At 44.2% G+C, this 72,089-nt stretch overlaps 2 pseudogenes; both read left to right on the forward strand.

The window, feature by feature from the left end:
- The first annotated feature begins 9,606 nt into the window (after positions 1-9,606).
- Positions 9,607-48,846, forward strand: LOC101002909 (annotated as a pseudogene).
- Positions 34,492-50,486, forward strand: LOC103875523 (annotated as a pseudogene).
- Positions 50,487-72,089: the final 21,603 nt, after the last annotated feature.

Below are 72,089 nucleotides of genomic sequence, written 5' to 3' on the forward strand. Positions count from 1 at the left end.
GAGGTTAGGAGTTTGAGACCAGCCTGGCCAACATGGTGAAAACTCGCCTCTACTAAAAATACAAAAATTAGCCAGGTGTGGTGGCGTGCGCCTGTAGTCCTAGCTACTCTGGAGGCTGAGGCACAAGAATTGCTTGAACCCGGGAGGCGGAGGTTGCAGTGGGCCGAGATCGTGCCATTACATTCCAGCCTGGGAGACAGAGTGAGACTCCATCTCAAAAAAGAAAAAAAAAAAAAAGGTGATGAATGAGGAAGAGTTTATCGAGCAGTGGGTGACTCTCAGTGGAAAGGAAGGCTGGAAAGGGGATGGGAAGGCGATCTTTCCCTGAAGCCTGGCCATCTCCAGCTGGGCCCCTTTCGGAAGCTGCACCATCTGAAGTTAGCTGCATCTATCCGTAGTCTCCGACGCTCAGGTGCTTCTCTGCTTACAGCTCAGCTAGCTTGTGTCTTGATGCTCAGCCGCTTGTGTGGCTCTGCCACCTGAAGTATTTTATGGGAACAGGATAGGGCAGGGCAGGCCAAAAAAGGCAACATTTGGGTGGAAAAATGGGGTCAGCTGTTTTCATCTAGGGCCATGGTTCCAGGCTTAAGGGTGGAGTTTAGTTGGGAGCCCAGCCCTTCTGTATCATCTTCATCTGTATCCTTTGTAATATACCTTCTAATAAACCAGTAAATTTAAGTGTCTCCCTGAGTTCTGTGAACTGATCCAGCAAATTAATTGAACTTGAAAAGGGGTCATGGGAAGCCTAACTTGAAGCCTGTTGGTCAGAAGTTCTGGAGACCTGGACTTGCGACTGGTGTGGGAGTGGGGCAGTCTTGGACACTGAACCCCCAGCCTGTGGGATCTGACACTATCTCCATGTACATAGTGTCAGAACTGAATTAGAGGACACCCAGCTGCTGTCCGGTCCTTGGTATGTGGAGGCAAACCTCCACACATGTGGTCACAGAAGCCTTCTCTGTTGATTGTTGTGGTGTGGAGTAGAGGAAAAACACAGTTAGAGAGAGTTTGAGCTGGGAACAGTGGATATAACCTAATCTACATCATGACACCACAGCCTGCTTACCCATGGATTAGGTTCGTGTGGTTCATTGCTTTCATGTGATTTCTTTCTTTCTTTCTTTCTTTCTTTTTTTTTTTTGAGATGGAGTCTCACTCTCTTGCCCAGGCTGGAGTACACTGGCATGATCTTGGCTCACTGCAACCTCTGCCTCCAGGGTTCAAGTGATTCTCCTGCCTCAGCCTCCCAAGTAGCTGGGATTACAGGGGCCCACAACCATGCGTAGCTAATTTTTGTATTTTTAGTAGAGATGAGGTTTCACCATGTTGGTCAGGCTGGTCTCGAACTCCTGACCTCAGGTGATCCACCCGCCTCGGTCTCCCAAAGGGCTGGGGTTACAGGCGTGAGCCACCACACCTGCCTCATGTGATTTCATCTTGCCTCACTAACTCCACAGTAGGTACTGTAAATGCCACTAGTTCTTGTTTTCTGTATTTCCAAAACTACTTTCCTGGGCCCAGGATAGGTGCCCAAGAAGCGCGTTTGGACTGACATCCTTGGGAATCCAACAGTGCGTAAAGATAACCACTTCCTTTCCACCTGCTGATGTGGAGCACATATGAGGTGCTAAGCACCGCCTGCACCAGGCGAGCCATTCCATAAATGTTAGCTCTTATTGTTCTGTTATTGGTGGTGGGCAGAGTTGAAGTTCTGATGAGATCTTCTCAGAAGGGTTACACTGCAGGGGGGCCTGGGAAAATCATTCAGTGCTCTGAGCTTCAGTTTACTTCATCCTTGAAATGGGATGTGAATTCCCACCTTGCCAACCTTAAAGAACTATTAGGACGGTGCAAAAGTAATTGTGGTTTTTGCCATTAAAAGCATTAGCAAAACTGCATTACTTTTGTATCACCATGCCCAGCTCATTTTTTGTATTTATTATTATTATTTTTTTCCGAGACGGAATTTCGCTCTTGTTGACCAAGCTGGAGTGCAGTGATGCGATCTCGGCTTACTGTAACCTCTGCCTCCAGGGTTCAAGTGATTCTCCTGCCTCAGCCTCCCGAGTAGCTGGGATTACAGGCACCTGCCAACACACCTGGCTAGTTTTTTTTTTGTATTTTTAGTAGAGACGGGGTTTCACCATGTTGGCCAGGCTGGTCTCGAACTCCTGACCTCAGGTGATCCACCCACCTCGGCCTCCCAAAGTGCTGGGATTCCAGGTGTCAGTCACCGCAGCCAGCCTAATTTTTTTGTGTTTTAATATGATGATCAGATGAGATATTCTGAGAAAGTGTTTGGAAAACTAAGGGGATCCATCAATCTAAAGTATCATTAAACTTTCACTGAGCTCAGCATCGTACTTGGGCTTGGGCGGGGGAGAGACAGCAGTGGGTGCCGGGACGACCCCATCTCTGTGTGCACTCTGCTTGCCCTGCCTTTAAGCCTTGAACATGTGAAAGTGTCCTGAAAGCTATAAAGCCCTATCCAAGGGATCCTTTTATGATGAGCAGGGGTGGAGGCGGGAGTGGGAGTATCATCTACGCCAGACTGACGAGGAGCTTTGTTTTACTAGAGTGCAGGAAATATAACTGGTGCAAGAGACCTGCTTTCATTCAGGTTCTTGTAATTGCTGGTTGTCAAATCCACACAGTTGCTAGAAAAGAAGAAACCAAGATGGAAGTAACAGAAACCACAGAGATGGTTATGTCTTTTAATAATCAGACCCAAGGAGGAGAACCGAGAGAAATCTTGAAGGAAAACTGCAGGAGCTTGTCTGCTTCTCTAAGGTCTCAAAGGCAGAACTACTTCCTCAAAGGCCTTTTGGTAAATCACCATAAACAAAGGAAAGCAGAAATTCCTTTAAGCTTTTTGGTGCTTGATTCTAATCCACCCTGAGCCATGGTCCCAGGCCTCCTACGCTCCTTGCTCCTCGGATGTTTGTATGACAGAAAGTTATTTTCCCCAGAAACTGACAATCTGGATTGCAAAGACCAGGCCAGGAGGGAAGTTATTCCAGAAACACTTGCAGTGTCTGGCACTTTGCTCTGCATTTCCTCATTTTGTGGTGTTTGTTTATGCAGTGGAACTGCCTATGAGTCATATACTTGGGTGCTGAGGATGAAGAGTTCATTTGGATGAAGAGTTAATCCAGACCAAGGTCACAACTCTATTGAATTCTATGAAGGCTAAGAGAGACAATGAAGCTTCAGAAGAAAAGTTTGAAACTTGCAGAGGTTGGTTCATGATACTGAAGGAACGAAGCTATCTCTGTAACATAAAGGTGTAAAGGGAAGCAGCAAGTGCTGATGGAGAAGCTGCAGCAAGTTGTCGAGAGATCTAGCTCAGATCATTGATGAAGGTGGCTACACTCAATAACAGATTTTCTTTTCTTTTTTTTTTTTTTTTTGAGACGGAGTCTTGCTCTGTCGCCCAGGCTGGAGTGCAGTGGCGCAATCTCGGCTCACTGCAAGCTCCGCCTCCTGGGTTCACGCCATTCTCCTGCCTCAGCCTCCCGAGTAGCTGCGACTACAGGCGCCCACCACTGCGCCTGGCTAATTTTTTCTATTTTTAGTAGAGACGGGGTTTCACCATGGTCTCGATCTCCTGACCTTGTGATCCGCCCGCCTCGGCCTCCCAAAGTGCTGGGATTACAGGCGTGAGCCACCGCGCCTGGCCTCAATAACAGATTTTCAATGTAGATGAAACATCCTTCTATTGGAAGAAGATGCCACCTAGGACTTTCATAGCTAGAAAGGAGTCAATGCCTGGCTTCAAGGGATTGGCTGACTCTCTTGATAAGGGCTAATGCAGGTGGTGACTTTATGCTCTTTTATCTTTCTAGAAATCCTAGGGCCCTTAAGAATCATGCTAAATTTACTCTCCCTGTGCTCTATAAATGAAAAAACAAAGCCTGGATGTCAGCACATATTTATAGCATGGCTTACTGAATATTTTAAGTTTACTGTTGAGACCTACTGCTCAGAAAAAAAGATTCTTTTAAAAATATTACTGTTCATTGACAATGCACTTGGTCATCCAAGAGCTCTGATGGAAATGTACAAGGAGATCAATGTTTTCATACTGCTAACACAACATCTGTTCTATAGCCCATGGATCAAGAAGTAATTTCCATTTTCAAGTCTTATTACTTCAGAAGTTCATTCTCTAAGGCTATTGCTGACATAGATGGTGATTCCTCTTGGCCGGGTACAGTGGCTCATGCCTGTAGTCTCAGCACTTTGGGAGGCCAAGGCAGGTGGATTACAAGGTCAGGAGATCAAGACCATTCTGGCTAACATGGTGAAACCCCATCTCTACTAAAAATACAAAAAAAAAAAAAAAAAAAAAAAAAGTAGCTGGGGGTGGTGGGCACCTGTGGTCCCAGCTACTCGGGAGGCTGAGGCAGGAGAATGGCGTGAACCCGGGAGGCGGAGCTTGTGGTGAGCTGAGATTGCACCACTGCACTCCAGCCTGGGTGACAGAGCAAGACTCCATCTTAAAAAAAAAAAAAAGAAAAGAAAAAGAATACTCATTATTTATGGGAGGAGGCCAAAATATCAGCATTAACAGGAGTTTAGGCCGGGCACAGTGACTCACGCCTGTAATCTCAGCACTTTGAGAGGCCAAGGCAAGTGAATCACCTGAGGTCAGGAGTTTGAGACCAGCCTGGCCAACAAGGTGAAACCTTGTCTCTACTAAAAATACAAAAATTAGCCAGGTGTGGTGGTGAGTGCCTGTAATCCCAGTTCCTTGGGAGGCCGTGGCAGGAGAATTTCTTGAACCCAGGAGGCAGAGGTTGCAGTGAGCTGAGATCGTGCCATTGCACTCCAGCCTGGGTGACAGAGCAAGACTCCATCTCAAAAACAACAACAACAACAACAACAACAACAACAATTTAGAAGAAATTGATTCCAGCGCTTATGGATGACTTTGAGGAGTTCAGACTTCAGTGGAGAGTAACTGCAGATGTTGTGATAATAGCAAGATAACTAGAATTAGAAGTAGAGCCTGAAGATGAAACTGAATTGCTGCCATCTCATGACAACACTTGAATGGATGAGGAGTTGCTCCTTTTTTTTTTTTTTTTTTTTTTTTGAGATGAAGTCTGGCTCTTGTCCCCCAGGCTGGAGTGCAGTGGCGCAATCTCGGCTCACTGCAACCTCTGCCTCCCGGGTTCAAGTGGTTCTCCTGCCTCAGACTCCCAAGTAGCTGGGATTACAAGCGCATGCCACAATGCTCGGCTAATTTTTGTATTTTTAGTAGAGACGGAGTTTCACCATGTCGGCCAGGCTGGTCTCGAACTCCTGACCTCAGGTGATCCGCCTGCCTCAGCCTCCCAAAGTGCTGGGATTACAGGCATGAGCCACTGCACCAGGCCAGGAGTTGCTTCTTATGGATGAGCAAGGAAAGTGGTTTCTTGAGATGGAATCTACTCCTGGTGAAGATGCTGTGAACAGTGTTGAAATGGCAACAAAGAATTTAGAATACTCCATAAGCTTAGTTAATAAGCAGCAGCAGAGTTTGAGAGGATCGACTCCAATTTTGAAAAAAGAGTTACTGTGGGTAAAATGGTATCAAACAATAATGCATGGTACAGAGAAATCTTTTGTGAAAGGAAGAGTCCGCGGTGGCTCAAGCCTGTAATCCCAGCACTTTGGGAGGCCGAGACGGGCGGATCACAAGGTCAGGAGATCGAGACCATCCTGGCTAACATGGTGAAACCCCGTCTCTACTAAAAATACAAAAAACTAGCCGGGCGAGGTGGCGGGCGCCTGTAGTCCCAGCTACTCGGGAGGCTGAGGCAGGAGAATGGCGTAAACCAGGGAGGCGGAGCTTGCAGTGAGCTGAGATCTGGCCACTGCACTCCAGCCTGGGCAACAGAGCGAGACTCCGTCTCAGAAAAAAAAAGAAAAAAAAGAAAGGAAGAGTCAATCAATGTGGCAAACATAATTGTCTTATTGTAAGAAATTGTTATGGCCACCCAACCCTTCCGCAACCACTACCCTAATCAGTCAGCAGGCGTGACATTGAGGCAAGACGCCCCACCAGCAAAAAGATCATGACTTGCTAGAGGTTCAGATGATTGTCAGCATTTTTAAAGCAATACTTTAAAATTAAGGTATTGATAGCGGCAGGAGGCAGACAAATCCTAGGCAGACAGGGGTGGGTCCCTGTGAAAGCTGACCTCCAAACCAGACAGTTTAAAGCCTGAAAGCCAAGCTACAAGTCTTGGATAAATCCATGGACAGATTGAGAGCCTCTCTTTTTGTTTGGCATGCTTGCCTCTGATTGATCCCCGCCTTTTACCTATTTTACATATGCCTACCCTTCCCTAATTGTTTTTTTACGCTGTGCCCATCTTTAAATGGTACCTTTCTTTTAGCCTTTTTGGCATACTCAGAAACCAATCAGCACACACTCTCCCATTCTGAACCCATAAAAATCCTCTTCAGTCATGGTTCCACTTCCTGTAACTGAAATGATTACCTGTGAGATATTATTTAACTTTTGGACTATGATTTGTTTCCAACCTGTGACTATTTCACATAGCCATTCAAATATTATGAAGATACAGTAAAGATTATGAAACAGGACGGGCGCAGTGGCTCATGCCTGTAATCCCAGCACTTTGGGAGGCCAAGGTGGGTGGATCATGAGGTCAGGAGTTCAAGACCAGCCTGAGCAACATGGTGAAACCTCATCTCTATTAAAAATACAAAAATTAGCCAGGCGTGGTGGTGCGTGCTGTAATCCCAGCTACTCAGGAGACTGAGACAGGAGAATTACTTGAACCTGAGAGGCAGCGGTTGCAGTGAGCTAAGATTGTGCCACTGCGCTCCAGCCTGGGTGACAGAGTGAGATTCAAAAAAAAAAAAAAAAAAAAAAAAAAAAATTATGAAACAGTTACTTGGTATCATTTTGTAAGTAATGAGTTTTTAGTGCTCTTTGGATCTTGAGACCATTTCATAAGCTTTAAGTTTTGAGAATTTCACAGCATAAAGCCCATCACTGATACAGTAATGAAGGAAATGTTCTACAACTCAATAGACAGGTGAGAGGAGAAATGTAATTCATATTAGATTTATTTATTTACTGAACTCAGAGCCTGGGGTTACTACTTGACCCCCCACTGTTATCTAGTTTAAGTGTTCTTTTCTACTTTAGCACATATACCTAGTTTCTGTGTTTTTTGCCTTTTACAAATACAGAAAAGAGAATAATGTTTTAAAATAAAATCAAGGAAAGGCCTAAGGCACCTGAGAGGGCTTTGTTTCTTTCAGTGAAATGAAGGGAAATTGTTGACAACAAGAACTGTGGCAAGGTTATCCAAGGTGACAAATGTCTGTACCACCCAGCGGCTCAGAGTCCTTCTGAAGCATCCTGGTTGTCCAGAAAGGCTCCACCGTGACTCATGATACAGGCCAGTCTTCCCAGTAGCACTCAACATTTGAAAATCAGTCTTCATTTCTCCTTCCCTACAAGCATTTCTCCTTCTCTTCAGTTGGAGAAAGTAATTTAAATTTTGTTTTGTTTTCTTTTGTTTTTAGATGGAGTCTCATTCTGTCACCCAGGCTGGAGGGCAGTGGCATGATCTCACTGCAAGCTCCACCTCCTGAGTTCATGCCATTCTCCTGCCTCAGCCTCCCGAGTAGCTGGGACTACAGGCGGCCGCCACCACACCCAGCTAATTTTTTATTTTTATTTTTTGTAGTTTTAGTAAAGATGGGGTTTCACCATGTTAGCCAGGATGGTCTCGATCTCCTGACCTCGTGATCCACCCGCCTCGGCCTCCCAAAGTGCTTGGATTACAGGCGTTAGCCACCGTGCCTTGCCAGAAGTAATTTTATTTTTTACTTGTTTATTGTTTTATTCATTTGCTCAATCAACAGATCATCTGTCCTCTATTATATGCCAAGAACTGTGCTTGGTTCTGGGAATGAAAAAAGAATAAGATATGGTTTCCTCTAGCACTTATGGAGCTTATAAACCAGCGATAGAGGAAGGTACATAAACAAATCAATAAAGAATTAACTTTACTGTTAATTCTTACTAATTTCTAATACAAATAGATTTGAGTTTATTTGTATCATTTGAATTTCATGAATATAATCATATACTACACTTAAAATGAATAGACATATAAGAAAGAATTGGTGATGTAAGAAATCCACAGGAATGTGTAAATTATTTCAAGAATTAACACTCAGTAGATACTTGCATTCCCAAATAACCTTATAAATGCAGATGAACCTCTAGTTATTTTAGTTGCTTGTAAAATTTATAGAGGTACGTGTATTTCTTCTTTTAACAGGGGTTAGGAACTTGGGGAGGGGGATGGGTGGTGGGTTCTTCTTATGTGTTCTTCAGGTCATATACTCAAGCAGGAGCTACTGAATGGGACGACTGAAATAATCTCTTTTCTTTGCACACTTGGTATTGATAAATATCAGGTGTATCCAAAATAAAATCTCTAGCACTATTACTACGCACCATATGCCTATGCTAGGGGAATAAGATGAAGCACCTTGGAGTTCACATACTGGTGATTGTGCCAGACAATGAGTAATAAAATAGGTAAGAATGGCTGTGGGGAGGCTGGGCATGGTGGCTCACACTTGTAATCCCAGCACGTTGGTAGGCTAAGGCGGGCAGATCCCTTGAGGTCAGGAATTGAAAATCAGCCTGGCCAACATGATGAAACCCCATCTCTACTAAAAATACAAAAAAATTAGCGGGGCGTGGTGGCAGGCACCTATAATCTCAGCTACTCGGGAGGCTGAGGCAGGAGAATGGCTTGAACCAGGGAGGCAGAGGTTACAGAGAGCTGAGATTGGGCCACTGCACTTTAGCCTGGCCGACAGAGTGAGACTCAGTCTCAGAGAATGACTGTGGGGAAGTCAGCTGGGTTCTAGTTACAGTCACATTTCAGGAAAGAATTTAACATGCTGACTTTCACGAACTAAGTGTTTTCTCCATGTGTGCATGTAGGGTAGACCTCTGAAGAGTAGTGCTGTAACTTCTAGGGTAATGGTTGTGAGTCAAGGCAGGATGACGGTTCAGCCTCCTTCTAGGCTAGTGCAAAGGGCTCTTCACTGGGATTAAAGCCTTCTCCCCCAGACTGAATTGCCCACTCCCCAAAACCTCTCCTACAGAAAATTTGGAGTCCTCGCTTATTCCCTGACAGCTCCTTCCTAATCGGGTGGTGAATTAATTATCAAACATGCAACAAAAGATATCAAAAGTTTAGCGAAAATGGCGACATTTTGGAATAAATGACTGTAATGTACGTCCTGCCTGCCACCCTAACTGGCGCACGTTTTGCAGGTCAGTTGCTCTCCCTGGAAGCAGTATGGCCAAGAGGAGGAAGAGTATCTCTCGGATTTCAGCTTGGAGGAGGCAGTTCAGGCTGCCAGAATGGGACTAGCACTTCTGAATATCCCGAGGTCCTGTGACTTCCTTGGGAAGCTCTGCCGCGTCCCTATCCCACCACACCCCACCACAACAGGCGGCTGGAGTAGCGGGACCACCCGGGTCTGCGGCCCAAATCCTTTCTCGCTAAGCGGAAGGGAGGGGTGTTCGGGGGTGGGGTGGGACGGGAAGAGGGGCTTGGGTGGGATTGTGGGATAAGATCGCCCTGGTGACGCGGCGCGGATCTGGACCTGAGCCTAACAAAGGCGGTGTAAATAAAGGTGTCATAAAGGACGGGGCCGGGCGCGCGGTTGTCAGGGGCGCAAGCGTCTCAGGGGCTGCCAGAATGGCTCCCGCTAAGTGCGCGGCGCCAGAGCATGTCATGTCCCAGCTGCACCTCTGGGTCCCACGGCCCCTCCTTAGGTTGGCAACTACTATGGCTACTAGTTCAGGAGGCTCAGCCTCTGGAGTGGGTCCAGGACCCGCTCCAGCCGACTTCCGACCCTCTGGGGCCGACTGAGCCCTGGTTTTCCCGCTCCCCCAATCTCCCACCCGAATCTTCCCTTGCGCTTATCCCCGCCCCCCGCCCCCACCGGCAGACCCGGGGGACTTTGATTACCTGGGGTCCTCTGCTTCCTCCCAGATGTCAGCTCCGCCTCAGGAATCGACTGAGACTTTGACCCAGACTTTGGTTCCATTCCTGGACACGGATTCAGCTGGAGAGCTGCCCCCGGGGCCAGAGCAGTTAGCGGCTGCACACCAGGATCTGGATGACTCCCAGAGGTGGTTCCAATGCTGAACTGGGATCAGAATCAGACCCTAGCTCGGCCTCTTCGCCTCAAAAGTAAGGTTCAAACTGCAGATCTAGCTCAGGCTGCAGATCATCAGGCAGATTAAATACTTTACTTCTTCCACCTCTAGATAGTCAGAATTCAGGCGGGGCGCGGTGGGTTACACCTGTAATCCCAGCACTTTGGGAGGCCGAGGCGGGCGGATCACGTGGTCAGGAGATCGAGACCATCCTGGATAACACGGTGAAACACCGTCTCTACTAAAGATACAGAAAATTAGCAGGGCATGGTGGCACGCACCTGCACTTACTCAGGAGGCTGACGCAGGAGAATCGCTTGAACCGGCAGGTGGAGGTTGCAGTGAGCCGAGATCACGCCACCGCACTCCAGCCTGGGTGACAGAGCGAGACTGTCTCAAAAAATAAATAAATGAATAAATAAATAAATAAATAAATAAATAAATAAACTTAAAAATAAAATAAAATAAATAAGAATTCAAAAGCAACCAAGTTTACTGTTGCCCAAGAACCTGAAGAAAGATCTAGCTAAGCATTGGAAGCTTGCTAAGGTTGTTGTTGGAACTCCACATCTATTTGTATCAAAACTTCGGTGTCAGAAACAAACTTTGCAGGATGAGTATTTAGATTCAAGTATGGATATACTGTATCCGGGCAGCCTGCCTCCAGAACTCCGGGTGAACTCAGATGAGCCTCCAGGGCCCCCTGAGCGAGTCAGTCTTTCTCAACTCCGTCTAGAGCCCGAAACTCAAAATCCAGAGACCCTTGAAGGGATCCAGGCCTCTTCACTCCAGGAAGAAGCCCCAGAGCAGCTTCCACAGCTCCCTGAGGAGGGAGAACCTTCCTCAACCCAGCAGGAGGCCCCAGCTCTGCCTTGAGGGGGTCCACTCTTCTTCAACAGAGCAGGAGGCCCCAGCACAGCAGTGACCTGCCTCTGAAGAGATGGTAGCTCTGCCATTGATACATCATGAGGTAAATGTTCCATTGAAAAGTTGGAGTGAAGCTCAGCACTCACACTTGCCCAGTGTCACAGTCAAACCTGTGGGTATGGAGCTTGTGGTAACTCCAGAGCCAGGTAAGGAACTTACATCAAGCCAGGAACAGGCCACTGCTCAGCCTCCAGAGCACACCAAGGATATGGACTCTTCCTCAACACAATTAGAGGCTCTAGCTTGGACACCAGAGTGCCCTAAGGAGAGGAAACCCTCTGCAACCCAGCAAGGGACCCCAGCTGAGCCTCCAGATCCTCCTGTGGAGGCTGAACTTTCCCCCAGTGAGCAAGCAGGAGCAGCCAGCTCAGCCTTCTGAGTTTCTTGTGGGGGCTGGGGGGTTGAACCTTCTGAGACCCAGCAGGAGGCCCCCGCTCATCCTCCAGAGTCCTCTACAGAGAGTGCAGCTCAAACTCCACCAAATCATGAGGTGACAGTTCACCCTCCAGGTGAGGATCAAGCTCATTCTAACTTGCCCAGCATTACAGCGTTACAGTGAAACCTGCAGATGTGGAGATCATAACTTCAGAGCCTATCAAGGAGGCAGAATCTTCTCCATCCCAGCAGGAGATCCCAACCCAGCCTCCAGAGGAGGTGGAACCTTCTGCAACCAAGAAGGAGGCCCCAACTGAGCCTCCAGGTCCTCCTATGGAGTGTGCACCTTCCCCCAGTGAGCAGGAAGAGCCAGCTGAGCCTTCTGAGTTTCCTGGGAGGTTGAACATTCTGAGGCCCAGCAAGAGGCTCCAACTCAGCTTCCAGAGTCCTCTATGGAGAGTGGAGCTCAAACTCCACCGAATCATGAGGTGATAATTCACCCTCCAGGTGAAGATCAAGCTCCTTTTAACTTGTCCAGTGTTACAGTTAAACTTGTGGATGTGGAGATTACCATAACTTCAGAGCCTACCAAGGAGACTGAATCTTCCAAAGCCCAGCAGGAGGCCCCAGCTCAGCCTCCAGAGGAGTGGAACCTTCTGTAAGCCAGGAGGAGGCCCCAACTGAGCCTCCAGATCCTCCTGTGGAGCCTGAACGTTCCCCCAGTAAGCAGAAGCAGCCAGCTCAGCCTTCTGTGTCTTCTGGGAAGGCTGAATCTTCTCCAGCCCAGCAGGAGGCCCCAGCTCAGCCTCCAGCACATCATGAAGTGACAATTTCACCTCCAGGTCACCACCAAGCTCAGCATTCAGATTTGCCCAATGTCACTATTAGGCCTCCAGACAAGCAGCTCACCATAGCAACAGAGCTTACTGCAGAGATAGGAACTTCTCCAATCCACCAGGAGGCTACAGCTCAGCTCTCAGGGCCAGGTAATGATGTAGAACCTTCTGCACCACCCAGCATGGGGGCCCACCTCTGCCTCTAGAGTCATCAGAAGACACTGGACCTTTAGCAGGTCAACGGGAGACTTCAGTTCAATCTCCAGAACCTGTTAATAATGAGAACCCCTCTCCAACCCAGCAAGAGGCTGCAGCTGAGCATCCACAGACCCCTGAGGAGGCTGAGTCTTCTCCAGCCCAGCGAGAAGCCCAACCTCAGACTCCAGATCCCCCAAAGGAAGTAGAACCTTCTCCAGTCCAGCAAGAGTTCCCAGCTGAGCCACCAGAGCCCCCTAAGGGTTGAACCATCTGCAACCCAGCAAGAAGCCTCAGGTCATCCTCCAAAGTCCACCGAAGAGGTCAGTCCTCCACTGCAGCGGGAGATACCAGCTCAGCCATCAGAGCCACCTGAGAAGGTCGAACCATCTCCAGTCCTACAGCAGACCCCAATTCAGCTTTTAGAGCCACCTAAAGAGGTAGAATCCTCTCCAGTCCAGCAGGCAGGCCCTGCTCAGTCCTCAGAGGCACCTGTGGTAGTAGAACCCTCTCAGACCCAGCAGATGGCCCCATCTTCACCTCCAGAGCTCCCTCAGGAGGTGGAACCATCTCTTAACTCAGCAGGGGGTTCCAGCTCAGACTCCAGAGCCCCTTATGGAGGTAGAACCTTCAAGCCAGCAGCTGGTCCCAGCTCAGCATCCAGAGCCACCTCAGGAGGTTGCAGCTCAACCTCCAATGCATGAGATGACAGTTGCAATAGCAGGCCAGGACCAAGCCCAGTATCCAGTATCACCCAGTGTCACATTTCAACCTTTAGAGCTGGGGCTTACCATCACTCCGGAATCCACTGTGGAGGGTGAGCATTCTACAACCCTGAGGAAGACTACTGCTCCTCCAAAACACCCTGAGGTGATGCTTCCACCTCCAGACCAGGTTCAGGCTCAGCACACAAACCTAACAGGTCATAGTTCAACCTTTGCACCTGGAACTTACCACAACTCCACAACCATGTTTTTTTTTCTCCAACCATGGAGAACTCAACTCAGCTTCCAGAGCCACCTACAGGGGTTGCAGCTCAACCTCAAGCTCATTATGAGGTAACACCAGGTCAGGATCAAGCTCAGCATTCAACACTGCCCAGTGTCACAGTTTAGCCTTTGGGCCTGGGGCTTACTATCACTCCAGAATCCATGACAGAGGTTGAACTTTCTCCAACCACGCAGGAGACCCCAACTCAGCCTCCTAAGGTTGTACCCCAACCTCCAGTATATTAAGAGGTAACAGTTCCAACGCCAGGTCAGGATCAAGCTCAGCATCCAATGTCAACCAGCATTGCAGCTCAACTTTTGGACCTGGGACTTACTATCACTCCAGAACCCACTACGGAGGTTGAACATTCTACACCCCTGAAGAAGACTCTAGTTTCTCCAAAGCACCCTAAGGTGACACTTCCACATCCAGACCAGGTTCAGACTCACCATTCAAACCTGACTCAAGCCACAGTTCAACCTTTGGATCTGGAACTTACCTTAACTCCAGAATCCACTATGGAGGTTGAACCTTCTCCAACCATGCAGAAGACCCTAACTTGGTCTCCAGAGCTACATAAGGAGGTTGTAGCTCAACCTCCTGTATATTTTGAGATGTCCGTGCCAACACCAGGCCAGGATCAAGCTCAGCATCCAACATCACCCAGCGTCACAGTTCAACCTTTGGATCTGGGGCTTACCATCACTCCAGAATCTATTACAGAGGTTGAAACTTCTACAGCCCTGATGACTATAGCTCCTCCTCCAGAGCACCTTGAGGTGACACTTCCACCTCCAGACAAGGGTCAGGCTCAGCATTCAAACCTGACTCAAGTCACAGTTCAACCTCTGGACCTGGAGCTTACCATAACTACAGAACCTACTATAGAGGTTAAACCATCTCCAACCGTGGAGGAGACCTCAACTCAGCCTCCAGACCTGGGACTTGCCATCACTCCAGAACCCACTACAGAGATTAGACATTCTACAGCCCTGGAGAAGACTACAGCTCCTTGTCCAGACCAGGTTCAGACTCTGCATTGAAAACTGACTGAAGTCACAGGTCCACCTACTGAACTAGAATCTACTCAGGATTCATTGATGCGGTCTGAAAGTTACCCCCAAAATAAGGCTTTAACTGCACCAGAGGAACAGAAGGCCTCCACAAGCACCAACATATGTGAGCTCTGTACCTGTGGAGATGAGATACTGTCATGTACTGATCTCAGCCCAAAGCAGAGGCTCCGCTGAGTGCCTGTGCCAGAGCCCAACACCTACAATGGCACCTTCACCATCTTGTAAGAATCACCTTTCCTCCATTGTCCTCTGTGTCCTGCCTCACACGGCAGCCTTTTCCTGGAGGCCTTCCTGTGCCTTCTTTATCTCCCCAAGCTATGCTGACAACTAACTTCCTGCTTTCACCTCTGCCTGTAATCTCTTCCTTCTCCTCATTATCCTTTACAATTAGGCCCCTTCTGCAGTCTTTTACTTGTGATTGCTCTTACTTGTTTTCTTATCCATTTTCATTTAGCCCTATCACGTCATTGCTTAACCGCTGCTCTCCTCCCATTTTCACTTCACCCTCTTCACAGCAGCCTGTCCCTCTCCCCATCTCAGTGATGATGTTCTAAATGGTTAAGAGTTGATTCTGGAGCCAGGCTGCCTGGGTCTGCACCCAGGGCTGTCAATTATTAGCTTGGTGACCCTGAGCAAGTTATTCTGCTCTGTAACTCAATTTCCTTATCTTTAAACTGGGGATTATGCTAGTCACCATTTCATAAGATTGTTGTGAAATTTAGGTGAGTGAATATATGAAACACTTCATCAGTGCCTAGCATATGTAGGAGTGTTGGCTGTTAACATGATTACTCAGTCCTTTAGCTATGGCCAGAACTCATCTTTGTCACTGGCTTTCTATATGTAGCACTCATTTTGTGTCCAATCCAGAGCCAAGTATGCTACTGTCCCTAGAACATGAAAATGATAGGAGGGAAGAAAGAGAATAGGCATAAAAAAGGAGGTGTATATAATTAGGTACTAAAAGATAATGCAGACCATCGGTGCTAGAATTCACCAGAAACTGAGATCTTGAGATTTGGAGGTCAGAGAAATCTGGATAAGCTAAAACTTTACTTGGGGCTTAAAAAGTAGCTATAATTTGTTAAATAAGGAAAAAAATGGGAGTACAGTCTAGGCAAAGGCATGGCTACAGATGTGGTGAGAATTTAGTAAACCAATCTGGCTGCAAAGAATCAGGTGAGGGAGCAATGAAGAAACAATTATGTAAAACTTTGATTAGCAGGTATGGGAGTTTAAAAGTTACACAATGACATATGGAAAGCCATTGAAAATTTCCAACCAAAAGAGATTAGATGATTAAAACAGGAGGATTATTTTATTTTTTGCATAATGTTCAAGTGCAGACATGCAGATGATTATTTTAGAATCCGTATGTAGAGTGCCCTAGAGGGGAAAGCTTAATTCAGGGAGACAAAATAGAAAGGTCTAGCAAAATCTAGGGGTAAAGTGTGAAGGGGCTAAATCAGATTGGTTGTGATAGGAGTGGAAAGAAAAGGCCTAGGATGTTTCAACAGAGGGCACCGGGCCAAAGCTTTGGCATTACCCAGCATAGGGTTTCTTTCTTCTTATTTGTTGATAATGATAAGTTTTTGCCCAGTTTTCTGTTGAAGTATTTACCATTTTTGATTTGTAGAAGGAGTTAGTTTAGACACATAAGGGCTTTTGGATAAAATACTTACATTCAAAGTAATTAACTGGCATTATCTGTCTAAGAGATGGGATGGATAGGAAGCTAAGCTTCCGGGAGATGCCTCATTTGTGCCAGTGGCCCCACATTATTTCTTGGTTAATTGTGCAAACTGGGAAGCTGACAGCACTGGAAATTAGAAAGCAGGTGTTATTCTCTGTTTCTGAATATCCCCCACAAGGTTGCCATGATTCTTTTACTTATCCTGTTCATTCTTTTCCTACCTATTCAAGGATATGAACTGTGTTTCTTCACAGAAATGTCCAAGGAAACTATATATCTTACATTGGTGAAGACGTATGAAAAGCATACAGTTGGACTGAGAAACTGTGAGTATATTCTCTCCAAATATGACAAAAAAAACTAACTGCATTGTAAGATCCTTCCTGGTATAGAATTTTGAGGTCAGTACCTCTGAGAAAACATGTTTCCCCTCCATACCCCAAATCAACCTCTGTTGATTGCAATCCTGTGGTTATTTTAAAATTAAATTTGGTAGGCTCTCTTTAAAATAAGAGTCAATTTAAATTTATTTTTTATCATACAAATAATACTTTGTTTTATATATATACACACACACACACACACACACACACACACATATATATATATATATATATATATTTTTTTTTTTTTTTTTTTTTTTTGGAGACGGGATCTTACTCTGTTCCCCAGGCTGGAGTGCAGTGGTGCAATCATGACTCACTGCAGCCTCCACCTCCCAGACTCAAGTGATCCTCCCATCTCAGCTTCCCAAGTTACATGCTACCATGCCCACCTAATTTTTTATTTTTTGTAGAGACAGGGTCTCCCTATATTGCTTAGGCTGGTCTCAAACTCCTGGGCTCAAGTGATCCTCCCACCTTGGCCTCCCAAAGTGCTGGGATTACAGGCATTTTGTAATCTCAGTCCCCAGCCCCCAGCCCCATCCCTAGCCCATGATTACATTCTTAATGTATAAAAATGAAATAACAGCTATAACAAAAACCCTCCTTGTGTCCTACTCCCTCATCCCTGAGGTAACACTCTGTGTTTAGTATATAACCTTCCAGACTTTTCCCCATTTGCCTACATACATATTTACATAAAGTAAAATAGATTTGTTGTGTGGCTTTAAAAATCTTTTTTCTTCACATAAATGGTAACGTCTTGTAACTTGATTCTTTCACTTCATGATATGTTTTAGATTTCTTTCCTTCCCAGTACTTAGAGGGTTACCACATTCATTTTAAACTCCTGCATAATACTCCATAGTATGGATGTATCATAGTTTATTTAATAGTTCCCCCATTGATGGATGTTTAGATTATGTCTAGTTTTCTTGTTACATGCATTGCTGCAATGAAATCCATGCTTCTTTGTGAACATGGGCAAGTATTTCTGTAGAATACATATCTAGAAATGGAATTGTTGGGGTGAAGCCTATGTAGATATGAAATTTTAATTGCTGTTGAAAATGTTGTGCCAACTTACACTATGGTCAACAGAGTATAACAGCATTCATTTCCCCACACTTTTCACCACTGGGTATTCTACAACTTTTTGTTGATGTTATGGGGGAATAAAAGGTATCCCATCTAAATTTGAATTTTTGTGATTACTTATGAATTTAATTAAATATCTTTATATGTTTATTGAACATTTGTGTTTCTTCTCTGAGTTTTCTGTCCTCTGTCCATGATCTTGTTGAATTTTTAAAATCATTTTCTTATTGATTTATAGAAGGAATTAGACACATACATGATTTTGGAAAAAATGCTTACATTCAAAGTAACTGGCTTTTTTTTTTTTTTTTTTTTAATTGAGACAGTCTTGCTCTGTCACCCCAGGCTGGAGTGCAATGGCGCCATCTCGGCTCACTGTAACTGCCACTGCCCGGGTTCAAGCGATTCTCATGCCTCAGCCTGCAGAGTAGGTGGGACTACAGGTGTGCACCACCATGCCTGGCTAATTTTTTTGTATTTTTAGTAGAGACGGGATTTCGCCTTGTTGGCCAGGTTGGTCTCGAACTCGTGACTTCAGGTAATCTGCCCTGGGATTATAGGTGTGAGCCACCACCCCCGGCTAGTAACTGGCATTTTTCACAACAGTTTATGTGTCACATCATTAGTTCAACTTATATAGACAAACTATACATGAGTTCTAAATTTAAAATAAAACACATGACAATCACAGTCATCTAAGAAGAGGAGTTATGACCACTTTAAAATAGTTTCCCTCACCCTTAGTTTGATATCTTATTGATAAGAAAAAAAAATGCTGGAACTAGACAATCCTGTTTCCTAGCTCTAAAGGAGAAATGGGATTCTGGGGCTTGTGTTCCAGTTGGAGTCTTCTGATAATAGGAAGGTGTGGGAGATGGCTAGTAAGGGAGTGTACACTCTTCCTCCAGGGCTGCAGGACCCTGCCCCCTTTCTAACACCAATTGCTCCTGCCTGGAGGAAGACACCTTTGCTGCCTGGCCCAAGGAAGGATATGTGGTTGATGTACCTCTGGCTCCACAGTCCCAACCAATAACTTGTAGGTAGTTCCTGGGTATTTCTGACAGGGGATCATTTGTAGAGCTGCTTCCACATTTTGAGTTAAGATTGTGGATTTTTAAATTATTTCTGTTCTATAATTTTTAGAGATTTGCTAGAGGTTGGATGGTTAGAGACTTGGCATGTTCTCAATCTGCCACAACTTTTTAGGAAAACAATTTTGTACCCTTATCATATCCTAGAGAAACCCAGGAAAAGTATTATCAGAATACAAGTATAAGAATGTTCAAAGCAGCATTCTTTGTAATAACTAAAAGCTAGAAAAATCTCAGTATCTGTCCACAGTGGATGAATCAATACTTTGCAGTATAATAATACAATGGAATACTCTATTATTCTATTATATAATAATAGAAGCATATTAATACTTTATGTAATAATAAAAGTATTATTAATACTTATTAAAAGTATTATTATGTGTGTGTATACTGAATAGAAGTATTATTAATACTTCTATTATTGATTAGAAACATAATGCAAGTCACATACATAATCTTAACTTTTCCGGTAGTCACTTAAAAAATAAAACTAAAAAAGAAACAGGTGAAACATGTGAATATATTATATCCAAAATATTATCATTCCAACATGCAGTCATTATATATGTCATTAATGAGAAATTTTATTTTCATACTAAGTCTTCGAAATATCCAAAGTGGTATCATTTCTACATGTTGTTAGTATAAAAATTAATTGGGGAGTTTACATTCTTTTTTCCATACTAACTCTTTGAAGTCTAAATTTGGTTGCTAAATTCTTATCACAAAAACTTAATCTGTTCTGCTGAGCAGTCTAGGGAGAAAAGTAAATAATGATAATAAAAATACTTAACCTGGCTGGATGTTAGGTAGCTCATGCCTGTAATCCCAGCATTTTGGGAGGCATAGGCAGGAGGATCACTTGAACCCAGTAGTTCAAGACTAGCCTGGCAACACAGTGAAACCACGTCTCTACAAAAAATTAAAAATATTAGCGAGGCATGACGGTGTGTGCTTATAGTCCCAGCTACTAGGCAGGCTGAGGTGGGAGGATCACTTGAGCCTGGGAGGTCGAGGCTGCAGTACGCTGTGATTGTGCTACTGCTCTCTAGGCTGGGCAACAGAGTGAAACCTTGTCTCAAAACAAACAGACAAGCTGAGATCCAGCCACTGCACTCCAGCCTGGGCGACAGAGCAAGACTCCGTCTCAAAAAAAAAAAAAAAAACAAAAAAAAAAAACAAACAAACAGACAGACAAAACACCTTAATCTATATTTAGATTTTGTAAAATTTGCAGTTGAAAAAGTAGCATCATATATCCAATAAATTTTCTAATGACTGCATTGAGTATCAGCTTTTAAATTTAAAAATAATTAAAATGAGTAAATTAAAGATTCAGTTCCTCAGTCACTAACAGTAGCCAAATATAGCTAGTAACTACCTTATTGAAAGCACAACACAGGTCTTGGAATGAATCAACCTCAGCAACATACATCTTAAATGTACAAACAGATTATTGAGTGAAAGAAGTAATACAGAAAATAATATGTGTAATATGATTTCTTTTATATAATGTTCAAGAAGGCAAAGCTAAAATATGTTGTTTATGACTGACATATAATAGGTAAAACGACATTTTATTTTATTTAATTTATTTTTGAGACAGGGTTTGCAGTGGTGCAAACGCAGCTCACTGCAGCCTGGACCTCCCATGCTCAAGCAATCTTCCCATCTGAGCCTCTCCAGTAGCTGGGACTACAGGTGTGCGCCAACATGCCCAGCTAATTTTAAAATTTGTCTAGAGATGAGGTCCTGCTGTATTACTCAGACTGGTCTCGAACTTCTGGGCTCAAGCAATCCTCCTACTTTGGCTTCCCAAAGCACTGAGATTACAGGTGTGAGCCACCGTGCCCAGCCAGAACTACATTTTATTTTACTTTACCAGTTTATTTTATTTTATTTTATTTTATTTTTTGAGACAGAGTTTTGTTCTTGTCGCCCAGGCTGGAGGACAGTGGCGCGAACTCGGCTCACGGTAACCTCCGCCTCCTGGGTTCAAGTGATTCTCCCACCTCAGCCTCCCAAGTAGCCGGAATTACGGGCACCCACCACCAGGTCCAATCAATTTTCGTATTTTTAGTAGAGATGGGGTTTCACCGTGTTGACCAAGCTGGTCTCGAACTCCTGACCTCAGGTGATTCACCCGCCTCAGCCTCCCAAAGTGCTGGGATTACAGGCGTGAGCCACTGTGCCAGGCCGGAGCTACATTTTAAAAACAAGAAAATTATTACAAAGGTCAGGATAGTGGATATCTATAAGGGTTAGAGAGGAGGCTGTGATTGGAGAGGACCTGGGGCTTCTGGGATGCTAGCAATGATCTTTCGTAACGATGGTATATGGGTATCTGCTTTATAATTATTAAACTGAATATTTGGCCAGGTGCAGTGGCTCACATCTGTAATTGCAACACTTGGGAGGCTGAGACAGGGGAATCACTTGAGCCCAGGAGTTTGAGATCAGTCTGGACAACAGAGTGAGACCCTGTCTCAGAAATTAAAATAAAATAAAATAAAATATAAACAACATTTATGTTATGTGTGGTTTATGCACATTGTAGTTCTCAAATATTTTTAATGGGAGAAAAAAGTCGAATGACTTCACTTGCAGCCCTGACATGGTTCCATGTGGGGCTTTTATAACAAGGTTTGGGAAAAGAGGGGAGGAAACGGAAGTTCTGCTGATACTGGTGCCACCAGAGTTGGATTCGAACAGGGACTTTGTGATCTAGAGAGGAGGCATTAAATAGATAATTTGGTGGGAAGAGTGGGTAGGGGTGTGCTTGTGTGTGTGTGTGTGTGTGTGTGTGTGTGTGTGTGTGGTGGTGGTGGTGGTGGAGAGAGATGGACACAAAAAGGAAAATGTAAGAAAAGGTTTGAATGAAAGCAGAGCAGATACCACCATCTTGAAATTACCATCACCCAGCTTTCCTCCACATGTAGGAGTTAATCCTGTGTAGCAAATAGTTGTAGTTTGCATTTTGATCTAGAAAATAATTTTTCATTTTCCAGAATTCTCAATGAAAATTATTTGACTGAATTACATAAGGATTCATTTGAAGGCCTGCTATCCCTCCAGTATTTGTAAGTTAGTTAGTTAATCATGTTTATTAGTTTTTAGTCATATTATCTGTAAAATGAATAAGGGGTTCAAATTAGATAATCTCTAAGATTTCTTTCAGCAATACAATTCTGCAATTCTGTAAGTTTGTATAGGGTCTCAGCCAATCTCTAGCATTAATATCTTCTATGCATTTTCAGGTTTTTAACCATATAGACAGAATACAGACAGAAAAAAATTTCACATGGTAATAAGATATGAGCAGTGATTGATACCCATATGAACCTTGTTTTATAAAAAGTGTTCACATATCATCTTCTTATATTCAGTCTACAACCAATAGATCAAATCTAATCTACAGTCTGTTTTTAAATAGCCCATCAAGTTAAGAATGGTTTTTACACTTTTAAAGGACTGGGAAAGAAAAAGAAAAGAAACAAAGAGAAATATGCAACAGAGACCACATGTGGCCCACAAAGCCTAAAATATTTACCATCTGACCTTCACAAAAAAGATTTAGGGCCGGGCACGGTGGCTCACGCCTGTAATTTCAGCACTTTGGGAGGTTGAGGCGGGAGGATCACCTGAGGTCAGGAGTTCGAGACCAGCCTGGCCAACGTGGTGAAACCCTGTCTCTGCTAAAAGTATAAAAATTAGCCAGGCATGGTGGTCGGTGCCTGTAATTCTAGCTACTCGGGAGGCTGAGGCAGGAGAATCACTTGAACCCAGGAAGCAGAGGTTACAGGATCATGCCACTAAACTCCAGCCTAGGCAACAGAGCAAGACTCTGTCAAAAAAAAAAACAAAAAAAAGAGAAAGATTTGAAAAAGTTGCTTTAGTAGAATGAAAGGAATTAAAGTTAACTTCAGATTGTTGCCTGAAGGAGAAGAAAATATAGACCACCTACATTAATTTGAATATCATTAATCCAGAATTTTTTGATAATTTAATCTAAATTAAATTAATATTTAAATATTAAATAATAAGCAGCTGAATTATATAAATAATATTATCAAGAATATTAAGCTACCAAAAGAATAGCCTGGTATTCAGGATTTCATTTCAGGAATTGTTATGTTAAAACAGATGTTTAAAATGATGGTTAAGTGGTATAGCTAGAGTGTTTATAGCAAGTAAACATATCAGAAATGCCCCTAACTCTTCACTAATTACAAAATAAACTATGTCCTCGGCTGTGTTACCAAGGAAGGGATACCTGCATGGTATTTCTGTCTGTTTAGAGATAAGAAGATACTATGTTCATTGCTATGAAAGCTTGATTTTTATCCTTTGTCCATGGTTCAGAGGTGTGTATGTCATTAATCCTCATTAAGCTCATTAGTGATGCTTTTTTGCAAACAGATTCAAACGTAGAAGGCTTAAGGAAAGTGGGTGTAAAGACCCTCAGGTAGATACCAAAGTGCTACAAAGGCCATGAAGTAATAAAACTACATTTCCTTTAAAATAGTCATTTTCCTTCTACTCACTGCCCCAGCTATTCATTTATTTTATAACTGTGAGTTCGATTTATTTCCATGTGTTGGTTTTAAACACGGTGGGCAATGCAGATGAACAAGACCTAGTCCATGCTTTCAAGAAGTTTATGCTCAGAAGAAATGGGATGAAAAATAACTACATTAAAAAGAAGAAATGGATGTGGGCTCTAGGAGGGATACATTGTTTCTGGAGCATAGAAGAGAGGAGATCGACTTCAATTTGGACCCAGGAAGATGTTATTAGAAGAATGCCATTTGAATAGGACTTTGAAGGGCCGTTGCGTAACATCAGACAAACATCTTGGGGAAAAGATTCTAAACTTGCAAAAGGAAAATGGGAGAAGGGCAAAACACAGGAAAGTATTTGAGGAATGCCATGAGTACCTGTAGAGTACAAGGAGGTAGAGCAGGAAATTATAGAGCCAGATCTTCTAGGGCTTTGAATGTCAAGCTAAGGAGCCATCATACGGACCAGTGTTATCACAGCAGTGCTGTGAGCTAGAGCTGCAGCGCAATCACTGGGAGGGCGCATTAGAACTCAGTTCTGCACTCTACCCTCGCAGTTACTGATTCAGTTGGTCTAGAGTGGGACTAAAAATTTGCATCTTCAGAAATTTCCTAGGAGATGCTGGTCTTTGCAAGCCACTTCTGGAGAGTTTATCTCATGACTGTGTGCAGGATGGTTTAGGAAGGGAGAGACTAGAGATGGAGACATCAGTCAGACAACATTACACCTTCCAGGTAAAGAGGGAGGGACAAGCTGACAAGCTGGAATCAATGGAAATAAGAGTCAACTGGAGTTAAGAATGGGTGTTGACTACACCTGTTTTTATTTGAAAAATAAAAATCCAGTTCCATGTTGTTTTGTTGCCCTATCACTGTGTAACTGAAGAAATTGCTTTCATGAAATAATAAAGCAATATATAACCAAAAAAGAATTTCTATTAATATGATAGAAATTAATTATATTAATATGGTTTGAATTAGTTCAAAGTTATGTATTAGTTAAAGGGGTAACTTCCTTTCAAATGATGTGAAAGGATGTCTTTTATTTCTTCTGACGTTGAACTGGCTTAGGAAAATAGACCTAAACTAGGAAGGTGAGACTATTTCTTTTAATATTAGAAACTATATATAAAGATAAAAACTTCGAGCTCACAATCTAGGATTTGATGAGACTACAAAAGGTCATTTCATCAAGTCTACTGCTCTCAGGAAAAATTAATTCCAAAGTTTATCAAGATCTATAGTTGTATATTTTATGTGTTAAAACCATGAAGGTGAGACTCTAGGAGAGGTACTGGCAAGGTTAGAGGCTCTGGGAAGTTCAAATACAAGTCCAAACATATAGAGTTTAGACGAAAACTATGTATTTAATGTTACTGTAAACTCTTCCTATTTATTCCTACTAATTTGACATCTAATAACTAATCAAGGCAATATTTTCCTTTTACTTTTCCTAGAGATTTATCCTGCAATAAAATATAGCCTATTGAAAGACATATATATGAACCACTACCATTTTTGCACTTTATGTAAATTACAAATATAACTCGATTACATTTAGAACTTTAATAAAACTTAATGATAAACCCCTTTGCTATTCATTTTGAAATATGATTAAAATTTTTAAGTTACTAAAATTATATAGCAAATCCTCTTTGTCCCTAGGAAAGATTAGAGTAAGAATTACTACACAGATCATAGTGAATCATCAGAGAGCAGTGGTTCTCAACCAGTGTGATTTTGCACCCAGGTGACACTTGGCTATGTCTGGAGACAGTTTTGGTTGCCACAACTGTGGGTGTCCTCCTGGCATCTGGTAGGCAGAGGCCAGGAATGCTGCTAAATATCCTACAAGGTACAGGACAAACCCCTATGGCAAAGAATTATATAGTCCAAGAGTCAATGGCCCTGAAGTTGTGAAATCCTGTCCTAGGGAAATAAAGCTCACTTAACGTAAGTATTTACTGAGCATTCACTGTTTTGTATCTAAGGCACCACAAGTGCAAGGTTAAAGTATAAATCATAAGCCAGTATCTTTCACTGTGAGATTTCTTTAGTACATAGAGAAAGTATTGAGGTTATGTTCCATCCTATGCAAATTAGAATCAATGCAAGTGATAAACGTTCTGAAATAATATATATTTTTTCTTCCTTGGCTTGTGTCTTTTTTGGCAGGAATCTTGGTTGCAATTTACTCACAGAACTGAGGTTTGGAACATTTCAGGCCTGGCACGGGATGCAGTTTTTACACAAGTTGTAAGTGAGATGGAAGATGAATACATGTAAACAACTATTTACGTGTAAGAACCTCATACAATTATTGGTTAGCTGGGTATAAGCCCATTATGAACTCTGAAAAGTATGTCTTAAGATCCATTCGTTGGGCTGGGCGCAGTGGCTTACGCCTATAATCCCAGCACTTTGGGAGGCAGAGGCAGGCGGATTACCTGAGGTCGGGAGTTTGAGACCAGCCTGACCAACATGGAGAAACCCCGTCTCTACTAAAAATACAAAATTAGCCGGGCGTGGTGGCACATGCCTGTAATCCCAGCTACTTGGGAGGCTGAGGCAGGAGAATCGCTTGAACCTGGGAGGCGGAGGTTGCGGTGAGACGAGATTGTGCCATTGCACTCCAGCCTGGGCAACAAGAGCGAAACTCCGTCTCAGAAAAAAAAAAAAAAAAAAAAGATCCATTCGTTTTTTCAAATGGGGAAGCTAAAGTACGAAGAGACCAAGAAACTTACATAGTTTATATATGACCTGCCCTGCTTTTCCTAGTTCTGACCTTTGGCATGGGCAAGAAAATGCATGAAACAAGTGACCCTATTGGCACAATGGTCTCAACACACCAAATGTATGCTGGGGGCTGGGCTCCTTCGTTTTGGGTCAAATCTTTCTAGTAAAAAAGGCTAATTTGCTTCAGGAAACATTCGCCATAGTGAGAAATGGGCCCATTGCATTTCTTTCCAAAGGCAAGTTGCCAAGGGAAGGTGCCAGTAATTTTGTGACTGATATGACACTGTTCTGTGGTGTTTATAAGTTGAAACAGTATATTTTATTGTATTACAAAAGTTTGTAAAACAAACAAAAAAAAAGGGCCTCAGCTGTGGTGGAATGACGATGAATTGAATAGAGCCTCAGCATCAGGGCTTTTCACTTGCACGGTCCTGGGAGGCCCTTGGGAATCTTTGTATTCATACTTTTCCATGTTTTTATTATTAATAGGTAAGGTTCAGGCTCCATAAAATCCTGAAATCACCCTTGGGTTCCAGTAATTATAACTTTGAATGAAGCCTCTATGTTATTGACAAATACTGACCAGCCGAGTCAGCAGTGTGGGTAGGGTCAGTCTATTTTGAATCTGAAACCCATCCCAAGGACATAGCAAGAGCTTATTAGCGGACTTAACTGGGGTCCACTGGCCCAGCACAGTAAAGCCAAACCATACTGAGGTTTTGCAGTGGGAGAAAGGAGCACATTTGTTTGCAGGGTGCCAAGCAAGGAGGACCAGGCAGTTAACAATCAAAGTCCCCCTCTGAATGGTCGCAATAATCATATCTTTCACAGATGAAATAAAAAATGAAATGGTCTATGGAAAACCAGCAGTGGTTGATAATTCTAAATGTTAAGTATGTGCATATTTTTTTCCCTGACTTTAAAGTGCTTCTCCTTCATTCACCTACACAGGTCCAGACTGATGGCTTGTTTTAAAAAATTTTCTTACTCCATTAGTTCTAACAGTACAAGCTCCATTATTTTAGAAACTGAATGACTCTGCAGTGTAGAAAGGCTATACCTTATTCAGATAGAGCACACTGACATGCTGGCTTGCCTGTGGCACGTCAATATCATGACAAGAATGTAAGCACTGAGAGAGAAGAAGAGGAAAATCCAAGCTTTATCCCTATTGAATTATTTATCCCACTATTAGAATATCAATCAGTGAAGTAGGTGTGGCCACACTGGGCAAATTGAACTTCAGTCACAAACATGCCTTGTTGCTTCCCCCAGGCTAATGACATGGGCTTCCTTTAGACAGCAGTAGATGCACAAAAGTTTGCACAGGTGAGAGTATTGTCATCACGTTTTGGTATGTACTAGAATCCTGGCAGCAACTTCTCAGATTCAGAGAGGTGTAAACATTAAAGATGAAAAGAACAACTCGGGTCTGTCCTTTGGGGTGATTTAGGGTGGCTGTTTACATTTGCTAAAAAAAAAATACAAAAATTAACGTGGTGGTGCATGCCAGTTTTTTGGGAGGCTGAGGCATGAGAATTGCTTGAACCCAGGAGGCAGAGGTTGCAGTGAGTTGAGATTGCACACTGCACTCCAGCCTGGACGATACAGCAAGATTCTGTCTTAAAAAAATAAAAAATGAACAAAATCAATTTCTGATTAAATATTTTAAAATTTATTTTAAAATGCAGTAAGTATGAAATTCAAAAGGAAAAAAATGCAGTTAAAAGTAGCCTACCTCTCATCTCTTAACGCTTAGACACCCATTTCTAGGAGTCAACTTCTACTACAAGCTTCTAATGTATTCTAGAGCTGCTCCATATGCTTTTTAGTTTGTTTTATTTTCATTTAGCTTTAAAAATTATGCAGTAGTCTTGACTTATTTTGATATGCATTTCTACGAATTTATTTATTTATTTATTTTTTAATTATTTTTTTTTTTTGAGACGGAGTCTGGCTCTGTTGCCCAGTCTGGAGCGCAGTGGCCGGATCTCAGCTCACTGCAAGCTCCGCCTCCCGGGTTTACGTCATTCTCCTGCCTCAGCCTCCCGAGTAGCTGGGACTACAGGCGCCGCCACCTCGCCCGGCTAGTTTTTTGTATTTTTTAGTAGAGACGGGGTTTCACTGTGTTAGCCAGATGGTCTCGATCTCCTGACCTCGTGATCCGCCCGTTTCGGCCTCCCACAGTGCTGGGATTACAGGCTTGAGCCACCGCGCCAGGCCATTTATTTATTTTTGAGACAGAGTCTCACTCCATCGCCCAGGTTGGAGTGCGGTGACGCCATCTTGGCTCACTGCAACCTCCGCCTTGTAGGTTCAAGCGATTCTCCTGCCTCAGTCTCCTGAGTAGCTGGGATCACGGGCATGTTCTCCATGTTGGCCAGGCTTGTAGCGAACGCCTGGCCTCAAGTGATCTGTCTGCCTCAGCTTCCCAAAGCGCTGGGATTACAGGCGTGAGCCACCATGCCCGGCCTAGTTCTGTGAATTTTAACACATGTGTAGATTCTTGTAACTACCATCACAATCTGCCTACAGAACAGGATTTGAATTTAAGTGTTTGAAAAATATATTTTTTAGAGGGGAGTTATAGAAATATTTAGCCTGTTTCTGCCATTTTTCAACAAATTAAAGTACAATTAAGTTACAGTGAAATTCACCCATTTACAGGTACAGTTTATCAGCATCATAAGACAGGGTGAAAAAATAAAAGTACGGTTTGAGTATTGACAAAATGCATCATAGTGTAGCCATCATAACAATCAGTGTATAGCTCTGACAATAACTGACCTTTTTCTTCAGTTTTGCTTTTTTCAGAGTGTCCTATATATGGAAGCTTTTTGAGTATGGCCTTTTTTCACTTAGCATAATGAATTTGAGATTCATCTCTGTTATTACTTGTATGAATAATTTCTTTCTTTTTGGACCTGAGTAATATCTCACTGTATGGGGTATACCATAGTTTTTAAAGTCCATTTCCCAGTTGACAGACATTCCGATAGTTTCCAGTGTGCAAATAAAGTTGTTACAAAGATTCACAGACAGGTGTTTTTATGAATGTACGTTTTTCTTTTTTTCTTTTTTTTGAGACGGAGTCTCGCTCTGTCACCCAGGCTGGAGTGCAGTGGCACAACTTCGGCTCACTCCAAGCTCCGCCTCCCAGGTTTATGCCATTCTCCTGCCTCAGCCTCCTGAGTAGGTGGGACTACGGGCACCCGCCACCACACCCGGCTAATTTTTTTTGTATTTTTAGTAGAGGCGGGGTTTCACCGTGTGAGCCAGGATGGTCTCGAATTCCTGACCTCGTGACCCGCCCGCCTCGGCCTCCCAAAGTGCTGGGATTACAGGTGTGAGCCACTGGCCCGGCCCACGTTTTCTTTTTATTAGGTTAAATGCCTAAGGACAGTATTGCTGGGTTGTGTAGTAAGTGTGTGTTTAACTGTTTTTTCTTTTTTTGGCTCCTGATTGCAACAACTGAAAGTATGCGTTTAACTTTATAGGAAATTTCCAAATTGTTTTCCGAAGTTGACTGTACTAATTTATGTTCCCACCAGCAATGGATGAAATTTGCTTATCTGAAATTTTATCAGAGGAAGGCTCACGCCTGCAATCCCAGCACTTTGGGAGGCTGAGGTGGGTAGATGGTTTGTGCCCAGGAGTTCGAGACCAACCTGGGCAATATGGCAAAACCCTGTCTCTACCAAAAATACAAAAATTAGCTTAGTATGGTGGTGTGCACCTCTAGTCCCAGCCACTCAGCAGCCTGAGGTGGGAGGATCACTTAAGCCCAGGAAGGTTGAGGCTGGAGTGAGCCATGAATGTGCCACTGCACTCCAGCCTGGGCAACAGAGAGAGACCCTGTCTCCAAACAAACAAATAAGAAATAAGTGGTATTATCAGTTTTTTTTAAAATGCCATTTCAATAGGCATGTGGTGGTAATACCTTGTGGTTCTAGTTTGTATTTCCTTAATGATTAATGATCGTGAATGTGTTTTCATGTGCTTACTTGCAACCTGTGTATCATTGATGAAATGTCTGTTTAAATCTTATGCCCACTTTAAAAATTGGGTTTTTTACCTCTCTTTTGAGAATTATATATATTTTCTGGATACAAGTTTTTATTCAGGTATGGATTTGTTTCTTCATTCGTTTCTTATTTTTTTAAAAAAGGAATAAGCTTTGTAAATATTTTCTCCCATTTCAGCTTATCAATTTTTTATTCCACATATTGTGCTTTTGTGTTGTCTCTAAGAAAATATTTGTCTAGCCTGTGGTCACAAAGATTTTCTTCTGTATTTTTTCTTCTAGAATATATCATTTTCAGTTTTACATTTAGGTCTGCAGCACATTTTGAGTTAATTTTTTATTTTGATTTGAAGTATGGATTGAGGCTCTTTTTTTTTTTTTTTTTTGGTTTGTTTTGCATGTGGACATCTAGTTCTAGTGTCATTTAATGAAAACACTATCATTTCTCTGTTGAATTGTCTTTATACTTTTGTTGAATAGATGTGTGGGTCTTTTTTTGGACTAAAACTCTAAAACTATATTATTAATCCTTATTTGGATTGCATCTGACAGATCCCAAATGATTTGAAAAGTTAATTAGGTAACAAATTTAGAAATTTGTTAAGTGTCTTATTTGGAACCTGGTGCTTGCTGACAGTAGTTTGTAATCTGCAGAAGGGTTTTCTAAATAACTTTAAGCCTAAGATTAAAAGAACATTTTGCTAATGATTCATTATCTGTTTGGAAAAGCTTGTGTGAGTTTTCATGCAGCAGGGATGAGCTGAAATGGTTTTTCCTAGAAGGTGCCCATTTTCTTTTTTGTAGAATTACCTGGTAGTTCGCTAATAATCTGTGTTTGTGCTTTATATCATCTTTGATAGTGATACATTTTGGGGCAATTCTCTTTTTGTTTAAAACCATCACGTAGTTGTCGTAAGTTAAATACTCTAGGCCAGACAGTAATCCTGGAACTTTGAGAGACAGAGGCAGGAGGATCACTTGAGCCCAGGAGCTTGAGACCACCTGGGCAACATAGTGAAACCTCCTCTCTACAAAAATCAAAAACAGGTCAGGCACGGTGGCTCACGCCTGTAATCCCAGCACTCTGGGAGGCCAAGGTGGCAGGACACCTGAGGTCAGGAGTTCAAGACCAGCCTGGCCAACATGGTGAAACTCTGTTTCTACTAAAAATGCAAAAAAAAAAAAAGAAAAAAATTACCTGTGTGTGGTGGCGCACGCCTGTGATCCCAGCTACTCAGGAGGCTGAGGCAGGAGAATCGCTTGAACCCAGGAGGTGGAGGTTGCGGTGAGCAGAGATCACGCCACTGCACTCTAGCCTGGGTGACAGAGCAAGACTCCATCTCAAAAATAAATAAATAAATAAATTAAAATAATAAAAAACCTAGCTGGGCATGGTGGTGCATGCCTGTTGTCCCAGCTGGAAGGCTGAGGCTGAGGTGGGAGGATTGCTTGAGCCCAGGAGTTCAGGTTTACAGTAAGCTATGATGGCTCCACTGCACTCCAGCCTGGGTGATAGAGAAAGACTCTGTCTCTAAAGAAACTAACTGAAGGTTTACTTACTTTTAAAAAGTAGTACACAATTATTGTTTTTAGGATGAGGTGTTTTTTTGTTTGTTTTTGAGACAGACTCTTGGTTTGTCACCTAGGCCTGAGTGCAGTGGCTCAATCCGCTCACTGCAGTCTTTTTTTTTTTTTTTTTTTTTTGAGACGGAGTCTCGCTCTGTCACCCAGGCTGGAGTGCAGTGGCCGGATCTCAGCTCACTGCAAGCTCCGCCTCCCGGGTTCACGCCATTCTCCTGCCTCAGCCTCCCGAGTAGCTGGGACTATAGGCGCCTGCCACCTTGCCCGGCTAGTTTTTTGTATTTTTTTTTTAGTAGAGACGGGGTTTCACCGTGTTAGCCAGGATGGTCTCGATCTCCTAACCTCGTGATCTGCCCGTCTCGGCCTCCCAAAGTGCTGGGATTACAGGCGTGAGCCACCGCGCCCGGCCTGCTCACTGCAGTCTTGAACCCCTGGGCTGAACTGATCCTCCTGCCTCAGCTTGGACTATAGGACTAGGAATACAAGCACACGCCACCACGCCCCACTAATTTTTTTGTAGAGACAAGGTCTCACTATGCAAGAGTCCTATACAAGGACTCTCACTGGAGTCCAACTTCCTGGCCTCTAGCAATGAATGCTGCCACTTCGGCCTCCCAAAGTGCTAGAATTACAGGCATGAGCCACTGTGCCTGGTCTATTCTTTTATCATTAAATTGTATAGACCTGTAGAGCGAAATAATTGATATTTGGCTGTACATTGGTGTTCTATAATATAATGAAGTTTGAGCTAATCTCAATGTTTGGATATTTATTATTTAGTAATTGAAGTACTTTGCAATTAACACCTTTAAATTAACTTAAAATTTTAAATGTTACAGTAGAAATTAAAATGCCAAGAAGCAGGTGTTATTTTAAAAATATCATTGGACAAAATATTGGAGGTTAATTTAAGACAGACTTTCAGGATTAACAGCTATTTAAAATTTTTTTTAATCATTTGTTGATGAGTGTTTTTTCTCATTCCTGAAATACCTACTCTTAAGTCCTTTTTTTTGGTCTTTGGAAAACGTACTCCTGTCCCATGCTATTCCATTTTTATTTTTATTTTTTTCCTTTCTTCATTTATACAGATTTTGCCATACAATTTTATTTTTATTATTTTTATTGTGGTAAAATACATGTAATAAAACTTATCACTTTAACTATTTTAAAGTATATAATTCAAGCCACATGTAGTGGAGCCTGTTGTTCTAGCTAGTCAGGAAGCTGAGCCTGGACTCCTTGAGCCCAGGAGTTTGAAGGCAGCCTGGGCAACATAGCAACACCCCCTTCTCTTAAAAAGTATATAGTTCAGTGGTATTAAGTACATAAATAATATTGTACGAACATCACCACCACCATCTTGTTCTAGAACTTGTTCATCATTGCCACACAATTTTAGCACCTAATTGTTCCCTAGCGTTTGGCTGCCATATTAAGTTTAGGTTTGTAAGAGATAAACAAGACTCAGTTCTTGTCCTCAAAGACTTTACAGTCTAGTGAGAGAAACCTGACATTTATGATACAATGTGGCAAATTACATGTTAGAACTCCCCATCATTGAATTAGAGTTTTAATTTTACTTTGAAAAGGCAAAGTTACTTCTTGTTAGGTTAATAATCCAGTTGTCATATCGTTCCACACACTGAATTCATTTAGGCTAGACCAAAAGACCGAAGGCTTTAGTCTTTTGACTTAGGTCATTGTAGGACTCACAAATCCTCATGCCCTATACTTTATTGCAAGAAAGGAACCAGAAAATTGATATTTTGATTTAAAACCAAATTATGAGCTATTTCTTCCTAATGAAGCGGGGAGATCTGTGAAAATTATGTTTAGAGAGAACTTCTTAGTTGTCTGCAACTATCATTTGTTGAAACCGTTTTTACTTTAGTTGCAGTGACAACTCGCTTATGATCAAATACAGCATGATACGGGCATGTTTATCTCCCTTGGCAGATCATCTTGAGGAACAGTTGCTTTGGAAACTGTCAAGAGATTGTTTTTAATTCCTTGAGAAGCCGAGAGGTATCAACTGATTTAAAGTTTAATGTCTTAGCAGTTTTAGTTTACAATAATGTTATCAGACTTGAGCAGTATTAAAATACAGATTTTATTTTCATTATTATGACTTATTTTCTTCATTATTAAAAATTTGATGCAATATTGCTTATCAAAGTAAAACAACACGGCTGTTTTCATCTAGAAGGGCTAGATGTGAGAGGGGTGGAATTGAGAGCAGCTTTCTTTTTTTTTTTTTTGAGACAGAGTTTCACCCTGTTGCCTAGGCTGGAGTGCTGTGGCTTGATCTCTGCTAACTGCAACCTCCACCTCCTGGGTTCAAGCGATTCTCCTGCCTCAGCCTCCCAAGTAGCTGGGATTACAGGTACCCGCCGCCACGCCCAGCTATTTTTGTGTATTTTTAGTAGAGACGGGGTTCCACCATGTTGGCCAGGCTGATCTCCAACTCCTGACCTCAGGTGATCCTCCCGCCTCAGCCTTCCAAAGTGCTGGGATTACAGGCCTGAGCCACTGTGCCCACCCTGAAAGCAGCTTTTTCATATTACATATACAGGCCTTCTATAAACGGCCACTAAGTCTTCCCAAAAGGTGGTGGGCATTTCCAACGGGCCAAACGTGGCCTGTCATTCTATTTCTCTCTTCCAGCAGCGAGGTCTAGTAGCACGAAGACCAACCGCCCAATGGCCGCTAACCGTTCTACCCGTCGTCGTTTGGAACTCCGCTCGCCTTCCAGGCCGGTTAAGGCTTTTGTCTGTTGAGGTCGGGACTAGGTAGGTCTCGACCAATAGGGACACAGCGGTCACCGGGACCGGGTCTGCGCGGCTCCGAGGCCTAAAGAGAAGGCCGTGCCTGCGTCCTAAGGCCGCCTTGCCAGGCCCTCTGCACCCTTAGGGCCTCCGCCGCGCGGTGTTCGGGCAGCCATCAGGCTTCTTGGCTCGCCACTCCCGCCGCCACCCAAAGGCGCTGCGTCCCGGCGGCTCGGAGGGTTTCGTTGAGGTCGGGCAGGCTTGGGCCGGGAGACCAGGCGGCCGGCAGGGTCCGGGCTGGGAGAGGCTGACGCCGCCGTCAGTCACCGAGGTGGGGTGGGGAAGCTTCACGGCCTGGGTCCGGCCAGGGGGCAGCCACAACGGGCCCCCGGTGTGTGCAGAGGGTGGGGCGCGGCCCGTCTTGGAGCCCCCAGCTAACCCGCTGGCCTGGGCCAGAGGAGCCTGGAGGGCCCTGGGGGAGCCAGCCGCGCTCTGCCTGTTGGTAAGAATCCGTATAGTTTTCCTAATGTAGTCAGTCTAAGAGGTTTGGTGTCCCAAATGGTTGATAGTGTTTTAGTTGACAATTTCAACACCTGTTAGGAGAAAAGTTCAGATTGCTAGGCCTAGATTCCTAATAAATTTTGTTTTGTTTTGTTTTTTTGAAATACGGTCTCGTTCTGTCACTCATGCTTGGAGTGCAGTGGCTTGCTCACAGTTCATTGTTGTCTCGACCTCCTGGGCTCAAGTGAGCCTCCCACTTCAGCCTCCTGAATAGCTGGCACTACAGGTTCACACCACCATGTGTGGCTAATTGAATTTTTTTTTTTTTTTTTTTTCAGAAACAGGGTCTCACTGTGTTGCCCTGGCTGGTTTTGAACTCTTGGGTTCAAGTGATCTTCCTGCCTCTGCCTCCCAAAGTGCTGGGATTACAGGCGTGAGCCACTGTGCCTGGCCCTAAAACGTTTTTCATAAATTTTTTAAAAGTTGGAATTTGTGGTGTGGTTTTGATTGTCTACTGAAAAAGATTGCAGTCTCCTTTGAGGTTAAAAAAAAAAAAAAAAGGAAAGAAAAAACTTCAATAGGCTGTTAATAAATTTGACATTTATTGCTCTTGAAAAATAGCTGTCATCATCTTTTTTCAGGGTAATCACTTTGATCAATATGAAGAAGGACACTTGGACATTGAGTAAGCACCAGTTGACAAGCCTACAGAATCGATCAGATGATCATTGCTTAATTTCGGGTCTTAGCCAGTTAGGTAGGTAGTGTTCGTGTGACACTTGATGTGAATGAACTTAAACTTATTAATAACCAGTACAGTTTAGAATTGTTTTCTTGCATGCCATACAGTAATCAGAGTTTGGAGTGTAATGTAATATTTAATATGTTGGGAAATCAGTCCAAAAATATCTAGAAACACATTAGAATTTTGATGGGGGAAAAATATCTTTTTGGCCCATACTAATATTTTGTTGAAGGTAGCAAGGTAAAGTTTAGCATTTTGTCAACTGAATAAAGGAGTAAAATGTATTTTGATCCTTTATAGATTGCCCTTTCCTGGGCAATATAATTATGTATGAAATGTTCCTACGTGGAATTAGAATATGTATGGAAAATTTTTTTAAAAAGTTCCATTAGAAACAGTTAAGGGCTGGGCACAGTGGCTAATGCCTGTAATCCCAGCACTTTGGGAGGCCGAGGTGGGCGGATCACCTGAGGTCAGGAATTTGAAAGCAGCCTGGCTAACATGGTGAACCCCAACTCTACAAAAATACAAAAAATAGCCAGCTGTGGTGGCATGCACTTGTAATCCTAGTTACTCCTGAGGCTGAGGAACGAGAATCGCTTGAACCCAGGAGGTGGAGGTTGCAGTTAGCCGAGATTCCACTGCACTCCAGCCTGGGCAACAGAGCAAATCTCCGTTTCAACAACAACAAAAGAAACAGTTAAGGAGTAATACATTTTATTTACCAGACTCTTGTGAAACATGGCAAGTTTGGTCTATGTAGCTTAATAAATGTCTAGTTTTTGTCAAAAGTTGATTATTTCTATCTTTTCACACTGCTTAGTTTTGGACACTGATGATATCAGCAATAGAACAAGGAGATTTATTTATCTGACTCAGTTTAAAAAAAAACAAAAAAAACTTCGGTTGGACACGTTGGCTGACGCCTATAATCGATCCCAATAATCTGGGAAACTGAGGGAGGTGGATCACCCAAGGTCAGGAGTTCAAGACCAGCCTGGCCAACATGGTGAAACCCTGTTTCTACTAAAAATAGAAAAAAATTAGCCTGGCATGGTGGTGGGCACCTGTAATCCCAGCAGCTTGGGAGGCTGAGGCAGGAGAATTGCTTGAACTTGGTAGCCGGAGGTTGCAGTGAGCCGAGACCACACGATTGTACTCCAACCTGGGCAAGAAGAACGAAGCTGTCTCAAAAAAAAAAAAAAAAAAAAAAAACTTCTAAATTTTTGAATATTATTTTCATTTTGAAAAATCCATTTGATTTTTTTAAATTTTTTAAAATTTGAGATGGTGTCTCACTCTGTCGCCCAGGCTGGAGTACAATGGCACACAATCTCAGCTCACTGCAACCTCTGCCTCCTAGATTCAAGCGATTCTTCTGCCTCAGCCTCCTAAGTAGCTGAGATTACAGGCACACATCACCACACCCGGCTAATTTTTGTATTTTTAGTAGAGACGGGGTTTCGCAATGTTGGTCAGGCTGGTCTTGAACTCCTGACCTCGTGATCTGCCCGCCTCGGCCTCCCAAAGTGCTGGGATTACAGGTGTGAGCCACCGTACCCAGCAAAAAGCCCATTATTTTTAAATAACACAGTCCATTGTTAAAGTGTCTGAACTTGTCCTTATCGTCAGCATTTAGTATTTGTGCTTAAGTGTACATATTTAATAAGGGTTTCAGTGAGTTACTGGTAAAACGTGAGTGGGGAAAAAAGTCAGAGGGAATCTTAATCTTTATAACCGTCATGACAAGCCAGCCCCCTTCCCCTTAAGAAACACTAACTAGCTTCTTCCTCAGGAAAATATGAAGGCAATTTAGAGAGTGTGGATATTTTAACTTTAGCTTTTATTTTCAAAACCGTAACATAGTAAAGGATCAACATATATTAATGTTCCCAATTAGGTTGGTATTGTGTGTGTTTGTGTGTTTGTGTTTGGGTGTTTACAGAAATTTACACAACCTGGGGTGTTCAACATTTTTCTTCCATAGCAGTTGGCCCATATTAGCTAGGCAGCCATGATCTGGTTAGTATTGCACGGCCTACCTTTTTAAAATTTCTTTTCTCTCTCTCCACCTCCCTTTTTTTTTTTTTTTGAGACGGAGTTTTTGCTCTGTCACCCAGGCTGGAGTGCAGTGGTGCGATCTTGGCTCACTGCAACCTCCGCCTCCTGGGTTCAAGTGATTCTCCTGCCTCAGCCTCCTGAGTAATTGAGATTATAGGCGCCCACCGCCACGCCCTGGCTAATTTTTGTATTTTTAGTAGAAATGAGGTTTCCCCATGTTGGCCAGGCTAATCTCGAACTCTTGACCTCAGGTGATCCACCTGCCTGGGCCTCCCAAAGTGCTAGGATTACAGGCATGAGCCACAGCGCCTGGCCTCCACCTCCCTAATTTTGTCCTTCTGGTCCAGTGAACTCTGTATACAATACCTTCTGCCTTAATGTGCTAGCATGATGCTAGACTTAGGCATGGCAGTAATTGATGGCACATGTGATAATGTTGCAGAGGGAGAATTCTCATCGGCTGTTTCACTGAAAGCCTAGTCTTGTGTTTTGACATATGGATAAAATGCCAAGCTCACTTTGCTAAATTAAAAATCACTGGTTTGTGCCTTGTTCTGTATTATTTGGGGGATTATCACAAGGCAGAATTTTGTAGTGAAATCTGTAGACTAGATCAGTATCTTGTATTTGAAAAATAACTTTTCCCTTTTAATTTTAAAAATTGGGGTTCAAAGTTTTAAGAACAGAGCCATCGGAATCAACTCCCCAGTACCATATTCTACAAGGTGCATGGTTGGTTAATATTCTTACACAAGCTATAATTCTGTGGGTACTCAACAGTAGTAGGAAATTTAATTAGATGAAATTTGCAAGCTAGTATTCATTATTAATATACTCAACAAAGACTTTTTTAAACCACTAAATTACATTATATTTAATATTTTTTAAGCCTTCTTAGAGGGCTACATTGAAAGATTTTTGGAAAATTTATTCCTGTGGCACATGAGGCTAATGCTATTTTACCTCTCACAATGTCCAGGATTTTTTTCTAGCACATGTTATAGGGAAAACACGATCACAGGAAGTCTAATTGAGTAATCATTGTTGAATAATCTCAATGAGTAGGAGTAGAATTGATACATGCCTTGATTATTAAATAGTGCTACCTTCTCCACTTAAAATAACAAACAGTATATAGTACTAAGGCTGGATATTTAATTTTTTAAATAAATAAATGCATATTCAGAAATGCGTATTAGTAATTATGCTTCTAATGAAAATTTACTTCTGAAACACATAAATATATGTATTATTTGTGATGTGTTAATTTAGGTAGAAGGAGGAGGAGCTTCATAGCCTACATTGAATTAGATAGAAGTAGGACACAGGATCTGGGAGAATAAACAAATATGTGAGACAAAATAAGAAAAAAAGAAGTAGGACACACTAGATTAGAGAGATCTTATTTCTGTTGCCTGGTCATTTGGAAGTAAAATTTTAAGTGTTCTTTTTTTTAAACTTTTTTTTTTTGAACCAGAGTCTCTATCACCCAGGCTGGAGTGCAGTTATGTGATCTTGGCTCACTGCAACCTCCGCCTCCCAGGTTCAAGTGATTCTTGTGACTCAGCTTCCCAAGTAGCTGGGACTACAGGTGCCTGCCACCATGCCTGGCTAATTTTTTTTTTTTTTTTTTAGACATGGTCTCATTCTGTGGTTCAGGCTGGAGTGCAGTGGCACAGTCTCGCTTTACTGCAACCTCTACCTCCTGGGTTCAAGCAATTCTCCTGCCTCAGCCTCTGGAGTAGCTGGGATTACAGGTGCCTGCCACCATGCCCAGCTAATTTTTGTATTTTTTCAGTAGAGACAGGGTTTCACCATGTTGGCCAGGCTGGTCTTGAACTCCTGACCATAGGTGATCCACCCGCCTCAGCCTCCCAAAATGCTGGGATTACAGGTGTGCATCACTACTTTTACTTTGTTAAAAGTTATTTTCTTGTGCCTCCTTGTGTTACCCATCATCCTTAAGCCTATTGGATTTTTGATGAATGTTTATAAAACCTTACCTTAAGCCTATTGGATTTTTGACAAGTGTTTATAAAACCTTTTTTCTTTTATTGGTAGGAAAGGGGACCATACTGAATACTAGCCCTTCCTGCAGAGTCACAGAGCTGCCTCTTTTCCTCCAAAAGCAGATAGTTTGAAATGATGGGAAAGGTCCAGATTTTCTGTATTGCTCATTCACTTCCCCTAGGAGGTTGGTGAGGGGAGCAGATTATGGGAGAAGTGTCTATTGTTTCTGTTGCCTTTGTTATGATTGGAAGGACTTAGAGTGGCATATTAAATATTTTATTATAGTCCCTGAGGATTTAAAGAACAGTTGTAACCTAAAGTTTTAGAAGAGAAATTCCACTAACATTTTCTATCAATAGCTTTTTTCTGAGAAGATGACAGTCATCCTCTTGAGTGGTTTTGTAAAAGTGATACTAATGTGTATAACCTTAATTTTTTCTTTTTTTTTTTCCCCTCTCCCTTTAACCTTTGCTTTCCTTTCACTGTTGTCAATCAGAAGACATTGCTCTTGAGTTTCTCAGCTGGTCTTTACTCGTGAATTACTCATGCTTTCACTCTTCTTTAGTAAATACATTACTTACAAGCAGTGAATTGAAAACCAGACCAAAAAAAAAAAAAAAAAAGGCCTTCAGTGATTGGACAGTTTCTTACTTTGTGTTACATTTAACTGTTCTTTTGACAGCCCAATTTTTAAAGCCAGGTTCATATGGAAATGCTTTCACTCCACTTGCACTGCTTTTGGAAATAGCATACTGCTTCATCTGTCTGTTTATTTTAGTGCATTCATAATATAACACAGTCAGCATAATGTTTCATCACCACTTAGCCAAGCATTGAGTTTTCTTAAAATAAAAAAAAAAACAACCGTAATAAAATTTTGATCTCACCGTTTTTTCAGTTTGATATTGGCTGCATGCTAGTTAAGTATTATACACATACACATACACACACATACACGTACACATTGTTTTAAACCAATCAAGTCTGGCCTGGATTTAGTGCTGATTGTTTTTTCATTTCTAGTGGTGGGGCAGTCTTACAACTTACTTTGTATCATGAAAATACAAAAAATTAGCTGGGCGTGGTGGTGGGCGCCTGTAGTCCCAGCTACACAGGAGGCTGAGGCAGGAAAATGGTATGAACCCAGGAGACGGAGTTTGCAGTAAGCCGAGATTGCGCCATTGCACTCCAACCTGGCGACAGAGTCAGACTCCGTCTCAAAAAAAAAAAAAAAAAAAAAGATGAACATTCTCTGTAGCTTGGGTAGTAAAACTGAGGCATTTTATTGTGAAATATTAAAATGGTGCATTCTGTGTGTATACATACAGGAGTGTGCCTATGTAGTTATGTTTGTATTTGCTTGACCATGAAGATAAAAAGTACAAGTGATGCTGTTTTATTTGAAGCCTGAGCACTTCTGGTTTCCTAACCAGAAATTGCTATCTGGTTCTTCTAATGGAATGGAGGGCTTTTCCATTCTTAGGCCGTCCAACTCTGAACTTGCTCTGAATCTCAAATCTTTCTATTCACAGAACAAACATTCAAGTGCTTTTCTTCCTTTTTTTTTAAAAAAAATATTTATTTATTCATTTATTTATTTATTTTGAGATGGAGTCTCACTCTTGTCACCCAGGCTGGGGTCTCGGCTCACTGCAACCTTCACCTCCCGGGTTCAAGTGATTCTCCTGCATCAGCCTCTCAAGCAGCTGGGATTACAGGCCCTCACAACCACACCCAGGTAATTTTTGTATTTTTAGTAGAGACGGGGTTTCGCCATGTTGGTCAGACTGGTCTCTACCCCTGACCTGAGGTGATCCGCCCACCTCAGCCTCCCAAAGTGCTGGGATTACAGGAGTGAGCCACCGCACCCGCCTCTCAAGTGTTTTCAAGTGTTTTTCTGTATATTAGGTTCATTAGCACCAACTTCATGACTTCTAAAATGTGACTGCTTTCATGTCCAGATAGCTTGAATACAGGTATCTACCAATGATATGAGGTGGATAATAAATAATATGACAGTGTTGCTTATTTCTCAAAAAAAAAAATTTTTTTTCCAATTATATTATACCCTCCTCCCCAAGAGGTGGGCAGAAAAGCATTGTTAATCTTTTTTTACAGATGAGGAAAAACAAGATCAGAGGTGCTAACAGTGCTACAGCCTAGTGCCAGGTCTTCTGTCCCCAATTCTAGGTTCTCACCATGACGATGTTTTTCTTTTCTCACAATCTTTACTTCTTCCTCTGACCCTCCCCACCACCCAAAATACTTTTAATTCTGGAAAAGAAACCCAGCTGCACACTGCTACACTTGACCTTATTGCAGTCAGAAGCTTTGGATGATTCCTCATCCAAAATATTAGAGATGAAATGAAAGCAAAGTAGGCATCTGACAAAAGTTGATTTTTCCCTTCTGCATTTTAGGACCTCAAGTAATGTTTTTCCAGAAACTGCTATTATGCCGTAGATTCACTGTACCTTCAACAACATAGACATACAATCTGGCAAATTAAAAAAAATTTTTTTTTTTTGGTACAGTTGCAAGATTTAATAGAGTGAAGACAGAGCTCCCATACAAAGGTAGGGGACCCAAAAAGGGTAGCCATTGCTGGCTTGAATGCCTGGGTTTATATCCCAATCATTGTCCTTCCTCCTGTGCTCTCAGGCAATAGATGATTGGCTATTTCTTTACCTCCTGTTTTTGCCTAATTAGCATTTATTGAGCTCTCTCTACTATCTGATTGGTCGGGTGTGAGCTAAGTTGCAAGCCCCATGTTTAAAGGTGGAAGCGGTCACCTTCCAAGCTAGGCTTAGGGATTCTTAGTCGGCCTAGGAAATCCAGCTAGTCCTGTCTCTCAGTCCCCCCTCTCAACAGGAAAGCCCGAGTGCTGTTGGGGAGGTTGGCTGATGACCGCTCTAACTGCTTCCTGCTAAATTGGGGTGCAGTAGGGGTTGTGCAGTTGAGATTTCCTCAGGAGGAGTGCCTTCGATGTCATTAACATCAAAGCATGGACTAGCTAGTGGACCGGTCCAGCAGTCTGCGGTAGATCTTATTCATGGACTGCATCTGGGGCTCCATTTGAAGAACCATTTGTAGTTTTACAGCTTTGATTCTGGAAGAGACAAACTTAACAAGGAGGTTAAAGATACAGGGTCCAAAGAGGAGTAGCAATATTATAACTGCTAGAGGTCCTAAGAAGGGGAGAATCTGCGGCATCCATTGGCTGAGGAGGCCCCAGGGTCCAGTGTTTTGAAGCTCCTCTGCTCTACATTGTATTCGATATTGAATTTCTTTAACTTTCTTGGTGACGATTCCGGATTGATTAACATTATAACAGCATTCTTCCCCTAAAAATAAACAGGTTCCCCCTCTTTTGGCAGATTAGCAAGTCTAAAGCTCTTTGATTTTGAAGGACTACTGCTGCTAGGGAGTTAAGTTGATCTTGCAAGGTGACCAGGAAGTCAGCAACCCATTCCATGTCACCATTTAGTTGTTGAGATAATTTGTAGTAGAACTGAGTAGAGGCTGTGATACCGCCAATGCCAGTACCTAGTCTGCCTAGCACTCCTGCTCCAATAACAAAAGGAAGAATGGGTACTCTTTTGTTGCAGGGCTTAGGTACGACATGATTGTATAAATCTTGTTCAGTGTAGATGGTCATAGGGGGCACTAAGAATGAGAGGAAGCACATAGATTCTGAAGAGCCATTCAAGCAGCTATAGGCTGAGGTACCACAGACTTTTTTGTCCTGAGGGTAGGCAGACCATTTGTGTGGGCGGAGTTACCTACCCGATGCAGTGGGAGTTGGTTGTGTCTATAGTATTGCTACATTTTACACAGGTGAGGTTTGAGGTATGGGTTATTTCCAGATTGGAAACAAGAGGTCCTACTAAAACGGAAATGGTGTTTATTTATGTACTGAAGTTGTTCCATTGTTCAGGTACAAGGATTGAAATGTATGACCTGAAGTGCAGGGGGAGGCACATCCAACAGTTAGTAGGGTTTTGGGTTGAGACCTCATGGAGCCCAGTGAGGGTGGTATTAAATAGGCTTACCAGGCGAGTATGGGTACAGAGGGTTTCATGTAGTTTTGAGAGATCTAGTCCTTTGTAGGGGTTAGGGGTGCTGTGTACCCAGGTCAGTTGGGAGATTACATCCTTTACGTGTTTTTCTCTTGCCTGATCTTGAACTCCACCCCATCAGACATACTGGTATGGGTGGAGTAAGTCCAACAGACAGTGGCTCTAAGTCCTCCAGGACAACTAGGATTAATCATTTTCCTTGTCCAATAATGAGTATTTGCATGCTTGCAAAGAGTGGCAGAGTTATAGCAGTTGCTGGGTGCGGGCAGTGAAGGTGGAGGTTCCCTTAGATAAACTCCTATAAGATGGGGCATCAATATTTCCAGGACGCCGCATTCTCCATATAAACTCTTGGTAAGGGGAGCTACTGGTCGTACAGTGGCATGGAGAGGGTGCAGTGAGAGTGAAAGGGGGTAAGAGAACAGTAAAGAGAAAAATATGATAAGGGAGGGCCATGGGGATTTACAATTTTAGTTACTTTCCTCACGGTTGTCTGACAGCCACAAGTCTCCTTTAGCAGTGAGTATGCCGTTCACATCATGAGATGTCCACACAGTAAGATCTCTTCCCTGTATTATTTTAACTGCTTCAGATACTAAGACTGCTACTGCCGCCACTACCCGTAAACATTGAGGCCAACCCTTTGCCACTACATTAGTTTCTTTACTCAGGTATGCCTTGGGTGGCAAGCTCCTCCCTCGGACCTGTGTAAGGACACCTAGAGCTATTCCTATTTTTTCTGTGACATATAAAGAAAAGACTTGCCCCATTGGCAAGCATAACACTGGGGCTTGGGTTAGGGTCTTCTTTAGGGCCTGGAAAGCCACTTCTGCTTCAGGTGTCCATCTTACTAAGTGGGTATTGGCTCTCTGAGTTTCCTTAATTAGTGTATATAATGGCCTGGCTATTTCGCTGTACCTGGGAATCCATATTTGGCAGAAACCTGTTATGCCAAGGAACCCTCTTAGTTGCTTTAGGGTTTTGGGATTAGGATAAGCCAGTATAGGCTGGATACATTCCTCACTGAGGGCCCTGGTGCCTTTGGATAATTTTAGCCCTAAGTATTTAACCTGCTGTGAGCAGAGCTGAGCCTTTGGTTTAGAAACCTTGTAGCCACAGGTAGCGAGGAAATTTAAGAGTGCTTGGGTGGCTTGATGGCACAAGGTTTCTGAACGGGCAGCTAAAAGTAAATCATCCATGTACCGAAGGACAAGAGTGTCCAGGTATGAGAACTGGCTCAAGTGTTGGGCTAATGCCCGGCCAAATAGATGGGGGCTATCCCTGAACCCTTGGGGTAAAACAGTCCAGGTGAGTTGAGATGTTGGGTTCGAAGGATCTTCAAAGGCAAACAAGAATTGAGAGTCAGGATGTACAGGGATACAGAAAAAAGCATCCTTAAGGTCCAGGACTGTAAACCACCCTGCTTCCTCTGGTATTTGGGAAAGCAGAGTATAAGGGTTAGGTACAGCTGGGTATAGAGGGACAACAGCCTCATTGATAATCCTGAGATCTTGCACTAACCTCCACTGTCTGTTGGGTTTCTGTACTCCTAAAATTGGAGTATTGCAAGGGCTATTGCATGGTTTAACTAGGCCTTGGGCTTTTAGGTCCTTAACAGTCTTTTGGAGTCCTTGTTGGCCTCAGGTCTAAGGGGGTACTGTCTTTGGTAGGGAAAGGAGGCAGAATCCTTCAGATTAACTTGAAAAGGATGGGCATTCTTTGCTCACCCATATTGTCCTGTTGCCCAGACTTCAGGATTAATTCCTTCCTCAAGCAGGGGACAACAAACGGGTGTTCCTTCTCCTCTGTTCAGGTGTATAATGGCCCCTGCTTTTGCTAGAATGTCTCTCCCTAACAAGGGAGTGGGGCTTTCAGGCATAATTAGAAAAGCATGTGAAAAGAGTAAAATTCCCCAGTCACAGCTCAGTGGCTGGGAGAAGTATCTAGTGACTGGCTGTCCTAGGACCCCTCAGATAGTGACAGATCTGGAGGACAGTTGTCCGAGACAGGAGAGTAAGACTGAGAAGGCCGCACCAGTGTCCAGGAGACAGTTAACCTCCTGGCCCTCAATGGTCGGGCATACCTGGGGCTCTGTGAGGGTGATGGCATGGGCTGGTGCTTGCCCCGGGCACCCTCAGTCCTGCTGCTGGATCATCTGGTTAGTGGCTTCTGACTCAGAGGACCCTCATGCCTTGGGGCAGTGGGCCTTCCAGTGATTCCCTTGACATAAGGGGCATGGAAGAGGGGGTGGCTTATTTCTACTTGGAAAATCTTTTTTAAAGTGCCCTTGCAGACCACACTGGAAGCAAGCCCTATTAGTTAAGCATTCAATTTGCCCAGCTTTTCCCTTTTCCAGAGCCTCCAAAGTCCACTTGCCTGAGGGCCATGACTAAAGCGGTGGCCTTTTTTTATCCCATTTGTCCCGTTCTGTCTGCTCCTTCTGATTTCTATTATAAAAAACCAAGGTTGCCAAGTTCAATAGGGTTTCTAAGTTCTGCTCCAGGCCTAAGGCAGACTTTTGAAGTTTTTTTTCTAATGTCTGCAGTTGACTGAGTGATAAACTTATTCTTTAAGATTAGTTGGCTTTCAATAGAGTCAGGTGACAGGGAGGTATGTTTCCTCAATGCCTCCCTTAGTCTCTCCAGAAAGGCAGTAGGATTTTCTTCCTTTCACTATGTTATAGTGGACATCATTGAATAATTCATAGGTTTCCTCCTAGTTTTCCTTAGTCCTTCCAGCACGCAAGTTAGCAAATGTCTGCGGCACCAATCTCCATGTTCTGATTCTGTGTCCCAGTGAGGGTCTACACTGGGAACTGCCTGCCGGTCCGTGGGAAATTGTTCTCTTTCCTCTGTTGTCATCCTGTCATTGACCTGACTGAGATACCAGAGATCGCCAAACTCTCGGGCTGCAGTTATGGCGGCACTTCTCTCATTTGGGATTAGCGTCTGATTTAGCAGTAACATTATATCTCTCCATGTCAGATCAAAGGATTGTCCTGACCCTTGTAAAACATCAATATAGCCATCAGGGTTATCTGAGAATTTACCTAGGTCTATTTTTTTTTTTGCTTTAAGTCTGAGAGAGAAAAAGTTACATGCACTCTGGCTGGGCTGAATTCTCCTCCTCCCATTGCTTGGAGGAGGCATAATCAGGAAATACTGGCACTTTTTGGTTCATTGTTTACCCCTTTGTCTATCTCCTTTTTGACCGTTTGGGTTGAAGGGGGGTCCTTATTAGTTGGGGAAGGAGTCAGGGGGATGCTAGGGTAGGGAGGTGGACCCTGAGGGCTTCCCGTAGGGCATAAATCATACTTTTTACATAATTGCGAGTTGTCTCTTAATGAAAAGAAAGTTTGTATGTATGGCACTTCACTCCATTTGCCTTCTTTTCTACAAAAGAGGTCTAGCTGTCAGATGGTGTTATAATTTATACTTCCTTCAAGAGGCCAGGTTTCTCCCCGTTGAAGAGGATATTGTGGCCAGGTGGTACTGCAGAAGAATATAAGTCATTTCCTTCTTAGCGTCTGAGGGTCAAATTGGTCCCAATTCTCCAGAATACATCTTAGGGGCATTTTTGCCTTAGGGGGAATGTTTCCCATCGCTTTGGAGATCCCTTCGTTGTTGCCAAATGTTATGGGGGAGTCCTTGCTCCCAGAGCTCCCAAAATGGTGGCGGGCTGCTTCCAAAATGGTGGCAAGCCTTGTGTTCTCGGCCTCACGGATTCCAAGGAATGGAATCTTGGGCCATGCAGTGAGTGTTATAGCTCTATTTGAAGCTGTGGGTCACGGAAGAGAACCATGGAACCTAGTGACTAGTGTTCAGCTCCATTAGGATGAACCCGGGCACTTAGCTGTGCAGGAACAATGGCAAGCCTTTAGCCTGATTGGGAGTGGCAGTGGGTGCCTCGCTGGATCAGGAGCACAGCAGATACCCTGCCAGATCCAGAGGGATGGAGGTGAGCGGCGGGTCTGCAACAGCGGCAAACAGCAATGGTGGACGGCAAGCGAAAGCTCAACTCAAGCCGTAACAAACACGGACCAAAAGAGAGTGCAGTTGCAAGATTTAACAGAGTGAAGACAGAGCTCCCATACAAAGGGAGGGGACCCAAAGAGGGTAGCCCTAAAAATCTCTTAACCTACACCCCAGATCCCTGTCTATATTTAAGAAAAGAATCTAGGGTGGACACAGTGTTTTTTTCTGTGTTGAGTCTTCTGTGATGGGGCTAGGATTTGTGGGAGCAGAGAACCGTGCAGGTGGGTGGAGCAGGCCAGATGAGGATCTATCAGCAATGGGAGGGGGCCTCCACTTTAGCATCCCTGCCCCTGCTTCTCTCAGAGGGTTGCCTTTCATTGCATTCAGCTGTGATGGTAGCAAGAACATGGGCACACTGAGGATGAGGAGAGAGGGAGCCTTGTGCTCTCTCTGTATCTGAGGGAGGGCAGCACAGGGAATGGAGCAGTCTGCAGAGAGGCCAGCTCATCAGGGAAGTGGCTGTCTTCCACCTTGGGTTTTGGCTGAGCGCTGGGCAATTGGCCCCTGGGATCAATGGAATAATCCTAAACAGAGCTACTATATGTCACACTATGGAATGTTCCAAGTAGGTGGCCATGTTTTCAAAAGATGTCTTTCTTCCTTTTGTTGTTGCCATTTCATAGGTTTAGGTTTGGGTGTATGTTTCTCTTCTCTGACTGACACTTGAATGTTTGCTGACTCCTACTCTGTGTGACCGGGGCATGCAGCTGTGAACTGAGGCATGCCGGCCTATCATCTTTCATTATCAAAGCAGTCTCTTCTTTTTTGACAGTTTGAAGAAGCATCTGTAGGGAATCCAGAAGGAGCCTTCGTAAAGGTGTTACAAGCCTGGAAGAAGCACAGGAGCACTGAGCTGACTACTGAGCCGGAGGTGCCCTCAGACAGCAATAGCATCAACTTGTCAGGCTTTGGGAGTGAGCAGCTAGACTCAGTGACGAGAGCTTGCCTTATTTCTCAGCGAAAAATCTATAAGATGTGGAATCAGTGTTACGTTCCTTAAACTGCTTTTTTCAAAAGTACTAGATGGAGGTAGGCCCCTGGGTATTTTGAAAAACAATACAAAGAGCCCCTCTCTTCAACCTGCCTCCAACAACTCAACTTATGAAAATAAACTGGGAAAGCTTTATTTTCTGGAAAATGTGTTAGATGCAGAAATTCAAGAAAAACTCAATGAAGATAAAAGAGAAGAAAAAACTGCCATGCTTATACCAAGGCTTATAGAAGTCCAGCCTTCTAGGTAACAAATTTAAACGCCAAATATTTGAAAAGAAATTAGAAACTGCCCAATCACAGGAAAAGCCTGGCAAAGATTCCAAATGTTGGCAAAAGCCTACGGAGAGTGAACAGAGTCCTCATGGGCCCAAGGAGCATCCAGAAAAGGCACTTCAAAGAGGTGGGAAAGCAGAGCATTAGGAGGGAACGGGGTGCCCGGGCATTCGTGGAGAACGCTGCCAAAGAAAAACGGCTTGGGAGTCCAGCCCCGAGGGAGCTGGAACAGCCTCACGAAGAGCAGGGGCCCAAGAAGTTAGCAGGAAACGCTGTCTACACCAAGCCTCCGTTCACACTAGAGCATAAGGCGGCAGTCTTCTCTTTGTTGAAACCCTTCTCCATGGGTGTGCCTTCTGCCTCCACCCCTGCAAAAGCCCGACCTGAGGTCAGAAACAGATGGAAAGACTTAACTTATGCCATTTTGGTTTTAGAAGATGCAAAGGCTAGATGCAATCGTACATTCCAGAAAAAAATGCCGCTTTCTTAAAAGTTGCTCCCATGTGGTCCACAGAACACCCAAGGCCAAAAAGAGTCAAAAGTTCAGAAAGAAAAGTTCTCTCAATAGACTGATGCTCACAAAGAGGCCTCCATTCTCTGCAGCAAAGAGCCTCATAAATTCCCCTTCACAAGGGGTTTTTTGTCTTTAGGAGACCTGAGTCCTCAGGAAAATCCTTTTCCAGTAGTATTTGCTCCTTCAGAACATTTTATAGAGAACACTAATGTAAAAAACACCACAGCAAGAAATGCCTTAGAAGAAAACATTTTTATGGAAAACACTACTATGCCAGAAGGCACCATCTCTGAAAACACAACCTACAGTCATCCTCCTGAGGCAGATTCCACTGGGACTGTGTTCAACTTAGAGACAACTGTTAAACACACCAGTGAAACACAATGGGAATACAACAACATGGGCACTGGCTTGTCCCCCAAGCCCAAAATCTACTACCCGTTGCCCTTGTCCCCAGGTGACCAGTTTGAAATTCAGCTAAACCAGCAGCTATGGTCCCTCATCCTCAACAACGATGTGAGAAGTCTCATTTCTCATGTTATCCAAACCTTGAAAATGGACTGCTCTGAGACCCACGTGCAATTGGCCTGTGCCAAGCTCATCTCTAGAACAGGCCTCCTGATGAAGCTTCTCAGTGAGCAGCAAGAACTGAGAACTATATTAATGAAAGCACAGAAGCCCAGAGTGAACAGAAAGAGCAGGACCACACAGAAACATGAGACCCAGACTTTCTCATCATTTAGCATATGCCAGGAATGTTGGGGTGATCAGACCCAACACCAGGTCATGGGGACTATGAAGTCTGGTGGAGTCAAAGGAATGAGACAAGACAAATTAAGAGAACATAGGGTGGGTCCAGGGGGCCAATGCCAGTATGGAGGCTGTGAAGGCTCTTCGAGGGCTCTGGGAGCCCACACTATTTATTGGTAATCAAACACAGAAGCAGGTGGTGAGGACGTGCAGATGTGGGGGTAACAGGTGAGGACGTGAGGAAGTGGGGGTAGAAAGGCAGCAGTACATCAAGCAGAGCTGTGATGGCTTAGCATATGCTGTGCCACTTGAGATAAGGGAGACAGATTCTTCTAATTCAAGATACAATTAATTTATGATCTTGGGAGAGAAAGGAGCAAGGGGCCAGCGAGTCTGGACACATTCCAGAGGCTACAAGGGGTTTTATGCCCTGAGCCCTGGGTTCTCTCCAAGCCACAAGAGGTTTTATGCCCTGGACTTAGATTATAGTGTGGCAGAGCAGCCTTCCACCCTTTGGTGCAGAGCTGGGTGTTCCATAGGTCACGAGGGGTTTTAGACTCTGGACCCAGCACATGTTCCAAGACTCTTTTACATTATGTCAGACAAGCAAGCCCTGCCTCAGCCCTTCCACCAACAAGGAAAGTGCCCACACAGGAGAACCTCGACTCCCAGACCATAGCTTGTCTTGGCCACGTAACTCTGGCCATGACAGTGATCTCCCACTTTGCTCATTTAGAGAGTGAAATAGATTAGTACACAAGATAAACTGTAGGCCAGGTATGATGGCTCACACCTGTACTTCTAGCACTTTGGGAGGCTGAGGTGGGTGGATTGCTTGAGGTCAGGAGTTTGAGACCAGCTTGGCCAACATAGTGAAACCCTGTCTCCACAAAAAAATATAAAAATTAGCTGGTTGTGGTGACACATGCCTGTAGTCCCAGCTACTCGGGAGGCTGAGGTGGGAGGATCACCTGAGCCCAGGGAGGTCGAATCTGAGGTGAACCATGATCGCACCACTGTACTCCAGCCTGGGCAACAGAGTGAGACCCTGCCTCAAAAAATAAAAAAAGAACCTGTAAGCTACTCACGTGGAATACTGGGGTATTGAATAGTTAGCTTTCATGCCCTTAGTTTTTTTAAAAAATTGTTCTTTCCTTTTTTTTTAACTTCACTAAAGAAGTTCCAGGATATGGCTATAACAAACTCATCTTGGCAATATCTGTGACTGTAATACTAACGATTTTGATTATAATTTATTGTCTCATTGAGGTAAGGACAATAATTAATTCAGGTTTTCAGATGCAGTCCTGTCTTTGTGTAGATTCAGAGCCCACAAACTCAAAACCAAAGCCACTTTCCCACCTGCTGCTACTTGACACTCTTCTTCAGTCGTTTAAGGCTGAGGTATGCTTCCTTCTTCCTGTGTACTTTCAGCCCAAAGTGAGACTTTTGAGTTGGGAAGAGAGACTTCTGAATTAGACTACTGATCAGTGTCACCTAATTCTAATCCCAACCACCTTTATTCTAGGCAGACCATACTCACTGCCATGCTTACCCTTCTGTTGGGCACCTTTGTCCTCCTTCCTGTTGGCCTTCTGGTTCCTACCCAACTGTCCAGTCCATAGGCCTCAATAACTCATTTTTGCCCACCCCTGTGGTAGCATTTTCTGTCGCCTTTATCTACTCAAGTAACCGCTTTATCACTTATTATTCTGTATTTTCATTTATAGGATCTTACCTAGCCATATGGCCTGCTGCCTCTGCCAATTTAAAAATAGCATTGAGGTTGTTTGCAAGACAGTCAAGCTGCATTGCAATAGTGCATGTCTGAGAAACACCACACATTGTCATGAGTCCAAATTGCCTGGTGATAACTTGTTACATTATTTTAAGTATTTGTTTTTAAATTTTTTTGTTTTTTTATTTTTTAAAATTTTTTATTTATTTTTAATTAATTTATTTATTTTGAGATGGAGTCTCGCTCTGTCACCCAGGCTGGAGTGCAGTGGCCGGATCTCAGCTCACTGCAAGCTCCGCCTCCCGGGTTTACGCCATTCTCCTGCCTCAGCCTCCCGAGTAGCTGGGACTACAGGCGCCCGCCATCTCGCCCGGGTAGTTTTTTGTATTTTTTAGTAGAAACGGGGTTTCACCGTGTTAGCCAGGATGGTCTCGATCTCCTGACCTCGTGATCTGCCCGTTTCGGCCTCCCAAAGTGCTGGGATTACAGGCTTGAACCACCGCGCCCGGCCAAACTTTTTTATTTTTATTTTTTGTATTTTTTATTTTTATTTTTTTTTAGTAGAGACGGGGTTTCACCGTGTTAGACAGGATGGTCTCAATCGCCTGACCTCGTGATCCGCCCGTCTCGGCCTCCCAAAGTGCGGGGATTACAGGCTTGAGCCACCGCGCCCGGCCAACTTTTTTATTTTTAATTGATGATAAAATTTTCAGCTAATGATAAAATTGCTTTATTTTTATTTACTCATTCAGCGTTAAACTCCCTAAATTTCTGAACTCCTCCCTTGCTGAGAGTCAGGTTCTGTTATTATTACAAAATTTAGTAATAGAACTGTTCCATATACGTAAAGGACCAAGAGAAAAGAATGGGAAGCCTAGGGAATGACATTAACATCCACATCCTGTGTACCGTGCTCTCTACTTGGTGCTTTGCCCCCAGTGATAATTTATTCATATAAATTAGCAATGTAGTTTGTAAGCTGGTTTTATATGCATGAGGTCTCAAGTACTCTCTGCCTTACAGGACAGATGTAGATCCAGTTTTGGTTTTTTTGTTTTTACAAGTTTATGAGCGTACAAGTGATGCTGTTTCATTTGAAGCCTGAGAGCTTCTGGTTCCATAACCAGAAATTGCTACCTGCTTCTTCTAATGGAATGGAGGGCTTTTCTATTCTTAGACCATCCAACTCTGAACTTGCTCTGAATCTCAAACCTTTCTATTCACAGAACAAACACTCAAGTGCCTTCAAAAGTTTTTCTGTAGATTAGGTTCATAAGCACCAACTTCATGACTTCTAAAATGTGACTTCTTTCATTTCCAGATAGCTTGAATACAGGTATCTACCAGTGATGTTGGGTGGATAATAAATAATACTAATACTTGGCTACTTACATAAAGACAGTGTTGCCTATTTTTCAAAACTTTTTTCTTTTTTTTACCAATTATATTCCCTTCTCCCCAAGAGATGGACAGAAAAGCATTGTTAATCTCCTTTTACAGATGAGGAAAAACAAGATCAGAGGTGCTAATAGTGCTACAGCCTAGTGCCAGGTCTTCTGTCCCCAATTCTGGGTTCTCCCCAAGCCCATGTTTCTCCTTTCTCACAATCTTTACTTCTTCCTCTGACCCTCAGCACCACCCAAAATACTTTTAATTCTGGAAAAGAAACCCAGCTGCGCACCGTTACACTTGACCTTCATGCAGTCAGAAGCTTTGGATGGTTCCCCATCCAAAATATTAGCGACGAAATGAAAGCAAAGTAGGCATCTGACAAAAGTTGATTTTTCCCTTCTGCATTTTAGGACCTCAAGTAAGGTTTTTCCAGAAACTGCTATTATGCCATAGATTCACTGTACCTTCAACAACATAGACATACAATCTGGCAAATTAAAAATCTCTTAACCTACATCCCAGATCCCTGCCCATATTTAAGAAAAGAATCTAGGGTGGACACAGTGTTTTTTTCTGTGTTGAGCCTTCTGTGATGGGGCTAGGATGTGTGGGAGCAGAGAACCGTGCAGGTGGGTGGAGCAGGCCGGATGAGGATCTATCAGCAATGGGAGGGGGCCTCCACTTTAGCATCCCTGCCCCTGCTCCTCTCAGAGGGTTGCCTTTCATTGCATTCAGCTGTGATGGTAGCAAGAACACGGGCACACTGAGGACGAGGAGAGAGGGAGCCTTGTGCTTTCTCTGTATCTGAGGGAGGACAGCACAGGTTATGGAGGAGTCTGCAGAGAGGCCAGCTCATCAGGGAAGCGCTTGTGTTCCACCTTGGGCTTTGACAAATAATCCTAAGCAGAGCTACTATATGTCACACTATGGAATGTTCCAAGTAGGTGGCCATGTTTTCAAAAGATATCTTTCTTCCTTTTGTTGTTGCCATTTCATAGGTTTAGGTTTGGGTGTATGTTTCTCTTCTCTGACTGGCACTTGAATGTTTGCTGACTCCTACTCTGTGTGACCGGGGCATGCAGCTGTGAACTGAGGCATGCCGGCCTATCATCTTTCATTATCAAAGCAGTCTCTTCTTTTTTGACAATTGAAGAAGCATCTGTAGGGAATCCAGAAGGAGCCTTCATAAAGGTGTTACAAGCCTGGTAGAAGCACAGGAGCACTGAGCTGACTACTGAGCCGGAGGTGCCCTCAGACAGCAATAGCATCAACTTGTCAGGCTTTGGGAGTGAGCAGCTAGACTCAGTGACGAGAGCTTGTGTTATATCTCAGTGAAAAATCTATAAGATGTGGAATCAATGTTATGTTCCTTAAACTGCTTTTTTCAAAAGTACAAGATGGCGATAGGCCCCCAGGTATTTAGAAAAACAAAATACAAAGAGCCCCTCTCTTCAACCTGCCTCCAACAACTCAACTTATGAAAATAAACTGGGAAAGCTTTATTTTCTGGAAAATGTGTTAGATGCAGAAATTCAAGAAAAAATCAATGAGGTTGAAAGGGAAGAAGAAACTGCCATGCTTATACAGTCTAGCCTTTTAGGTCCCAAATTTAAATGCCCAATGTTTCAAAAGAAATTAGAAACTGTCCAACCACAGGAAAACAACCTGGCAAAGGTTCAAAGTGTCGGCGAAAGACTGCGGAGAATCAACAGTCCTCATGGGCCCAAGGAGCATCCAGAAGGGGCACTTTGAAGAGGTGGGAGAGTGGAGCATCAGGAGAGAACAGGGAGCCTGGGCATTTGTGAAGAATGCTGCCAAAGAAAAGTCTCGGGAGTCCAGCCCCAAGGGAGCTGGAACAGCCTCACATGGTGCAGGGGCCAAGAAGTTAACCAAGAAGCACTTCATCTCCCACCCCCCATCAAATGATGCCAAGGAGACTAACTCTTAAGGGGACTGATGTAAAATGCTTCTGCCCAGCACAGGCGTACAGTTTGTTCACCGCACAAGAGCACTTGGCTGAGGGGGTGAGGGGGGCTGAAAATCCTGCCCATGCTCCATGCTGAGCTCTGGAGACATTGTGGGGCCCTTCTGGACAGACGTGGAGGGCTTCTGAAAGTCCCGCATGCATGGAATTATTTTCAAGACCCCAGGTATGTGGTCTGCAGTGGTTCTTCTCACTGTGATTATGGACTAAGGTACTCATTTAGTCCTAATAAGACCAGAGAAGCACATTGTGAGAGGCGTGGGAAATGGCAGCATCGCTCACTGTCTTGTGCGTGTGTCTCCCCAGAGGCATTTTCAGATTTCTGCCACGTAGGAGATGCTCATGGTGAACTGAAACTCAGGTACATTGGAGGATTCATTGCTGTGGCCAGAGAAAGCAGAGGACACGCAAAATGCATATTTCCCTTTCTGTCTTCCAGGATGGCTTTTTCTAGTTAAGACAACCACTCTGGCTTAGGGATATGTACAGACTGCCCAGTGCTACATGCGTGAAAAACATGGCACAGAAACGTCACGGCAAGGAGTCTTCCAACGAGAATGACATCTTTCACAAGGACGTGGAGTAAACCACAGAGCCTTCACGGTTCCCATCTAAAATCAGGAGGGGGTGAAAAGGTGAATTGCTCCTTTCAAGAATCAACAACCTTGGCATTTTAATTTCTATCCCAGGGGCAGCAAAGCCCCAACAGAGAAGACTCAAACCAGAAAGTCGTCTGGCTGCTGAGCAGGAGGAGAGTGAGGTCCCCTGGGAGGACCTCAGGCTTCAGGCCTCTGCAAACTTGGGAAACCACTGCTGAGGTCCTTCCAGCTCCACAGTCCCCAGGCTGGTGACTGATGGGGGAATATGGAGGACAGCTGACCACCACAGCCTGCATGTCTGCTGCTAGCAGGGAGGAAAGGATGACTTCTACCTCCTTTCCATATTCCAAATTTCACATGACTGCATTTTTTTGGCAGCACCCTGCTGGCAAGGGAGCCTTGACGTGTGGTTCCTGGGCTTCCAGCACCTGCACAGAAAGGGGTGAAATGAGTGTCACGAGCAGCCACCACTCTGCAGCACAACTCCACATCCAGGCATGGTGGGGAGCCCCACTTGGAGGTGTCCTGGTGCCCTACCCACTTTTTGGTAGGCATTTGGGTGTCCAAGGCTTTGCAGAAGAAGCAGGCTATGGTGGAGTAACGTGGTGGAGAGGCCTGGAGAGGTGTCATTCTAGCTGGGCAGTGGGTGACACGCAGTCATCCCCTTAGTGAATGCTGGGCCGGCTGCTGTGCTCTGTGTCTCCCTGCAGGCCTGCAGATCCAGCAGGGGGCTCCGTTCCTTCTGGGCCAAGGCTGAAGAAGCCGCGGCTGCACCAGAGAAGGGCATCTGGGTGAAGGTGGAAGCCCACGTGGGCCCGCAGAACTGCCTAAGGCATCTTCAGGTGAGGGCTCAGAACTGGCAGGCTTTCATTTCTGCTTCATTCCATGGCCAAAGCAAGCCACGTGGGCAAGTCTGAAGCCAGGGGTGGGAAAGTACCCTCCACCCACAACGAAACCATGGCAAGCAGTAGGTGCAAAGAGGGCCGAGGAATTGGGGCCAGTAGTTCTATCTCTCCCAGTGAGTGAGGAGCCCTGCTTTGGGGGTTGCACAGCTTGGGTCTGTTCTTGCAGTGGTGTCTGTCACTATGAACACACCACCATGGATTGCCATCAGGTCAGGGACCCTGACAAGGCAAGAATCATGTCCTCTGCACGCAACCCCACTCCCTTCCCCACCATGCCTAACACCAAGCCCAGCCCTCAGGGATGACTCAGGAATATTACTGAGAGCATTTTAGGCCATTCCTTCATTATCCCCATGTGACTTGTTGATAAAGATAAGTTCCTCTTCAAAGTTCACCTTTTTGAATTAAAGGGATTTCTTTACATATTTCTTTTAAATCTCCACAGCTTTTCATATCTCACACTAACAGATCTTTTATTCTACTAATAATTATTTGTTAGGCCCAAGTAGTTGTTAAATGGAGTAAAATAATAAGTATATTTTGTGTTCTTATATTGTAACCAAGGCCTGTCTCATTTGTTCCCTAAGTCTGTCCAGACATGCCTGAACATGCCCAGGCATGTCCCAGCTTGCAGCCTATGCCCCTTCCTTATTTGGAAATGTTATTGCCTCCCTAGTTTCCTGTAAAAAAATCCCCTCCCTTCCTTTGTTCCCCATTGTACCTTTACCTATTTAGGAAAATTTCAAGGTTTTAGCCAGTCGGGACCAGTTTAGATTGTGAGGTCCAGCTCCAACCAATGGAGGTAGGACACAGCAGTAGAAGCCCAATGCGTCAGGGATAAAAACTCCTGCCTTTCTTTGTTCAGTGTGCTCTCATGGCAATCCACCTTCCAAGAAGCACCCTTTCTGCAGAAAGTAAATTTGCCTTGCTGAGAAAATTATTTGTCTAAGTGCTGGTTCTTCTTTGTGGCACCAAGGAACGAGCATTTGTTTGTAACACTTGTTATGAAATGTAGATTGGACTGGGCGCTGTGGCTCACACCTGTAATCCCAGCACTTTGGGAGTCTAAGGCAAGTGTATCACCTGAGGTCAGGAGTTCAAGACCAGTCTGGGCAACATGGTGAAACCCCATCTCTACTGAAAATACAAAAATTAGCTAGGCATGGTGGTGTGTGCCTGTAATCCCAGCTACTTGGGAGGCTGAGGCAGGGTAATAGCTTGAGCCCCGGAGGTGGATGTTGCATTGAGCTGAGATTGTGCCATTGCACTCCAGCCTAGGTGACAGAGTGAGACTCTGTCTCAAAAAAAAAAAAAAAAAAAAAAGAAAAGAAAAGAAAAAGAAAACATAGACTTATTTCCTAAAGTTCAGCACATAGTGCTAAGTATTTCCCCTGTAAGCTGTAAACAGACGCTGCCGTTTGAAACTGGGATCTGTCCCCAGATCTGTCAGACCACCAAATCCCATGTCTACTGCCACTCTCCAGAAGAAAGGGTTCATAGAGAGCCAAACACCAAGGCAGGTTAGTGAAATTTCTCTAAAGTTCATTTAAAGCTGGAAAGAGGCTCACCACCTGAAATGCACTAAGAGGAAGGCTGTCCGGGGATCCAGATGGACTTAAGGACAATTTTTTTTTTTGACACAGTCTCATTCTGTCTTCCAAGCTGGAGTTCTGTGGTGCAAACTTGGCTTACTGCAAGCCTCAAGCTCCTGGGCTCAGGTGATCCTCCCACCTCAGCCTCCCAAGTAACTGGTACTACAATCATGTGCCACCATGCCCAATTAATTTTTTTAATTTTCTTGTAGAGATGGGGTCTCCCTGTGTTGCTCAGTCTAGTCTTAAACTCCTGGACTTAAGCGATCCTCCTGCCTCTGCCCCTCAAAGTGCTAGGATTACAGGCATGAGCCAAAGAACCTGTCCTCTTAAGGACAATTTTAAGAACACGGAGGCTCACTGTCAGAGCGCCTGCTGCTCTACAAAGCCCCTTGGCCCCTCTCACCAGGACAAAAGCAAGATCAGCCCCAGATGTTTTGCCTTAATGGCCATCTTTCTCAGGAGACTCTGCCCTTTAAAGGAGAACCACTTAGAACTATGATTAACCCTAAAGAATGCCACCAGCACTACCGAATGCCAGGCACGGGCCACATGGGTGGCAAGTATATTTTAGAGCAGTGATTAATGGTAAATTATTTCCCTCAGCCCCTAAAGTTGACTATTCAATGTTAAACTATCTCAGACTCAGGACGACAAAAGTGGAGGCATGAGGAACCTAGGGTTGTTTTGAAGTGTCTTGGTTACAGTATATGTAGAAGATTTTAGAGCTTGTTGTAAAAACATGATGACCCATGGCTCTCCAGGCTGGGTGAGGGATTGCCTTTGTAAATTACAAGAGGATATTATGCAGCAGTTTTTAAAAATGAGGCAGACTAGGCCAGGTGCAGTGGCTCATTCCTGTAATCCCAGCACTTTGGGAGGCCAAGGTAGGCGGATCACCTGAGGTTGGGAGTTCAAGACCAGCCTGACAAACATGGAGAAACTCTGTCTCTACTAAAAATACAAGAGCAAAACTCCGTCACAAAAAAAAAAAAAAAGTGGTGGGGGGAAGACTGGGGCAATCTGTCTCCAAAATACATAGGCGCTGTTAAGGGAATACAGCAAGATGTAGTAGGGCATGTATCATATGCTACTGTGTACCTTGCGTTAGCTGTACAGAACTGTGTGGTCCGATACAGTAGCCACTAGCCACATATGGTTACTTACTTGTAAATTTAGGCCAGGCACGGTGGCTCATGCCTGTAATCCCAGCACTTTGGGAGGCCAAAGTGGGAGGATAACTTGAGGCCACAGCCTGGGCAACATACTGAAACCATTTTTCTACAAAAAAATTTAAAAATGTAAAAATTGGCCAGGCACGGTGGCTTGTGCCTGTAATCCCAGCACTTTGGGAGGCCGAGGCAGGCGGATCACCTGAAGTCAGGAGTTTGAGACCAGCCTGCCAACATGTAGTGAAATCCCGTCTCTACTAAAAAATACAAAAATTAGCCAGGCATGGTGGTGCACACCTGTAGTCTCAGCTACTTGGGAAGCTGAGGCCGAATCGCCTGAACTTGGGAGGCAGAGGTAGCAGTGAACTGAGATAGTGCCACTGCACTCCAGCCTGGGCGACAGAGCAAGAAAAAAAAAAGTAGGCAAACATGATAGTGTGCATCTGTAGTCCTAGCAACTCAGGAAGCTGAGGTGGGAGGTCTTGAGCCCAGGAGGTCAAGGTGGCAGTGAGCTATGATCGCACTATTGCACTCCAGCCTGGGCAACAGAGTAAGGCCCTGTGTCAAAAAATAAATTTAAATTTAAATTAATACAAATTAAATACATTTTAAAAGTCAGCTCTAGCTGGATGTGGTAGCACACACCTATAATCCCAGTCCTTTGGGAGGCCAAGGTAGGAGGATCGCTTGAGGACAGGAGTTTGAGACCAGTCTAGCCTACGTGGCAAAACCCCGTCTCTACTAAAAATACAAAAAATTAGCCGGGCGTGGTGGTGGGCACCTGTAATCCCAGCTACTTGGGAGGCTGAGGCAGGAGAATCGCTTGAACCCGGGAGGCAGAGGTTTCAGTGAGGTGAGATGTGCCATTACACTCCAGCCTGGGCAACAAGAGCAAAAGTCTGTCTAAAAAGTAATTTTAAAGGAATATTTGTCAGAGAATCAGGATAGAACATACTTTATTTAACAGCCTGTTAGTTTAATTTATAATTTGCAACTATTGAGACAGATGACCTGTGGCATCCATCTGTCCTCTTGCCCTGAGCTGCACATCCAGACTTGACTCATAGGCCCCAGCTTGGGTTTTCTGGTTCTTTGAATAGGTAGGAATCTACCAGGGCTCATGTTTTTCCCAGCTGTGGGGCTGGGTTGGAGGGTCCCTCTGGTTCCCCTTTGAATGTTGCAGAAACCAAATTTCCAGCATGTGGTCCTGGACTATGGAAACCTCTCCCCCTGCCTGGGACTCTCACTCTCCAGACGAGTTCATTCAGGTCATCTGAGGCTCCTGTAGATTTTTGGCCACAAATGGTTCCTCATAAAGTAGTGCCCCCAGGATGTTCAGCCTCCCCCCTGCCCCTGCAGGCTTCCTATCCCAGGGTGCCATGTGCTGTTGCCCTCCTGGGAAGAGAAGTCTGGAGGGGCACGGGGCAGCACTGCCCGCTTAGAAGCCCCTTGGGCTTTCTGTCAGATCCTGTCGCCCTGTTCCAGAGGGAAGAGTGGGCTGTCAGTAACAAAATGTTTTCTCTTTTGCCCCTTTTTTGCTACAGTTGGTAGAAATTCGTCCCAGACTTCCTTGGTAACTAATGATGTTGGGATGTTGTGGCCTTCACTGGGAGGACACAGGTTGTCAGGTCACCGTTTCACAGATGGTTGACCCGATGCCAACCATAACAGGCAGGTCTCCTTTGGCTGCAACTCACAGAAGCCCAATTCAAACATGTTCTGTGAGTGAGGACATTTACTGAACCTCAGAATTGAAGGAAGTGGAAGGTTGTGTTTGGGTCCCGGAAAGGGTTAACCATGGGACTGGAATCCCATCCAGACTCCACTCCCTCTTCACGGAGTCTCAGCGTCTCAGAGTCTTAGCGTCTCTGTGTCCTCTGGCCCAGCACCCACAGGCTTCTTGTGAGAAGCTGAGCAGCTTTACTTGCTTCTACTTCCAAAAGTAGTGACTGGCACACAAGCATTCCTATGCCTATGTGGGGGTGGTAGGGGACAGGGCCCTGGGACTTGCAGCCCCCACTAAAGCCCCATGAGGGAAGGAGTTCCCCCAAAGGTGGTGCTGTTCCCAGACAGGAAGGGAACAGTCAGTGCTCTCCACCCCGTCCCGCCCAGCATTGTCCTTACAGATGTCACCTGTCCTTCCAGGCCCAGCTGCTATTTCTGCCTGACACTTGGCCAATTTGCATGGTTAAAACCAGCGTATTTCCAGGAGATGGATGATGTTACAGAACTGGGGTTCCAGAAGGCTAGGGTGGCCCGGCACTCCCGCCTTCTTTAGAACACGGAGAGCTATTAGTTAGACAGGGCTGAAGCGTAGGTGGCAAGGAAGAAGAGGCTCCTACTGCAGACGGCCTTGTTCTACGAGTCCTCCCAGAAATCCCTGGGCCAGCTGGAACCCAGGGTCAGAGAGGGATGGGATAGAGGTAGGCTGTGAAAGGGGGTGGGAACACACCTTCTGGAACCACTGTCTTCCTTGAGGGGACCTCAAGAGGGTGCTTAATGGGCAAGGATGGAGGTTCCTGCTTACCAAGGCTCAGTGACACCAATCTCTGAGGGACCCTCCTGAGTCAGTGTGGGGTAGTCAGTTGTTTGCCTGAAATTCTAATTTACCAGGGGATCTTGTAAATTTTATTTGCTAAATCTGTCAGCTCTGGGGGTAGGAGGATGAGAAAAGCAAAAGAATGGCCCCAAGCTCAGGCCACTGTGGAGTGAGACAGAACAAGAGACCAGAGAGGAAACAAGTCCACCAGGGTAGCCATCTTGTCCGAGCGGAAGCCGCCTGACACCTGAGGCGGTAGATGGAAGAACTCAGGCCTCTGCCTCCTCAGCAGCATACACCTAGTTTAGGGGAAGGACATACCTTCCCTCAGGGACAGAAATAGCCCCAGATTTTCAGTCTTCACAATCTACGCATCTGACAAAGGACTAATATCCAGAATCTACAATGAACTCAAAGCAGTAAGAAAAAAAAAAAAAATTCCCATCAAAAAGTGGACTAAGGACATGAATAGACAATTCTCAAAAGAAGATAGACAAATGGCAACGAACGTATGAAAAAATGCTCAACATCACTAATGACCAGCGAAATGCAAATCAAAGCCACAGTGTGATACCACCTTGCTCCTGTAAGAATGGCCATAATTTTTTTAAAAAATCGAAAAACAGATGTTGGCGTGGTGCAGTGATCAGGGAACATTTCTACACTGCTGATGGGAATGTAAACTAGTACAGCCGCTAAGGAAAACAGTGTGGAGATTCCTTAAAGAACTAAAAGTAGAATTACCGTTTGATCCAGCAATCCCACTACTGGGTATCTACCCAGAGGAAAAGAAGTCATTATTTGAAAAAGATACTTGAACACACATGTTTATAGCAGCACAATTCACAATTGCAAAATCATGGAACCGACCCAAATGCCCATCAGTCAACGAGTGGATAAAGAAACTGGTATATATATATATGATGGAATATGATGGAATACTACACAGCCTTAAAAAGGAATGAATTAACAGCATTTGCAGTGACCTGGATGAGACTGGAGATTATTGTTCTACGTGAAGGCCTGTGGAGGAAAGGCCAGAGGGCTAGCAGTGAAGGGGATTCTGGGCATTGCTCTACATGGGAGACTCAGCAAGAACCATGTCATGTGTGTGGAGAAGTTACTGAGTGTGAGGCAAGAACCATGTCTTTTTTCTTCGCAGGGTAGAAAGGAGGTTGCACTATTCATGCCGGCCACTCTCCTACTAGCTGACAGGATGCTGCCTAGGATGAAACAGGGTGCATGTGCACAATGGAGTCAGTCCAAGACTCCTGTTCTCACTCAGGGATTCTTCATTTCTTCTTCCTATTGCTTCCACTTCATGTTATTTTCTTCCCTTTCCATTTACAAGTAAAACTGACCGGAGCCCCAGGAATAAATGGTTTTCTTGGCTTCCTCCTTGCTCCCATCTGGACCCAGTCCCCTGGTTCCTGTCGGTCATTTGCAAACCAAGAGGACCACAATAAACAAATCTCCATATGTTTTGAAATATTAAAGCATTCACTCTGCAAAGAATGTGTCAATTTATTCATTGTTAATTCTACGTATATTTGAGTACATAAAACAGTAGGAGTGTACTAGGTACGAGAAGGAAGATAAAACAGAACTATTTTTCTTGAGGTGTTCATAATCTAGGTGGAGAAGCAGAGATATCCACAAACATTGTAAGAGATTATTAAATGTATAATAAAATCCATAATTATTGCTTTGAAACAATATCGGCGTCCAAAAATTCTTCTGAATAATAATTTTTAAAGTAAAACAGAAAGCTCAAAAGTAGGCAATGGGTGGGGCTAAGGGTCTGGTATTGGGGTGGAGAAAGTAGTGATGGGATGGAGAAATAGTGGCAGATGCCAATGATTTGGGGGTAATTTGGGAGAATAGGCTAGGATCTAGATGATTTTAAAAAGACTTCTCTGAGCAGGATCTGGTTTGCTTGGGGGGTGCTGATGTGGAGTAGAACATGTTTAAAGAAAAGGCAAAGGCAGAAAAGCGACAGTTGAAGGAATGTCCAGCATAGAGCCACCATCAGTAATGTCTGACCAAACTGGGGTTTTATCTTGGACCACTCATTTCTCTACCTCTGAGTCTTAACTGCTTCTACTATAAAAGGAGAGATTTGACTATTCAGTGGTTCCCAGACTTTTGTTTTTCACAGGTCATAAAATGTAAAAAAAATTAAACCTGAGATTTTTAATTTTTAATTATGATATCCAAGTAATAGCATTGAAGCAACTATCCTCTATTTATCAGCATCTTTTCATAAAGGGAGGTCATACTTATAGAAGAATGGAGTGGAATCTATTTTATGAAATTATTAAAAACCTGATTATATTTTCCACATTGTCCTCATTTTGTAGAGTAGGGGTGGAAACTTTATCACAGCATGGGTCTGAAGACAATTATTTAGAAACCACAAGAGACTTGTCCTGCTGGGTCTCATCTGGCTCTGACGTTCTTTTTTTTTTTTTTTTTTTTAATTTTATTATACTTTAAGTTCTAGGGTACATGTGCACAACGTGCAGGTTTGTTACATACGTATACATGTGCCATGTTGGTGTGCTGCACCCATCAACTCGTCAGCACCCATCAACTCATCATTTACATCAGGTATAACTCCCAATGCCATCCCTCCCCCCTCCCCCTAGGCTCTGACATTCTAGGATTAAAGTAAAGAGCAGTAGGACCCACTTTCCCTCTTGTGCTACTGAAACTGCCTTTACAAAAATTATGACAATTCTGACCTAACTGACTCCATCTTGCTTCTAACCTCCAAGCTGCCCTTGCTCATTCCTGGGCACAGGCCAAGCTAACTATGGGAGGAATTTAGTTTACTATTTAACTTTGAAACAAAGATGACAGTCCCTTCCTAAAACAAATCACCTCCTTGCTTGGGAATCAGACCTCCTTTGTAAGACTTTATAGTCTTTGTAAGACTAACAAATTAGCCACAAGATTAGATACTATAGCTCAGGAATTATGTAGCCAGAGGCCACAAGATTTCTAACCAGTTGCTCCTATAGATAACATTGTTGTAGGCTAGGCACAGTGGCTTATGCCTGTAATCCCAGCACTTTGGGAGGTGGGTGGATCACTTAAGGTCAGGAGTTCAAGACCAGCCTGGCCAACATGGTGAAACCCTGTCTCTACTAAAAATAGAAAAATTAGCTGGGTGTGATGGCAGGCACCTGTTACCTGTAATCCCAGCACTTTGGGAGGTGGGTGGATCACTTAAGGTCAGAGTTCAAGACCAGCCTGGCCAACATGGTAAAACCCTGTCTCTACTAAAAATAGAAAAATTAGCTGGGTGTGATGGCAGGCACTTGTTACCCCCCCTACTCAGGAGGCTGAGCGGGGAGAATCGCTTGAACCCAGGAGGCAGAGGTTGCAGTGAGCCAAGATTGCACCACTGCACTCCAGCCTGGGCAACAGAGTGAGACTCTCTCACAAAAAAAAAAAAAAAAAAAAAAAAAAAAAAAGATAGCATTGTTGTAGTCTCAGCAATGCACCAAGATTTAACAGTTGCTCCTTGTCTGAGATAACATGCCTGGGAGTTCTTTGTCCTACCTCCAAGACAATTAAGAAGAGCAGACACAAAGTTGAGAAGTTGAGATTAGAGTGAAAGTTTAATAAGCGAAAGAAGAAAACTCTCTGCCAGCAGAGAGGGGGCCCCGAACGGGTGCCCCTGTGAGGCTGGTGTCCAGGGTTTTTACAGACTGGGAAGGGGAAGGAATGTGCTTAGTTGCCCCAGGACCAATCAGGAGCTGAAATGATGATTCCTAGATGCTGCTTAGCTTGACCCAGGACCTATCAGGAGCTGAAGTGAAAGCTTGGCCCCAGACCTACCAAGGGCTGAAGTGATACTTCATAGAGGCCAAACTTATAGCCCAAAAAGGAAAGTAAAGTGTCCACTGGAACCCACGGGAGCCCACTGTACCCACACTCACAAAAGGAGAAGAAAGTTTGTCCTAGGAGCTTGCTGACTATACAAAGGACAAAGACATTTCTATGCCAGGCCTTGTTCCTTTATGTGAATGAAATAGAGGTTTGTTGAAGTTTTTATCCAAATGGGCCTGAGGTTTTGCTATCTGTACAGCCATGGGCATGTCGCCAGGTACAACTTGCTGTGCTTGTTCCCTTATTGGTGCCTGCAGCTAGAATGTTTTCCTAGGCTGCTTTTTTATGTTATGTGGAGATGAGGCACTGACCTGTGGGCCGGGGGCTCTCTGGGGACCCTTTCCTTGCTATCTACCTAAGGCGAGCTAACTCACTCCTTTCAACATTACTGTTGTAAAACTGAAGATTGCCATTCTAGGTATTTTTCAGACCCTGTATTCTGATGGACGAGCTGGCACCACTCAGATCGGCAAACTGGCTCATCTGGTCTTGTGGCCCCCAACCAGGAATTCACCCAGCACAAGAACACAAGCTCTGACACCCTATGATTTCATCCTTGACCCAACCAATCAGCATTCCCCACTCCCTAGCCCCCTGCCTGCCAAACTATCCTTAAAAACCCTAGCTTCCAAATTTTCAGGGAGGCTGATTTGAGTAATAATAAAACTCCAGTCTTCTATTTCGCTGGTTCTGTACTTATTAAACTCTGTCTATTTCAATAATGCTGTCTCAGTAAATCGGCTTTTCTGGGGAGTGGGTACAATGAACCCACCAGGTGATTACACTGCTCCACCACATAGCTGATTACAACACCTACCCCTCTCAGACACCCTCAGCCCCAAGTTGGACCTATTCTTTGATTTTTACTTTTTTCCAAAATTGATCTCTACTTCTCACTCAGACCTCGGATCTCCCACATCATCTGACCCCCACAAATACACGTACACAATTCACTAGAATCATGTAGGACAACCAGGAAATTCTTTTTAAGGATTTCATGCTAGACTGTTAATAGCTTAGTGAGTCATACTTTTATTTGAATATGTTAAACTCCAAAAAAAAAAAAATTCTTAAGTCAAAAGGTTGCATCGTTCATGGTTATTTCCCACAAGCTCAGTAGGTAGGGCTAATAATACTTAGTACCCTAATCTCCATCAGGAGTGAAGATGAAACTGGCTGCTATAAACGTGTCCCTACCCTTTCATGCTGTCAGCCCATTTTGGGACTCTACCCTAAACATGCACTTGAATGGAAGCACTAAACTCAGGGTCGTGGCGGTGTGGCTGGAGGAGGGGAACAGGCTCAGAAGCCGGCCCCGGGTAGGAGGGGCGAGGGAGCGATCCGGGCGCCGCTCCGCCCCTCGCATGCGCCTCTTGTTTTTTAAAAAAAAAAAAAAAAAAAAAAAAAAAAAGGCGCGGCCGTGTCTTGCGCAGGCGCAGTGCTGCGTGAGCCTTAGCCGCGCAAGCTGGGTGAAGGGAGAATCTGGTACCTTTTGCGGTTCCCACCAAGAGTGACAAAACCTTGCTAGTGTGGGAACTGAGCTCTGGACCCACGGCCGAGGCTTTGCATGTGAGCCGGGGCCACGGTGGAGGGAGGGATGGAGAAAGCCGCCCACTCGCTAACTGGGAATTCTAGAGTCCTGCTTCAGCACTTCACCTGCCTCAGCCTCTGCTGAAGGACTCTGGTTTGTTTTGTTTTGTTTTTTGAGACACACTGTTGCTCTGTTGCCCAGGCTGTGGTGCAGTGGCGTGATCTCTGCCCACCGCAGCATCCGCCTCCAGGGTTCAAGCAATTCTCCTGCCTCGGCCTCCGGAGTAGCTGGGATTACAGGCGCCCGCCACCACGCCCGGCTAATTTTGTATTTTAGTAGAGGTGGGGTTTCACCTTGTTGGCCAGGCTGGTCTCGAACTCCTGGCCTCAGGTGATCCGCCCTCCTCGGCTTCCCAAAGTGCTGGGATTACAGGCGTGAGCCACCGCGCCCGGCCCGCTGAAGGACTCTTAATTCTAGAGGGGACCAGCAGACAGCTACCCCCAACAGATTTTTAGAGTCCCGGAGAGGTACCTCTCCACAGTCAACACGTTTTACCTTCCAGGGCTTCTTAAAGTTTAGGATCTTAAGAAGAAAACTTGTTGGTTAAGTGGGAAGTGTTTTGAATTGCATCCTTCTCGAAGAAGGGTTTGGGGAATATGAAGGCATGGACAGTTTTGTTTTCTGGGCTTGAGATTTCATACGCTTACTTGGCGTGGGACCACCCCCACGGCTTTTTCTGTTCACAGCATTTTCCCAGTTTGACCTTCTGTATTCAGTCCTGGTCTTTCCAAATGCTGCAGCGGCCCATCCTGGTTTCTATGTCGTCGTTAAGTTTTATTCAGCAATGGCTGCCCACGGAGCCCAAAGGCATGCAACCGGAAGCAGCTTTTTCAGACATTTCCAGTCAAGGTGGCTCCAAATATGGAATTCCCAGCTCCGCTGAAATGAAGTGCTGAATTCAATAATAGATTAGCATTTGTCCAGCATTCTGGTTTATAGAATATGTTCAGATGCATTGCCACACTAATCTTTCAGTTCTCTGGTTTTTTTAGATTAAGAAACTCAAACTCAGGATGGTTAAGTGACTTGCTTAAGGTTCCTGACAAAAGTTATGGAAGCTTGAGGTTGAACTCAAACCTACTGATGCTAAACCCCATGTTATTTTGTGCTGTCCCTTTTTAAGAAATCTCAGCTTGGGCAACATAGTGAGACCCCATCTCTACAGAAAAAAATTAAAGATCAGGCTGGGCACGGTGGCTCATGCCTGTAATTCCAGCACTTTGGGAGACTGAGTTGGACGGATCACTTGAGGACAGGAGTTCGAGACCAGCCTTGGCAATATGGCAAAACTCGTATCTCTAGTAAAATACAAAAAATACAGTTCCCTATTGTGCTGTGCCTCAGTGGCCTCCTGTGTAGGGTAGAGGTAGCAATAGCACCCACCCCATAGATGACAATACAAGTACATCTCCTAAAATGTGCCTGGAACATTGGAAGCACCCAGTAAATGTGAGCTGCCAGCAGCACCACCAGCGGTACCATACCAGAGGCCAAAAGTCAGTAGACCAGGACCTTTGATTGTAAGTAATGTTTACCTCTGCCTAATTTTGTTAGTCGTGGCTCCTCCTCCATGGTGAAAGAGGGCTAAGTGCTTGTCTACAGAGGCAGAGGGAAGAGTGAGCACAGCTGGGAGAATTCTGCTCAGTCTGTAACGGGCCTGGGGGAGAAGAGCCACAGGGAACAGAGATGGGTGTCAGCAGCTGCAGAGAGGGGAGGCTGCAGCCAAGCGAGCGTGGTGGATCACACCTATAATCCCAACACTTGGGAGGCTGAGATGGGAGGATTGCTTGAGCCCAGGAGTTCCAGATCAGCCTGGGAAGAAAAACAAGACCCCATCTCTACAAAAAATAAAATAATTAGCCAGGCATGGTGGTTCCCACCTGTAGTCCCAGCTACTTGGAAGGCTGAAGTGGGAGGATCACTTGAGCCCAGGAGTTCAAGGCTGCAGTGAGCCATGATTGCATCACTGAACTGAATCCTGGAAAACAGACTGAGACCCTGTCTCTAAAAAAAAAAGAAAAACGAGAGAGAAAAGGGAGGCTCTGAGAAGGGGAAGGTAAGCCCTGCAGGAGGCTGCCCTTTTGGCCTTGAGGAGGTGCTCTTGGAATTACTTAATGTTCCTTAAGAGAGCAGCGTCTTCATCTGTTAATTAAAAATGGGATCTAAGGCCGGATACAATGGTTCATGCTTGTAATACCAGCACTTTGGGAGGCTGAGGTGGGTGTATCACTTGAGGCCAGGAGTTCAAGACCAGCCTGGCCAACATGGAGAAACCCCATCTTTACTACAAATACAAAAATTGACCAGGTGCAGTGGCTCACGCCTGTAATCCCAACACTTTGAGAGGCCGAGGAGGGCAGATCACCTGAGGTCGGGAGTTTGAGACCAGCCTGACCAATATGAAGAAACCCCATCTCTACTAAAAATACAAAATTAGCCGGGCGTGGTGGTACATGTCTATAATCCCAGCTACTCAGGATGGTGAGGTAGGAGAATCGCTTGAAGTCAGGAGGTGGAAGTTACAGTGAGCTGAGATCATGCCACTGCACTCCACTCTGGGCAACAGAACAAGACCCTGTCTCCAAACACAAAGAAACAAAACCACACAAACTTTGAGGGGGAAAGACCGAAGAAGGGAAAGGCAAGCTGGAAGGGAAGGTTCTAACTCAAGACTCTGGGAATATATGATGAAATTTTATTGGCCCATATTCAGGTGATTTTTTTTTTCAGTGCTTTTAGCTTTGTGGAAAACTGTAGGCATAATTTAGCTATCTCTAGGGACCAAATGTAAAAATGTTTTATGAACATCAGAAAAATCATCCCCCACAAAATTTCTCTTTGGATTTCACAGTTCACGTAAAGATTTTACACCCCTTCCTTCCTCGCTGCACCTCCGGCCCCATCTTGGCGAAGGAAGTAATCCATTGTCCTCCATCCAAAAAGATAAATCAGATGGAGGCATCGCCTGGTGCTCTGTAAGGCTTGTGAGGAGTGCTTCTAATTATTCATGTGGGAGGGTCGCTAGTGTGGGCATTGGGATGAGAAGGAGGCAGCAACAACTAGGACATTCTCAAGCTCCTGGGACTGTGCAGATAAATAGATGGTAAGCTCACAGTTTTGTGAGCCAAGAATGAGGATCTGAAGTCATCCCTAGGCATCTCTTTGAGGATCTCTACAGGCCTGGAGCACTCTGTCTGTCATGATTCATAATCTGTTTCTATATTAAACTGTGGCCACGTGGTTCTGGCAACACCCTGAGGTACACAGACAGCAACCTCAGATGGGAATCCAAAAACCTGTGCTTGGGGATTTTCTCTACTTACTAGCTGTGTGACCTTGTGCAAGTCACTTAATGGTGCCTGGCGCACAGGCGTTTAATGAGTGTGGATCAAGTGAATAAATAGGTAAGCCACCTCCCTGAGCCTCATTTTCCTCATCCGGGAAATGGAAAAACGATGCTTCTCCAACAGGCTGCGATCATGTAGGTAGAATTGCTTTCTAAATGGTGCATCTCAAACTTTCATGCATTTCACAGGAATCACCTGGGGAGCTGCTCAAATACAGATTCTGACTCAGTAGGTCTGGGGCCTGAGTGCCGCATTTCCAACTAACCCCAGGGAATGTTAATGCTGCCTGACTGGACCACACTTTATTATTTTATTTATTTATTTATTTTTTTGTAGAGATAAGGTCTCGCTATGTTGCTCATGCTGGTTTCGAACTCCTGGCCTCAAGCCATCCTCCCGTCTTGGCCTCCCAGAGAGCAGGATTACAGGTATGAGCCACTGTACCTGGCTTGGACCACACTTCATTGTATAGATTTACATTTTTTTTAGAGCAGGGTCTTGCTCTGTCCCCCAGGCTAGAGGGCAGTAGTGTGATCATGGCTCACTGAAGCTTCGAACTCCTGGTCCCAAGCCTCCTGAGTAGTTCGGACCACAGGGCATGTACCACTGTGCCTGGCCCTGGACCAAACTTTAACTAGCAAGGTTCTAGAGTCTAAAGTGCTTTCCAGGTGCTTGAAATCATTATTTCTTCAGCCAGTGGGGTGGGAGGGCTGTACCAAGGGCAGAGTGACCAAACATGGAGAGGGAGCTGTGGACACCCACACATGGGAATAAAGGAAAATCTTGAGTTCCATCAGGGAAATCCTAGCTAGCCCT

The sequence above is a fragment of the Papio anubis genome, chromosome 17 (assembly GCF_008728515.1).
Source record: "Papio anubis isolate 15944 chromosome 17, Panubis1.0, whole genome shotgun sequence".
Lineage (NCBI taxonomy): Eukaryota > Metazoa > Chordata > Mammalia > Primates > Cercopithecidae > Papio > Papio anubis.